Raw genomic sequence first — 71938 nt, 5'->3', positions numbered from 1 at the left:
AGCTGACAGTGCAAAATCGGCTTCAGATCCTGTCTCCCTCTCTCTCTCTGCCCCTCCTCCACTTGTGCGCACTCTCTCTCAAAAGTAAATAAACATTTAAACAACACCACATTGGCAAGCTAAGTAATCTGGGGGTGCCAGAAACCAGATCAGACTTTTCTTAGATTACTGGGGAAAGATCACAGCATCCTATGGGCTGGGCCAAAGGAAGCAAGACACCAGAATGATTTCTTTGGAAGGTGGTGGCTCATTGTGGCGTTAATGAACCTTGAGAAGATCCCACAGGGGCCCTCCTCCTGCTACCATTTAAGGCCGTTTCCTCCTGCCCTTCTCTTAGGAAAAAGTTAAGAACAGCTGGGCACTGTGCTACTTTCAGGAAACTCTGGGAATATATGTATCAGTCCGGCCAGGCCCCTCAGGGGTGGCCCCGCACTGGGGCAGGGACAGTCTCGGAGCAATTGCTCTTTGTGAAGAAGCTCGGAGCTAGCTGGGGTCAGAGAGAGAAGAGGGGTAAGCCACTTGAGGTAGGGAGCTCTGAGACCACCCACAACTTGACAGCAGAGACTGTCACATAGAGCAGGGGCCTCCTCATGGGCAGGCGAGCTCCCCAGCTGCTCATGGGGTTCCAGGTCCAGGGCTCAGGAACAGGACACGGCAGAAACTCTCCACATCTACCACATCAAAAGCAAGCGCCGTAGAACTCCCTGAGCCTGCCTCTCCTTCCCCAAGGAGCCGCCCCACACACATCTGGGATGAGACAGTGCCCTCACCAGCCTGGGCACTCTGCCAGGCACCCAAGGGGACCCGTGAGGTCTCTGCAAGGGCTTTTCCCATTTCAGCCAGGAGGGGCCACTGCACACTCCCCACCTCCCCCGCCGGGGTTTGTGGACACTCCAGACTCACAGAGTCCTGTCCTCCCCCAGCCACCACAGGGGCTCCCTCTTCCTCAATGCTCCAGTCCCTCCAGCCCAAGTAAGTGCCCCTGCCTCAGTTTACGTGCTACCTTATGAAGCATCTGCCTCCAGTCATCCCCAGGCCACCCCTCTGCCACTGTCATGGAGCAAAGCGTGCACACACTCTTGAGTGTCCTGCTCAAATGAGGAAGAGAAAAAGGCCTCCTTCCTTGCTTTCCTTGGCTTGGCCCTATCAGCCTTCGGGATCAGGCAGCCAGGGGTTCTCAGTCACGCAGCACGAGTTCTGCCAGGCTCCACCCTGTCTGCCTGGTGACCTTGCACACAAACCGTACTGAGCCTCAGTTTTCTCATCTGTAAAACAGAAACTCGCCCTATGCCTGTCCCCCAGGACTTGGTCAGTGAATATTCAGTGTGGCTTCGAGCTTTCCCTTGTTTTTTTTAATGTTTATTTATTTTTGAGAGAGAGAGGTAGACTGCAAGCAGAGGGAGGGGCAAAGAGAGAGGGAGACACAGAATCAGAAGCAGGCTCCAGGCCCTGAGTTGTCAGCACAGAGCCTGATGTGGGGCTCAAACCCACAAACTGTGAGATCATGACCTGAGCCGAAGTCAGTTGCTTAACTGACTGAGCCACCCAGGTGCCCCGAGCTTTCCCTTCTTATAAAGACATTGTTGGGGCGCCTGGGTGGCTTAGTCGGTTAAGTGTCCGACTTTTGCTTAGGTCATGATCTCGCGGTTCGTGGGTTCGAGCCCCGCGTCAGGCTCTGTGCTGACTGCCAGCTCAGAGCCTGGAGCCTGTTTCAGTCTGTGACTCCCTCTCTCTCTGACCCTCCCCTGCTCACGCTGCCTCCCTCTCTCTCATAGGAAAAAAAAAAAAAGACATTGTTGGTTCCACTCTCTGCTCCCACCCCTGCCCTGCCCCAGGCCAGGCTTGCTTTCTCCTGTCCCCACCCTGTCCCCAGATCATCTGGCACTGGCTTCCCGGCCCCTCACTCAGGGCTTGGCCTGGAGGGGACACACAGAGGTCATCACAAGGGCGGCAGCTGGCATCTGGGGGGCACCGGGGTGTGCTTGGTCCCAGCACCCCACTCCTCTGTCACAACCATACTGTGGGGCCAGCACTTACGGGCAGGAGAACCGCCAGTGGCCTGTGCTCAAGAGAGCTAACTTCTCAGATCTGTGTCTTGTGTGGCAGGATGTGACCCTCATGTCCTCTAGGGAGCCCAGCCTCCTTTCGTCTGCTGGGAGGTCATCCCACCACCTCTGGTCCTGACCCCTGGGGCGTCCTGTCCAGGACCCTGTAGAGCAGCAAGGCCCTTGCTGTTTGAGTTCCTGGAGGCCATCTGCTGTCGCCCTATGATGGGCAGGAAACACGGCCTGACAAATGGGCCTGGCCTAGCTCAGCCCTGTCCGCCTCCTTAGGGCTGCTTCTCTGTCCCCAGGTACCTAGGCTCCCTCCAGGTCCACACCTCCTCCCCTCCTTGGCCCATGGCTGTGGAATTGACTCCAGGCTGCCAGGATCTACCATCCTGCAAAAATCCCTCAGCCCACTGGCCCCTGCCTAGGGCCTCCTGATGTGACACCATCACCTATGGCACCTCAGAGGCCCCAGTTTGCCCCCACCTTAAGGTCCAGCCCCTTGAAGAAGCCTCACTGCAATGCGGGGGACAGGCACCCCACACCCGGCACTGACAGGGAGCAGCAGACGCAGAAGACAAAAGAAACAAACGATTCCTTAGGATCCACAGCCAAAACAAATTGCCGTAATTAACACGTGCCACCTCCACGATACATGGGCTGCCACGTGGTTGGCGTGAGGCGGAGAGGCATAAACTGCAGAGAGCACGCACTCCAATAAAACGGCAATAAACGATGCGCCTGTGAAGGAACTCGGTTCAATTCTGCTCCAAAATCTTGTTTAAGTGCTTTTATTGTTTCTGTGTGAAAGAGCACAAATGCTTTTTGAAAACTGCTTTGGTGCAAGCCTCCCCTTCTCCGGGAAGTGCTTCCAGTCCCCCCAGGTCCCTGCCCTGAGCAGGCTGGGTGGCCCCCAGAGGGTCCCCTCCATGTCCCCACTCTGTGCTCCCCTCCCTCTCACCCTCAGTGGCGGTCCACAGGGCTCCTCCCCTTCCAGGGCCCCCAATCACCCAGGGACACACAGCAGGCGTGGGGGACACACTCCCGGTACAATGGTGGCCTGGACCAGGTGGTCTGCAGACAACAGGGGAGCCCCAGAGGTTGCTAAGGGGACCCCTGTAGGACAGGTGAAATTCTTATTAGAAAGATCTTTAACATAAATACATAAAAGCATAAAGATCGGAAAACACACACAGAATCTTTTTTCATAGAGAGGAAGGGAGGGGGCAGTAATGCCCTCTCATGTGGCCACAGTCACCTTTTTGGGGTTTCGTCCTACATTAGAGCAACAGTCCAGTATCAGAGAACAAAAACAGAAGTTACACCCCAAATGGAGACTAGGCTGAATTCCCTGAGGGCCCGTGCTTTCGCAGCTCTGTCCGCGTGAGCAGCTGCTTGCTCAAGAGCAATGTCCCTAACTGAAGCCTTTGTGGGCTGCCTCCGTGGCCCACAGGCCCAGCTTGCCTGGCACATGTGGGGATGAATGGGGGCCCTGGGATGGGAGCACTCAGCCTTTCATTCCATAAGACCCTCCTCCATTCCATGAGAGATGGGGAGTCCCCCTGTGACGTTCTCTCCCCACATCTGGCCACGAGAAGGATGGCAGGGACCAGCATCTCCCCGGACCCGCAGGCAGCTGGCCCAGCCTCCCCTGGGGACCTCGGCAGCCCCCTTCACCTGAGGCTCCAGCCTTGACCCAGCAGACCAGAGGCTGAGGTAGGAATTCAGCGTCTCAGCTCCTCCGAACAGAAACTGCTGCCAAGCCTCTGAGGAACATGCTGTCTATGATTTAGTGAGTCTCCTCCCACCCCCAAACTTAATTACCAAAAAAAGGGGGGAGGTTCCCCAGGATCATGTACTCAAACGCAGTCCTCCAGCAACAAGGGGAGGGAGGGATGCCTTTTCGTGCGCTTGGGTCCACCACTGTCCGGGCAGCTCATGTTAGCTCTTACTCTGGGGCCCATGTTTACTCAGCCTTGCCACTGTAGAAGCCACTCTTGACAAGGAATCCTCTTCACTAAAAGCCACCAGCTGCAGAAAATCGGCCAGGGCTAAAATCGTGTCTGGTGAGAGAGGTGACAAGGCAGCCGCTATGGAGGGTAGGAGGTGGTCCCAGAGACATGCTCTGGCTAAAGGCCAGCTCTCCCAATGTCTGGCCATGGAGCCCTGGGCAAGCCACCCAAGCTCTGGGAACCCCCATCTCCTCTGGGCAAGGCGGGATCTTACAAGGTGACAGGAGGCATCCCGCAGGCTCTTGGTATAGGGAAGAGTTGAGGCAGGTCTCCAAGAGCCTCTACAATGTCTTCCAGGACTTATCTTCTAGCATCTTCCTCCCTCTTCTGACTACAGGAGTAGGGGCCTCTCACTGGTATCCCCTCCAAGACAGCCCCACTGAATTCTTTTTTTTAATGTTTTTTAAGTTTACTTATTTATTTATTTTTGAGAGAGAGACAGAGAGAGTGAGCAGAAGAGGGGCAGAGAGAGGAGAGAGAGAATCCCAAGCAGGCTCCACACTGTCAGCATGGAGCCTGATGTGAGGCTTGAACTCACAGACCTTGAGATTGTGACCTGAGCCGAAACCAAGAGTCAGACCCTTAACCAAATGAGCCACCCAGGTGCCCCAAGTCCCCTGAATTCTTAATTCTCATTGGCACAGGTGTTTCCGTCCCTCCCAGGAAGACCCCACTCTTGAGGCTACCGTGGACTCACAGGGTCCCTGACCAGCGCTTCTAGAAACCAGCGAATCTGATATGTGCACTCCTCACCCCATGCCCCAAAGCAGAAGAATTACAAACAGAGCTTCTTAAGAAAACCCCAACTGGCAATCTCTAGGAATCCTCACTACCACCCTTTGAAATGTGATTTGTCCCCACTTCACAGAAGAGCAAACTAAATCTTGGTGAGGGTTGATAACTTGCCCACTGTCCTCCAATCAGATCTGTTGAATTCCACATCTCTGCTTTTCCACTTAAAAATCCGTCAACCGTGAAATGCAAAATCTCAAGAGTTGATTATAAAAGAGAAAAACAGTGAATTGCTCCTTACGTTTTTTTCTTTTCACTTCAAAAACTTACTCATAACTAGGGATGAATATATGTTAAAGCTTAGCTGGTTAGTGGAATTTTTTTTAAGAGCAGTAAATGAGCCTGTGTGAGCACAGGTGGGGATGAGTCACCCTACCTCCCTGAGCTGTGGGTCTTCATCTGTCCAGTGCCCCCCCCTCTGAGGCTCCAAGTCTCTCTATCATCCTATAACTAATCTCCTACTCATGTGCCAGCAGCCAGCTTCTGTGGCCCCCCTTTCCCCTAACCCAGTGAGTAGATATACTACACTTTCCTCCCTGAAATCTGGTCCCAGACTCCATTTTAGGCCTCTGGATAGCATTCTCGGGTAGAGAAGACTTTTTTCTTTTCTTTTCTTTTTCTTTTTTTTTTTTTTTTTCTTGGGCCTAGCCCTCCCCATTTATATCCTGAGATGGGAAAATGGACTGAGCAGGCAATAAGGAATTTAAAATGAGCTGAAAAAAAAATCCTGCCACAATAAATCGCATCACAGTGGCGATCTCTATCTAACCAGAAAATTCTCAGTCCAGACAATGGCTCATTTATTTCCAACAATATTCAATACAACAGAATTCCAGGCCAACAAAAGGATTTCTACAGGTTCTTGGAGTTGGTTGCAAAGGGATTTAACCTACATAGAAAAGAGAGCTGTTCAATTATAGATTCCCAGGCGTGAGGGAGACCTTTGTAAATAAATTGTAAGGGGTCTTGCTGAAAATGCGGCTACTTCCCTGGGGAGCACCTCACCTACCGGCAGTGTGAGGCAGATGTACCACCGCCCTGCCTGGAGGACGTGTGGGTAAATATTTGGGCAGAGACGGCTGCTGCTGGGATGGTGGGCAGAGCTGGCTATCGGAGGAAATGGCCCTCTCTCCCAGGTCCACGGATGATACATTTCTATAAACATCCAGGCAGGCAGCCTCTAAAGACTCCTGGGCTTTCCAAACACATTTCCTATTCTATGGTCAGCAAGACCGCATTCTGAGCATGGGCGGTAAAGAGGAGGCAGGAAACAGGAGGGTAGGGAGGGGTCTGGAAGCCAGCCTTCTAAATTTAACACACAGTTGCTTTTAGGCCGAGTGGCTAAAAAATAAATTCCAGTGCTTAAAGCTCTTATCTTTGTTTACCATTTCCCCAAACAGCACGTGACCTGGGCTCTGACTTTTAGACTGAATTATCGACATGCACACAGGAATGAGGAATGGGGGCTGCTGGGGGCTGAGATGGGGGGTAAATAGAGCAAGTCCATCACTCTCCACCTTCACGTGACATTCCTTCTGCCAGCAGGTGACCCAGAGGCTGTCCCTGGGTAGGTGGGGTGCCAGTGGGGGGGATGGGTGGTCATGATGCTTCACACCATCCTAGATGTGGAAGGCACCAGGAGGTCACCCATGTCTACCTTCTTGCAATGAGGATCCATGAATATTCTCCAGCAACCTTTACAGATGCTCAGTGACAGCTTTTGAAAATCTCCAGTGGGCATGAAGCTTGTCATTAAGTTCTAGTCATTTGAAAATCCTTCCCTATATTGCATCAAACTGTTCTCCCTGGACCCTACACCAGTGTCCGGGGTCTGCCCCACTAAGTAGAGGAGCAGCACATACTTTTCCTTTGTCACGTGTCTGCTGCTCAGTCGACAATGCTCTAATTTCTCCCTTGGTTGGCTCGGATCCCCCAAATTCTTGGAGTGAGCCCCTGTAAGTGGCATGCCAGCCCCAGGTCACTCCCTGTCGCTCCATCCCCTCTCCACCTGCTTGTCTGTTAATCTCACTGATACTGGCTCACCCCTCTCCCATTCAGTTCAGTTGACTGATACAATGGCCATTTCTTGTCCTTAAACTCCACGGCTGTGTCCAGGAGACCCGAGGCTCTATCCAGAGTCCCTTCCTTTCCAGCCCCTCAGCCTCCTTTCCCTGGGCAGCCATAGGTTTCAGTCCTCAGTGCCCTGCTTTTCTTTCCAGCCCCCATCCCGGGGACTCATCCCTCTCAGTGCAGCCGAGCTGGGCACCATCTTCCCCAACATCAGCCTGCCAGAGCTGAGCCCTGCTGGGGGAGGCGGCCTGCCCAGATCAGACTCCACTCCACCTTTCGGTGCCCCCGGGAATGAGACCTCCGGATCGCTTTTATCACTTCACTCCCTGCCCCCTTACATCTGAAGACTTACCTCCCTGGACAAGTCTTCCTTCCTTGAATGACTCTGTATCGGCTGCACGTGAGAATCTTCCAGGGAGCTTTTAGAACACTACTAATTCCTGCAAACCAGTCCAGACCAACTTATGTTGAACATTTTGGGGTAGTGCTCCAGCCTCTGTGGGCAGCAGCCAAGATGGGGAATCACTGCTTGTATTGCTTCCCTTTCAAACCCCTGCCCACTCTGACCACTGCATTGTCATCGGAGCCCCTCACTTTTGCCCAGGCTGTTATGATAGTCTCCTGTCTTATTGTCTTATTGACCAGCTCTTCCAACTGTTCTCCTATACGTCATCTGTCAAAGTGATAGTCATTTTCAGTGTGTCACTTCTACTCATCAAACCTTCAGTGGCTCCCTATTCCCATAATAATAAATCTTTGAAGGAACAAGTAGACAGTTTCCCAAATATATAGTAGTTGAATGTATGGGACTGTGTCTTGTTTCTTCTCTCTCCTTGCCCCCATACTCTGCTAAAGGCATGTCACCCCCATGTCCTAGACATACTATCTATGTGGGGACAGAGTGAACAAAAAGAATTTCTCTGCAAATTAAATGCAAACACTCTCTCCCCAACGCAGAGAAAGTGAGCTGGGCTGTCACTTACTTAGCGGCTTATCTCTTTAAATATCATATACCACTTGGCTGTTACTGGAGAGAACAGAATCCTAAATATTACATAACAGCAGATAATCCAAAGACTCGAATCTAGTTGATTTGGGAATGTGTTTTATACTTATAAGCCTTTATGTCTGATAATTGGGACAGTTTTTAAAAACCAGGTGATTAGATGTGTCTCATTTGTCCCTACCTCCCCTTTTCCTACATGCCCACGAGAGGGATAAATAACTCCACTCCCCCAAATAATACACTATTTTTTTTCTCTCAATCCTTACCTGGAATAGAGGTGGTGGTTGGGTTTCAGTGTGTTGGAGGGGCAGGCAGAGGGAAGAGGGTGGAACCCACAGAGAGATTAAATACAAGGAACTGGCATGTATGTCAATAAGCTGCTTTTCAACTGACTCACTGTTAAAATTTTAGGTACAACCAATTTGTAAACTGTCCAATATCTACTAACACTGAACATACACATCCCTTACGATCCAGCAAATCCACGACCCAACAGAAACGTGTACATATGTCCACCAAAAAAAAAAAAACATACACAAGGGGTGCCTGGGTGGCTCAGTCGGTTAAGCATCCAATTGTTGATTTCGGCTCAGGTTATGATCTCATGGTTTGTGGGTTTGAGTCCCACAATGGGCTCTGTACTGACAGCATGGTGCCTGATTGGGACTCTTTCTCCCTCCCTCCCTCACTGCCCCTCCCCTGCTTGCACGTTATCTTTCTCTCTCTCAAACTAAATAAATAAACTTATATATATATAAAAATGTTCAGCTTTATTCACAATGGCCCCAAACTGGGGATGACTCAAACATCCACCCACAGTTGAAAGGATGAGTTGAGGGTGGAGCACCACACAACCACACGAGCGGACACACTTCAGCTCCACACCACACTGTGGGTGGGTCTCCAAGACCCAGGCCCGCACATGGGCAGGCACAGGCGAAAGCACACATATGGTACGTTCTCTTTATACACAGATTTTTAACAGGCAAAAGTAATCTCTCATGTTACAAGTCAGGAGGGTGGTTGCCCCTGAGGGGGCTGTGACTGGACAGAGCCACGGGGGTGCTTCAGAATGCTGGCAATATCCGGGGGCTTGATAGGGACATGGTTACATGGGTGTGCTCGCTTTGTGAAAATTCACTGAGCTCCGGATGTCAGGTTGTGCCATATTTTTTTCTGTATGCATGTGATTCATCCATAAACTGGACAAAAGGAAAGGAAGACGGGGAAAATGGGAGATGGGCATCGAAAAGGGCATTTGTTGGGATGAGCGCTGGGTGTTGTATGTAAGCGATGGATCAATCTACTCCTGAAGCAAAGACTACACTATATACACTTTATGTTAGCTAACTCGACAATGTATTATTAATAAATAAATAAATATTTTAAAAATATTTTAATTAAAAAAAGGAAAGGAAGAGAAGGAGGGAGGGAGGGAAAGGGGGAAGGAAGGGTGGAAGGAGGGGAGGGGAAGAGAGGTCTACACAGTAAAGCATGATGGACAAGTCTTGGAATTTGAAGATCTGGACTTAGTTCTGACTCTGCCATTTACTAGCTATGAGACCTTGGCTTAGCCACTAACCTCTCTAATCTTTGTTTCTTTTTTTTTTTTCATCTATAAAATAGGCAGCAAAATTGCCCTACCTACCTCACTGTGCAGTTGTGAGGACTGCATGATAAAACAGATGTAAAAATCCTACTGTGTCCAGTAAAATACTGCGGGGGGAGGGGGGCAGAGTGCTATTATTACCTTAGATCTCTGAAGACAGGAATTCTTATGGAAGGTCAGGGATATTGATAAGGCTCAACCCAGGGCCATTGGTGGTAAGGGCTGGCACTGTGGGGTGTGTGTGTGTGTGTGTGTGTGTGTGTGTGTGTGTGTGTGCAAGCACGCATATGTGTATGAGTGCATACACAGGCACATTTATGTTCTTCCATTACAATCCCCTCACCTAATCCCTTAATGGCCTGGCCTCAGAGTACAGGAGCACCTGGAATAATTCAGGGGTTTATGTGAGATGGGTTCTGTCTCCTTCCTTTTAAAGTGGATATAAACAGATACTATACACACTCTCCTAATTACTTTTTCTAAGGCATGGGTGCATGTCGGCCTCTAAATCTGCCAAATTCTTTAAGTTAGCACGTAGGACTTGCTAGGCATTGGCTAGGCAAAGCAGCGATGTTGGCAGAAAGATCCACCACCCACCTCACAGCCCACCCTGCCCCTCCATCCCCACTGCTTCTTGCCCCAAGCCTGGAACAGCTCCCACGGGCCCATCTCTGCAATCTCAAAGTCAGGAAGTCAGAGGCTCTCTGTTTAGATAACTGGTCAGTAAGGAGCCCAGGCCCCTGCTCAGGCCTCACCTACAGGACCCAGTGCTCATCTTGGGGACCAGGCTCAGGAGGAGGGGGCTTTCTTTCTGGGCTGGTGGTCAAAAGGGCAAAGCGAAGGTTGCTATATTTTCCACAGTTTGGTTTTATATTATTATCATATGTTCCCCAGGGAATGAGAGCAAACGGAAATCTTAATTCTTCATACAGCTGTACAGCCCCTACCTGTCCCCATGCTAGTGTGTCCAGTCTTAAGGGACTTCAAGCTCCTTGCTTCTAGACGGCAAAGTCTGGCAGAATTTAGCCACTTTATATAACAACATCACATCTGGTGACATATGAGTGAGCGCTCACTAGTACTATTTGATGCTGCCCTTGTTACTGCTCGGGAAGGACAAAGCCGAAGCCTCCTCCACTTCTATTTCCTTTCGCAAAATAAGAACACATTAATTTTTCTATGCGGTCCCTGGGTCTCCAGGAAAAATCCTTTTGAAAGTAGTGACATTTTTTACTTGCTTTTTCTCATTTATTCTCCACATTCTATCTGCACACACCCAGCGTGTGGTGTAAGTGTAGGTATGAGTGACTTGGGGACTGGGTGGGTGCACGTTCACATGTGTGTGCATGTGTCTGTGTGTCTAGCTCTCAGAGAAAATGGCTCACAAAACTCTGAATGTAGCAAGGCGACCTTAATAGATGAGGGCAATCCTATTNTAGTCATCAGGTTTATCCCTTGCATTTACATATTTATTTACAGATCTAAGATCTAAGATAAAAAGACTAAGAGAAAAAGAACCATGGAGGTAAAATTAGAAGTAACTGCCCACTGAAAATCAACATACAGACGAAAAAATCTGGACAATCAAGGAACTCTGGATTGAGAATGTAAAGCACAAGGCAACGATTCAGTTTATTTTTTTAACTTCTATTTTCCCCAATACTTAGTAATATTTACTATTTAATCAATATTCCCCCAAATCAAATATTAATAATTATTTAACATTTCTTTTCAAACTTCTAAGGGCACAGTTGCTTATTTTATGAAATAAGTCCTCACTGAAATAAGTTCTATGGGGTTTAAAAATCGCTTTCTTCCTTAACACATCCTTATAGAGTCATTTAATACATGCAACAGACAGCCTCGTGATGAAATGAGCTCTTTGCCTCTAGATACGCTCAACAGAATTACCTGTTCCTCTGGTACATTACCAAGGATAGGATGCAGAGATCTTTCACCTTCACAGTCTCCTTCGCCCTGCCCAGGGAGCTGAGCATGACCCCAACTTACAGACCAGGTGGCCTGATGATGTTGCCCTTGGCAACTGCCCCACGGCCACACCTGCTGGGTGATGGATCCAGGACAGGACGGAAACCCTGGCTGGACCTAGTGTCTACCCGGAGGCATGGCCAAGGTCGCGGAGGGAGGCTGCAGTAGCAGTCTCGCTGGGTGGGAGGCAGGACAGGTTGATTCTAATTCTGAGTAATATGGCCGGCGTAACAGAAATCAGGGGGAACCCTGGGGGATGGCTTTTTATCTTTATCTTTTGGAAACACAGATGCCTAAACTGCTTCCTGGCTCGAAATGAGAGGATATTCTGCTCAGACTCCCCTGAGCTCTCCTCAAATTCCAGGCCAACCAGGTCCTCCTCAGCCCTGAGCAGCACAGAGGGTCCGAGCACGCCAAGGGCGACAGCCAAGGGCTGGGCTGGGCCAGAAACCTCAGCTCCGAGCTCCCAGCCTCCTGCCTTCAAGGATGCTGCTGCTGTTGTAGACATGTGGGGTGAGCTGGCCAGCCTTTGCTTCCCAGGGAAAGCCTTCTCCAGACTAAGTTACCCTCTCTTTCCCTTTCTCACTTCAAGTGAATTCTATACCACACGCCCCCAAACATTTTTTTATTGGGTAGTTTTTTTCTCGATGCCAAAGACAAATACATAGCACTCTTAGAGGACAACTACCATTTCGGTTTCATTTCTTGACAGCGCTCCACCACGAACCACGCCCACACACTTCTGACTCAGCCCGAAAGGCTGCCCCACGTGGGAGGGCTTTCTGTCTCCTGCGCCTGGAAAACTGCCAAGTGTCCTACAGGATCTGGCTCCAAACCACACCTCTCCCACTTGGCCAGCCCAACAGAACCATTTTTATTCTGTAACGCATCTCAAAGGCTATGCCACAATGTTGTTATTTAAGTTTCTATTCAGTATTTTAACTTTTTTTGAAGGAAAACTTAATGCGAATTAGAAGAATATTTGAGGGGACCATTACTCATCACCCAGCCTCAACAAGAGGTCAGCTATGGTCACTTTGGTTTCATGTCTTTCCCCACCTTCCCCCAATTCCAGTTTTTTAGTTGTTTTTTTTTTAAATAAAAATCCCAGATGTCCTATCACATCATCTGTAAATATTTCATTCTACACCTCTAAAATAAAAGGACTCTTTTCTAAAACAGGACCACCATGCCATTATCACATTAAAAACAAGTGAACCAGCGAGCCTGGGAAGCTCAGTTCGCTGAGCATCCAACTTATGATTTCGGCTCAGGTCATGATCCCAGGGTCATGGGATGGAGCCCTATATTGGGCTCCATGCTGAGCTGAGCGTGAAGTCTGCTTAAGATTTTCTCTCTCTGTCCCTCCCCCGGTCTCTCAAATTAAATCAACAACAACAATAACAACAACTAAACCATAATTTCCTAAGTATCTCAAATATCCAGTTAGGGTTCAAGGTCCTGTGATGGACTCATGGATTTTTTTTTTTTTAGCCCACCCACTTCTCGCTGCCTTCTTCTCATCCATCATAAAGATTTTGGCTCAGGCTTCGTTTTCTCCTGTCAGCTTCCCCGATCCCAAGTGCCTGAGATGTGTGTTCTTCTTCTGTTCTTCCACAGAGCCTTGTGCTCACGACTCTGAAACCCTTGCCATTGCTTTGCATCCTGGGATGGACTGTAAGGTCCAAGGGAGTGGGAATGGTCAGTGTGTGCCTAGCACAGTGCCTGGCCAATAGTATGCACCAGCTCGGCATGTGTGCAATGAATAAGTGGATAAATGAGCTCTCAAACAGAACTGCGTTTCCCGTTCCTCCTAAGTCCATTCTACAGCACGTCCCACATCCAGTATAATGATTTGCTTAGAAGTCTGCTTCCTCAAAGAGCAGAGACTTGATCATTTCTGGATCCTCAGCACCTGACAGTAGGTGTGCATCAAGAGATTGCAGAATGCATAAGGACGTGGGTTTTCTATTCCAAGTTCTATCTGTGAGTTTGGCTTCTCGGGCTTTCCTCTCTGGGTCTCCTGTTTCTCATCTCTATGATAAAGAATTTAGATTCATAATTCCTAAGTCTTTGGGGGGTATAATTTGTGATTCTGAGTAGGGGACCAGCCTCACAGGGGAGTCCACATTTGCCATACACTTGCTGCCCTCTGCTGGAAGGATTGGTGTAGGACCCCTTTATTCCTGATTTTCCTGAAAGAACTATTGGGCAAAGGTCCAGATGGGCAGACTGGTCTGTCAGTGGGACAGGGACTTGAACTGCATTACCTCAGCTGGGTTTCATTAGAACGTGCAGATATGAGGCTCCCTACACCCCAACGGCCCACTCCTCCCATGGGAAGGATCACTGGGGTAGATTGCAGGACGAATGCAGTGAGTGGTCTCAGCCCCCAACACCACATTCCAACCACGGCACGAGGTGGGAAGAACTGGGGCCGAGGGCCCACTTCAAACCATCGAGTCCCTGGGGGACAGGGCCCAAGCATCCTTATAGAGTAAAAGCTGACCCACTGCTTCTAACGTTCCCCCACCTGAGAACCACCGGACCAAGATGATGTTTACATGTGTATCTTGAGCCAAAAGCTTAGAAACACAGTAAAAAGCTCATCCAGAGAAAGAATAAATAAGGACTTTGACTTTATTACATTATATTACATTACATTACATCCCTTAGCCTATGTTTAAAAGTTTTCTTTCTTTGACAAATGCTGACAGCTTCTAAACCACACATTTTGTTTGGTGAACCAATACCATTTACCGTTAGGGATGGCTTCCAGATCTGGTTTCTTTTTCTTTTTGTGATATAGTTCTGTATTCTGGTGCATGGTACCACCGTTTATTGGGGGGGGGGGATGTTTTGTTTGTCTGTTTTGGTTTTTTGTTTGTTTTTTACATTTTATGCATGTGTTGATAAGTCTACTTTGGTTGCAGATAACAGAATTCATCTGTTGCTAACTTACACCATAAATGACAAAATGCCGTAAGGGTACTGATTCACCACCCACTGGGCTACTTACTAGTCAAGAGGGACAGAAACTGAAACTCTAAGGGACACCAGGAAATGGTCTCTCCCTGTGTCATTTTCCTCTACTTCCCTCTGCACATTTAATTCATTTCTTCTTTCTCACAGGCAACTGGAATTTTCTGCTTATTCATCCACAAGGGAGAAAATGGTCACCAGCATATCATGACTCACCTGTGCTCAGCCTCCACCCACTGGAGAAAAATTCCCTTTTCTCTGCACTAGATCCAAATTTCCAGAGTGGGACCCTTGGGTCCGAGGCCCATCCTTGGGCCAATCAACCATGGCCTGCAGGCCACACTTAATTCTTTTATACAAAATGAAAATATGGGGCTCCTCATTCAAAACACAGGGCAAAGTGCCATTAAATACAAAGGTTCTCCCTCTTTTCTTCTTCTCCAGCCTGAATCTTTCTTGAAAATCTTTCTTTATGTTTTTTATTTATTTTTGAGAGATAGAGAGAGACCGAGCGAGCAGGGGAGGGTCAGAGAGAGAGGGAGACACAGAATCTGAAGCAGGCTCCAGGCTCTGAGCTGGCTGTCAGCACAGAGCCTGATGCGGGACTCGAACCCACGAACTGTGAGAACATGACCGGAGCCGAAGTCAGACGCTTAACCGACTGAGCCACCCAGGTGCCCCAATGCAATGCCAGTTTTAAATCTAAATTATCAAAGAGCATTTAACTCATGTGCAGAATCGCTGAAATTACACAATTTGTATTTTGTGACTCACAGGCCAGAAGAAACCAGCACAAATCAAACTACTAAAGATTAGGAGGAAGAAGAGGGGTTCTTCTTCTTCCTCAGGCATGGGGCCACCATATAGGCTGAGGACTCAGGCCCTCATGCATGTTTAGGGGTCCTGCCCCATCCTGCTAGCCACTAGACCCGTGCACGTGACCCAACTGGGGATGGGGTTTAGGGACCTTGAGCCAGGCATCACATCTTCCCACAGGCTCACCCCCAATGCCACAGTAGACTGTGACTCTTCAAAGATCCTTAAAACCTCTGTGCCAGGACACATTTGGTACCTGGGCCAAAGGTGGGCAGAGGCTGGCTCCATCCAATACTCAGCCTCTGGCCAGTCCTGGGACACACTGTGATGCTGCCAGCTCAGGGCAGGGACAGTTGCTTCTAGGCCAGATGCTTCAGGATACATGCACCCCATCCTCACACTCTCTGTGCCTAAGCCCAGGCCCTGGACTGGAGAGGAGGGCAACCATGGTCACAAGGCAAAGCAGTCAGAGGGAGGCTGGGCTGGGCCCCCAGCACCAGGGGTAGGAGAGCAGGCAGCTGAGAATGGGTCCTGGGGAGGCGGCCAGAGGCAGGACCATGCATGAGTGAGGCTACAAGCCGTGGTGCATCCTCCACTGTCCCATCAGACTCTACTTCCAAAATACCAATTCAAAAGGGTTAAGAATCACAGACAGCAACCAAAGAGCATTAAGCTCCGAGCACAGGGCCTTCTCATGGGCCACATGCTCACTGAGTAGGCCCCGGTGGCCTGTGTGGAGGTGGAAATGTAGGGTCTGGTGGTAACCATCTGAAGGAACAGTTCCCAGAAATGAGGATGAGAGCGAGTTGGGANACACTTGTGGGGATGAGCACTGAGTGTTATGTGGAAACTAATTTGACAATAAACTATTAAAAATAAAAAATAAAAAAAATAAAAAAAAAAGAATAATCATAAAAAAAAAGTGGAAATGGAAACTCCTCCTTTGCCCTCCAAATTCATAAACCTTAAACTACACATATTCTGTAACTTCACTTTTTTACTCCACAGTATGTTACAGACATCATCGAATGGCTGCATTATATTGAACGGCTGTACAGTGATAGATTAGCTAAAATACTACGGACTCCAAGACCCCATGTGTCCTGGCCCTGACCCCATCTGCTGCCACCTCCCCTCTGTCCCCCTGAGTCCCCATTCTGCTCCAGCCAGCTGGCCTGGTGTTGTCTTCCTCAAGCAAACCAAGCACATTCCACACAGGGGCTGCCTACCTGCTCTTGCCAGTGGAGCCCCTCCCTCACTGGATGGCTTACTGGCCCCACCTCACAGTTTCTGGTCTGGTCTGTGGGCAGGCCCAGGGATCTGCATTTCTAGGGTGAGCCTGATGTGGCCAATCCAGGGAGCTCTCTCTCTCTCTCTCTGAGAAGTGCTGGTTCAGTGCATGGCTGCAGGGCAGCCATGGGGCCAGCTGTAAGCCTGGGAATGGCTCCCGGAGGGTGGAGCAAGGCCACTCAGGGCCCATCCCTGGAAAGCTAGGGGCTGCAGCATGGCCTTGCCCCACCCCCACCCCCTGATGCCCTCTACTGCTCTGGGTGGGGAGGATAGGAAAAAGCAAACCTCCAAGTTGAGGATTGCTCTTGCATCAGCACTACCTGGCTGAAAGAAATGAGGCTGTCACCCACCAAGCAGGTACCCGCCCTGGCTCTGTAGGGAGTGGGGTGAGAGGGAGGACTGGGGAAATCCAGCAGAGCAGCACATAAGCCTCCACGAGCCCATCCGAACCCCCAACCCACATCCTGTTCTCCAGCTCACATCTCCTGTGTCCCTCCTCCGCAGGCCTGGGGTGAGGGTGACAGTGCCACTCCAGTGGGCGTTGTCCAAGGGGCACCAGTGTCCCTCCAACACAGGGTGCTGGGTCATGCTTCTCCACCCTTCACTCTCTAGTATCTAATCAGTTTTTCCCAACCTTTCTGAAGCTGGTCAGTGAAGAACAGAATCTCCTCGTTTTCATTTGTGTTTTTCATCAGGGCAACTTGTATTTCTTCTTCTGTGTTTTGCCTGTTCATATCCTTTGTCCACTTTCCTAATGAGCTTCTTTTCTTACTGATTTATAATAGCTCTTTAGTTTCTATTACTATTACTGGAAACTTTTTTTTTTGCGACTTCATTGCGCATCTTTCAACTTTATGATGTACTAGTTGCTATCTATGTGGCCGCCTCTCCGAGCCTCAGTTTCCTCCTCTAAGGGATGGGACAATAGCTGTCTCACAGGTTTGCAGGGAGGAGGAAGTCAGGTCATGTCCATACAACATGCGGCCACCACCTCATCCTCCCTCAATAAATGCTTGCAGCTGAAGCTGCTGTCATTGGGTTGGAACCAAACGTCTCTGGGTGACACTCAGAGATCCCCAGGTGCCAGGCGGGTCCCCAGTAACACACAGCACCATGGAACAAGTACAGTGGGACATGCGCAGCACTAACCCAAAGCAGGGTGGCTTGAATGGACTTTGCACTTTGTGGCGTCTCCACTTTTGAGTCTGCTGAGTTGGAGCGGGACTCTAAAGCTAATGGAGAAGCCAGAATGCTGTATGACTCGGTGTAACTCAACTTTCTTTCTTTGTCACGACCCCTCCACAGCCGGCTCCTGACTACTGCAGCCTCCAGGAACACCTGCCCTACCTGGACATGGTGATTGCAGAGACCTTGAGGCTTTACCCGCCAGCTTTCAGGTAAACCCGTGTCCTCCCCCACCCCCCAACACACTCCCAAAGCCCCTCTGGCATCACTGTGTAGGGTCCTCACTGGTCCTCAGACTATTACCACCTGATATCAGGAATGCTGGAGGCAAATTCCTGGAGGGCAACGAGTCTTGTGTTTCTTGGTGTCCCCTGGGGCACAATGCCGTCCATACAGTAACCACAGGGCAGTAAATATCTGGCTCATTTTCCTCTATGTTAAGTACCTTCTCAAAGCATCACTGGGCTTTTAACATGACCTTCCTGCCCAATCCAAGCCAATCACTTTGGCCTCCTAGCCTGGAATGGCTTTTGCTAGTCATTCATTTGGCAACTATTTATTGAGCCGAATGCTGTTGGAAGCACTGGGAAATGAGCCAGGTATAAAATAGATAAAACCCCTGCCCTTGGAGTTGACATTCCAGGGGGAAACTTCCAAGGCCTGGGAGGCATCTCCTCACTCTCCAACGACCTACACAAATTCCAACCCAAGACTCACCACTGCAGGCCATTTGTCTCTGCTCCCCCAGCAGGTTCAGAGTGACTGTACTTCATATTATATTCCTGGACACTTTTCAACCTCTCTGCAGTATTTCGCCCAAGTATATCCACTCACACCAACCTGTAAGTGCCTTGAGAGCAGGAATCTGGTCTTCGCTTCTTTCGAACTCCCCCTAAGCAAGGCATTCCAGGGAGCACAGGGTCTTAACTTGGGTCCCCAGACCCTTAGGGGAGAGAAACAGTAGCCAGATTCCAGGTTCTAGAAACAGAAGCAACACAAGGCATTTAACCGTGTATACTGTAAGTTCCACCCTGCCATGTCTATGAATGAATATACCACATAATCCATTTGGAGGTAGTTTTTGCCATGTTAACAGAGAAAATGTGGATGATTTGAAGGTATCTCAAAATTATATTCCAAACCAAAAACATCACAGAGTGTGACTGTAGATACCATGCAGTGTTCAGACCCAGAGAAAATATAGAGAATCCCACAGAAGGGAGTGAAATCACATGGTCCTCAGGCACACAGGCTTTCCACCTCCTGGTCCAGGAGCAGCCAGTAACTCTGGGCTTGCCTTGCTATTCTCCTGATGCCAGCATTGAAACTCATTCTATGGGCCTTCCCTGATATCCTTGGGAGCCGCAAAGCAAACTGTCCCCAATCTTTGTTTTTTAATGATTTATATCCAGCTTCCTTCCAAGGGAACTGTGGGCAGCTGGTATCCACATTAGAATGGAGTTCAAATTAAGACATTCAGTGATAAAACAAAGACTGTCTAGAGGAAAGAAGCCTTTACAGGACCCTAGAGATGGCTGATAACTGGAGTTAGGTCCCCACTCAATTGCTGAGGCTCCTGGCAGAAAGAGAAAGCAGCTGAGTTGAACAGTTGTGTTCTCCAGTGGGAGGAAAAGTCTATCAACGGATCCAAAACACGTCATTTCCTGGATCTGAACCCAATCAAGAACTCATCACATAAGACCCCGTAGAAATAATGTGTTGAGTGACAAAGTGAACAGACTCTTCAACACCAAAATGCTCTGATCAATTCTCCATCCGAGCGGCCCTTTATAAACAGCACCGTGTAAAAGGAAGCCAGTGAAGGCACTGCCATGGAGAACCAGCAGCTGGTGATCTCACTCGAAGGCAGGACAGAAACTAGAGAATTGGGGCAGATTTGCCGATTCCCTCAAAAAGTCACATATAGGGCCAGTGCTCCATAATCACAGAACAAATTTAGAAAGTCAAGACAGTTTCATATCCCTTCCTTTACTTTGCTGTGTGATCTGGAGTAAATTCTGTACTGCTCTGTGCTTCTGCTTCCTATGTGTTCAGTGGGCACATAATGTCTGCTCGGCCTGCCCCACAAGAGTGGTAAGAATCAGTGGGACAGGACATCTGAAAAGCCACACCACCCTAAGTGGTGAGGCACTTAAGGTGTGAGGTGAAGAGAAAGGACTGCCCTTCCCGTCAAATGGCCAGCTTGCAGCCTGCTCCAATCCTGGGCAAGCCGCGATCTCCTGGGCCTCACCTGCCTCCACACCTACTCTGCTGGAATTTTTAATCATATCAGCCCTGCTAACTTCTGTCATCAAACAGAAACGAGAGCAGCAAGCCATCATTATTCTCAGCCAGATAAGATGCCAATTTGCTTCAGCCCAAGCAACAGATTTGGTGAATACAGGGACATTGAGAATTTTATTTTATTTTATTTTATTTTATTTTATTTTATTTTATTTTATCTTATTTTATTATTTTAATCTCAGAAAAGCATCTTGGCTTTTCCCAAGCACTGACACACTGTTATCCCCCAAAATCTCAGAATGGCCCCTGTCAAAATATAACAACTCTTGTTGAAGTGTTATCAGTGTGAATCCAGGATTCTATGCAGTAGAATTCAGCAGATTTTTCTGGCCTTGTGTGTGGCCTGGCCTAGCCCAGCAGGAGGCCCAACCATACACAGAAGGGAAAGCCCTATTTCCTGGCTTAGGGGGTCTTGGATCCAGGTCCAAGATATTTCCAGTAAAGATGACAAAGAAGGGGATGTCAGGCTTGACCCCATTAGAGCTGAGGCTGCAGACATCAGAACCCTCCACCTTCTTACTCAGATTTGAGCCCTGGTGTTTTGCTACCAGCTCCAAGCACATATTAATTGCATTGGTAGCTTAAGATCTGAATGGAGATCCCCCAGTCCTGGCCTTTCTTCTTATATTAAAGGCCCCTAACAGAGTGGTAAATGCTGCAAGGAGCCACAGGTTGCTCTTAATTTCTCTTATAAGTGAGAAGAGTACATAATAATAATTAGGAGAATGACTGTATCTCCCCTAAGATATTGAGGAAAGTCCAGTCCTACAATTTGAAGTAAAAGCCAGCAGAGATTATTTTTAATTTTAAAGTAATTATCTATATTACAAAAATAATATGCTTATACTTAAAAAAATAAAAATAAAACCCCCAAAACCAAAATACCTAAACAATACAGAAGGATCCAAAGAGAAAGTTGGCACTTCTGGTCCCCTGCCATCCTCACCCCAGCCTCATCCCTTAGAAGAAATTATAGTCAAAATTCAGGTATTCTTCCAGAAACGTGATGTTCATATGCAAAAATCTATAGTCCAGCCCTGAAAAATACGATATATGGTGCCTGGGTGGCTCAGTCATTAAGCATCTGACTTCGGTTCAGGTCACGATCTCACAGTTTGTGAGTTCGAGTCCCGCATGGGGCGAGCCTGCTTCTCTCTCCCTCTCTCTCTGTCCCTCGCTCACTTGCGCCCCCTCTCTCCCTCTAAAAAAAGAGATACATATATGTATTATATAAATATGTATATACATATGTACAAATAAATGGGACCGTGCCGTGGCCACTTGGTACGGTAAACAAGCTGCCCGGAAGTTTTCCCCTCTAGCAGCAGTTATCCATAGTGACACAGACAATGAACCAAGCTTCGATTTTCAAACCCAGATTTCCCTGAGGTAAAGCAAGCGGCTGGGCGAGGGCAATTTAAAGAGGCTTGACCATGAACAGAAGATGAGGGAAAGTGTGGCCAGGAGAGTACCCCTGCAAGCCCCTCCCCAGAATGAAGCCCTTCAAAGATACCTGTGCTCCCCTAACGAGGCCTAAGAGCAGCTCTCCAGGCATGATGGACGGATGCACGAGATGGATGAACGCACTCTCACTGAGGACCACCCTAGAGACTACAGGGTCCTGGGCAGTACAGGGTTAAGGTGGGGGGGAGGGGGGAACCATCCAGGTCACCCCTGAAAGATGGCTGGCCCTCTTGTTCCCCTCTCCCCCAGCCTCATTGCACACTTCACACGCTGACCCGGTTTGGCCCGGGGCGCCGCCTGCGAGCCCGGCTCACTGCGGCTGCGCATCAAGGCAGGGGGCTGACCTGCGTGTCCCGCAGGTTCACGCGAGAGGCGGTGCGAGACTGCGAGGTGCAGGGGCAGCGCATCCCAGCGGGCGCGGTGGTGGAGACGGCGGTGGGCGCCCTGCACCACGACCCTGAGTACTGGCCCAACCCGGAGGCCTTCGACCCTGAGAGGTGAGCTCAATCCCTTCAAATGGGCCCCGGAGGGACACGAGAGGAAGGCCCTTGGAGGCGGCCAGGGGGAAACACCAATTTAGTAAAGTCCCCAGTCAAAAGTCATGGGAATCGGGCATTTGCGAGGCATCATTTACAAAGGAAATACCTGTACCGTTTTTAAAAGCCCTCAACAGAATCCAGAGACTTAGCATTCCAGCAGCCCTGCATGCAAGTAACAAGGCAGTTTCAAATGATGTCCTGGGTTTCTTCAAGCCGAGAAACAGGACACAGGATCATATGTCAGGTGTGCATTGAAAGTAACACCTTTCCTTTTTTAAAAATGGGAGCTTGTTCCTAAATAAGAGTAATCAACTAAATTTCTCCCTGAATTCATGAGGTCCAGCTATGCTAATAACATGGTGACCTGGATCCCACTCCTGTCCTCTACATGGATTTGGTCCGTTGTCTAAATTTCATTTCTAGGATCCTAGATTTAAAATGAGCAGTTATCCACACCCTCCTCATCAGAATCAATCCATATCCCTTCCTTGTGTGATCTGGCCATGGGGAGGCCCCGGGCACGCTGTTTCTACCTTTAGCTTCCAACATTCTGTGGAAAGAAGCCCCAGCTCTACAACCCCCTCGCTGGGAAACTATAGGCACTGGCACCTAGATAGATAATATCCGAATGCATAGCAGGTCTAGGAAATACAGTAAACATCAAGCACTGTGGACTGTGGCTGTAAGGCTTACAGCATCACCTTTGAAAACAAAAAGTACATTAGTCCTAGGTTGAAAAGGGGCAGGGGGTCAAGGGCTCCTAGGCCCAGGGAAATGCATAGGTAGTGAGAAGTGAGCTGGCTATTACAAAATAGTGGCCGACACCTAGCTCTGCTGTCACAGGACACATGTGGCAAATGCCATTTGGTAGCAGATAGGAGAGGATTCCTTCAGAAGGGCCTCGTCTTAGGAAAGACCCCAGTGGTTCAGGCGTCACTGCTTGAACCAGAAGGGCAAGCGTCCGCAGGGGAGATAGCTGCCCGGCATGGCATCAACAGATAAACTCGCAGAAAGTGGCCTCCAGGGAGGGCTGGTTCCCCGGGAATCCTGCTGAGGAAGCTGGTGATGGCTGGTGCCCTCCGCTGGCGGATGGGGAATTTGGTGCCACAGGCCCAGGTGAGGGCTGTGCTTTCTAAAAACTTTTGTCCTCGTGGATCATGGTGAGCCTTCAGGCTCATTAACAGCACAACCAGTTCTTCAGGAGAGGGCGAGAGGGCACAGTGGGCCTTCCAGGTGAATCTTCTACATGAGCAGAGCAGTGCCTCTCAGGCTCTGCCGGACTCAGAAGAGGGCAGGACTGAAGCTCAGGATCTGCAGAGACAGAGGCGGCCACGTGAAAACAGGTTCTGGTGAGCGTAGTGGGGTTTAGGCCCACTTGATAGGAGCGTGGCCTCAGAGGAAGGGCTCCCTCGGCCACACCGAGTGGCTAAAGAGGTCCAGGGGGAGGGAGGGAGGCGGGTGTCCCCGGCTTACCTTGACCTGCCTTGACTGCACGGCCTCGCAGGTTCACGGCAGAGGCCCGGCGGTGCCGACGTCCCTTCACGTACCTGCCGTTTGGGGCTGGCCCCCGGAGCTGCCTCGGGGTGCGGCTGGGGCTGCTGGAGATCAAGCTGACGCTGCTCCACGTCCTGCGTGAGTTCCGGTTCAAGGCCTGCCCAGAGACGCAGGTGAGCTCGCTGCTCCGGGCGCAGGGGGTGCTCACCCCGGTTCTCGTAGCCTCAAGAGGACTTGATCACTCTAAGGGGGTTGGTAATAACACCTTCTCCCAGTTCTTATTGTGCGACGATAAAATGAGCCAGTGCAAGCGCCTGGGTAAGTGCCTGGCACGTCATCCGAGTCTGTTAGCTATTATTACGATTAATGTTCTCTGTATGGGGAAGCTGTAGCTCTTCCCTCTTCAGCAGTGAGAACCCAGTAAGCCCCTAGAGTACATTTCATTACTCCCATTCTTCAGATGAGGAGCTAAAATAAAGCTCAGGGAGGTTAAGTGACTTGCCTAAGGCCGCATACCTGGACCACAGGCTGTGAGGGCAGGAACTGGAAGTCTGACTGATTCATTGCTGCAGCCTCCAGCACCAGGTGCAGGGCAGGTGCTCTGGGCTCCGCTGAACAAATATTAATGAGCAAATGAATGACTAGCCAGAGAGTGAAGAAAGGGGCTTACACCAGATCGGACTCGCCCCCAAGCCTCCCTCCTTTCTCTACATGGAGCCGCCTCTCTGCCATGTTTGCTGGTGCCTACAAAACCTGAACGCTGTGCCCCTCCATGCCTGTTCAGAGCCCCTCTTGCATGGCTGGACAGGGGGTGTAAGGGAACAGATAAAGAGTACCCAGTGACGAATAACTTCTAGATTCAAAGAGTAGAATTCATTACCTCCGACAAACAGGCAGACTGGGTTCAAGGCTGGACAGAGAGGGGCAAACTTGGGAACACAGGGCCAAACCAGCAGAGACAAGAGCAGGCCCCAACCTGAAGTAGGTGTTCCATGTGTGCAGGACTTCCTTTTGGGGTTTGTCTCATTTACCCTTGATCTTGACAAACAGCACAGCAGCCAGACCGTTATCCCAAAACACTGCTTATGGCTGGCATTCCCCAGCTGAAGAACCAGCCGTGAGTCCCGAGCATACTGGTGCTAAGGAAAGCTTGTCTGAGCCCACTTTGTATTCCCTGCCCCATATTCCCACCCCAAGAGAGTTCTACCTGTTTCTCCCTATCTGGATTGCCATCTCTCCCACTCCTCTGTCCCCAGCCTAATCCCATCTTCCAAATCCCTGGCATATCCTGAAGTGGCCTGAGAAGTGCTGCCCACAAGGCTTCTCCCACTCCTAGCCCCACCCAAGGTGTGTTCCTCTAGGAAGCTCTCCCGGACTTTGCAAGTCCCGTGGTGTTTCCACTTTGTACAGACCTGTGTTAATACAGCAGCAGCTAGCCACATCTGGCTATTTAAATTTTAATAATCAGATTAAAAATTTAGCCCTTCATTTGCACTAACCATATTTCTGGTGCTCAGCAGTCACATGTGCTACTGGGGGGGTAGTGCAAGTTTAGTCCATCTTGTTTCTTGGTCATAGAACTCTCCCATCGGAGCTAAACCCCCAGACATCTGAAAAGCCCACCAAGGCCCCAACACTAAGGCCCAGTGAGGCTTCTTTCCTTTAAAGGGTTCACGTTAGCCACTGAACCATTATTTTACACAGGGCTTGTGGGGACACCTTGCTGCTTGAGTAATTCTTTGGCTTTTCTTCCAATTCCCCAGTCCACCATCAATCTGCCTTGTAAGCTAGACATAAGGAAAGCTTTCTGAATGGCCGTGAGGCTAGACCACAGCACTCATGAGAAGGGAATGGTATGAAGCCACTCTACCCAAGCCCCTTGGAAAGAGGGGGTGCTGCTGTGTTACTGGTAGGGCACCAGGGAGGGAGAATAGGAGAGGGGAGAGAGTTTGAGGCTTTGCTCTTCACTTTCCAGGCACGTGACCTTACACAAGTCACTTGGCCTCTCGGAACTTCCATTTCTTCATTTGCGAAGTGAGCCACCAGTACCTCTTACACAGGTTTCTTGGGAGGATAAATGGGGGACTGAGTGCCCTCCTCACCAGCAGTATTTTGGTAACATGGACAAGCACCATGTGCTGGTGGTTGAGCACCCATGTGCTGGTGGGGCCCCAGTGTCCAGTTGCCCTGAGTGGCAGCTTTGCTGGCTTCTCAAGGCCGTGATGGGAGGCTGTTTTGCTCCCTCAGCCTTGCTGTCACTCAAATTTCCATAACCCCGCTTCAGGCCTGGTTCCAAAAACCTTTCCCATAGATGTGGTTAGCTGTAACAAGTATCTTAATCCCCTCTATTTTAGGTACCACTGCAGCTAGAGTCCAAATCTGCCCTAGGCCCAAAGAATGGCGTCTACATCAAGATTGTCTCTCGCTGACAGTTTATGAGGACCCCCCCCCCAAATTCAAAGAAACCTTCATGTGGAAATTCAGATTTGGGAGAAAACATCACTGAAGTGATTCAAAGGGTGCCCGCCATGCAAGTATAAAAGAAGTCTTTACATAACTTTTCTTAAATGCTTAATAAATGTTTGTTGCACTCAGTTTTGACTTTGCTAATGGTGTAGGAACTGCTGACCCACCTCTTACTAAGGGATTGCTGATAAATAGGCAAAAATGTAGTTTTGTCAACATGGCTGGGAACTCGGGGGTTTGAAGGCAGTCTTAGCCTCAGGATGGAAGGAATCCACGGGGCAGAGGATACAGGGATGCTCTGGTGAGCTGCCAACAGCACCGGCTCATGGGCCTTTCCAGCTTCTGGTGCATCATGGTGTCTGACTTAACAAATGATATTTATCGGAAGTTCAGCTTCAGCAAGTGGCTCAAAAGCTTCTTCTGCTTTGATTCTCCTAGGTAGGCTAATACTAACTTTATAATGTTTTAATGCACAGAAGAGTGACAGAATTGCTAAAATGCACTAGGCAGCGTAATTTCTCTTCATTTTGATCAAAGAGTAAAATATTGAGGTGAATTTATTAAAACTGTCATGTTGCTGAGAAGTTAAAATTCAACAAAGAGCTTGCAAGGTGAATCCCACATCTGCCACCAGCAGCATGGGGTCATGACTGTTAGTCTTTCCACCCCCCTGTGCCTCAGTGTCATTATCTGTAAAACCGGGGAGCTGACCTAGATCAAAGTTCCTTCCTCTGTGTAACCGGTGAGCAGCAGGGAAGGGGCTAAATGCCCAAGTAACATTCTGAGCAGAAATCTGTAAGCATGGGTACCCAGAGGCCAGCCACCTTTACCCTGTTTCAGGACAGGTGGCACGACAGGTGTCCACATGTCCCCAGCTGTGGATCCTGCCTCTGCTGTTTGGTCTCCTCCCACTCCAGCCCAGAGGACCCCATTCTTTCCCCAGAGTCCTTCCCTAGAGACGCCTCTTCTCATGTTCGGGCCTCCCAGGAGACAGGAAGGCAGCCTCACTGCCCACCACTGTCCCAGCCCATCACACAACCCTCTCTGCACCCTTGCTGCCACCACTGCTTTCTGGGGCCCAGCCCCTCCAACGTGTTTGACCCTGAGGCTGAGACCCAGTGGAGAAAACCATACATTCCCATTCCTAGAGATTCTTGCCTTTCCTGACTTCCCTGCCCATCTCTCAATCCCTGACCCCCGATGGCCATGACGTAACCTCACCCTGCAGAAGGGTCCAGCTGAGCACGTGGCTCCCTCCTCAGGGCACAGCCTTGGTCCGGCACCCCAGCCCATCAGCTCCATTGGCTTCCCTCACCTTCTCTGTCCAGGTGTTCACCATCTTTAGAAACAGCGGTGAGGCTTCCTAATGTTCTAGAATTGCTGGACTCAGCCCTTCCGTGGTTTCAACCCACAACCCCTACCTCTCCTGAAATCCCACCATTCACACACACCACCAGCTAACGGGGCAGGAAATGCGCTGCCTAGGTCTTCCACAAACCCCTTTAGCTGTATCCCAACCATGTCCTCATGACAAGTCAGTCACACACACCCTGGGTCCCACCACCTCTTTGCACCAAGAGAATTACCATCATTTTGACATTTTCCCATTATAGTGCCTATCTCCCCAACCCAACAATCTGTTGAGACTGGCCCCATCCCTCTCTCAAGTTTCTGATCCAAGTAGGTGTTCTTTCTGGCTTGCTTTCTCAAAGATAAGCAAATCCAGGGCCTCTGGGGCTGATGAGTCTTCACAGCTCACTTGCCAATTCTAGGACACATGCTCACCACCTACCTTTTTCCAGCCATTCCCACTCACACTCCCAAACGGACCATCCCTGCTGCCCACCACTCAGCTCCCAGCACCCAGGTGGTTAATGAGCATGGGATCACTTATATTTAAGATGTAGCAGGCAAGCGCCTGATTTAATGGTTCTCCCTGACACCTCTCTGGCCCCCCACACCTACACTGCAGTAGGACCATGACTTAATAAAAAAGCAAAAATTTCACAATTAGTCAGGACTTGGGAAAAATATTTTGGGGGCTCTGAAAAATCACACCACGTACAACCAAGTGACCAGCCCTGCGGGTGAGTAAGATAGTACTATTGTTTCATTCGTCTGGTCATATAATTCAGGTATTCTCTGTCTTGATTGGCTGACCTGTGTAAGGGGCCAGAGGACACCCTACCCCAGGTTCCCAAGATGGAAAAAACTGAGAACTTCAGGACAAAGCAAAGAAGTGAAGGTGTCACATGGAGTGGACACACTGTACTAAGAAGGTGGGGGGATGGGCAGGAAGGGTGTAGGGGAGGTGAGAAGCCCACTGCTGAGGACTAAACCCAGAGACCAACAGGTCCAGCCACCTCCTAACACGAAGCCACCCTGCCAGCCCCTCCACCCCCAAAGCAGAGCCAGCCAGTGCCCAGCAGACTCCCGTAATGTGCTGTGTGTGGAAGACACTCACAGAATGCACCCTCACACACATCTACAACACACTCTACGCAGTAATGAAATCTGGGTTTTGTGGAACTTGGAATTTATAGGGGTTGGGTAAAGAAAAAAATACAAATATGTAACTTTCACACATTTAACAGAGATGTATGACCTTGTGGCCACATACTTAGGGCCCACCCCTGCAACAGTTGTGGAGAAAGCCCCAGCAAGTGAGGGGCCCTGCACCCTCAGGTTCATCAGCCCCATGGGTAAGACTGCATACAGCCCCCGAGGGCAGTACCAGGGACTCTGTTATATCCCGACACCCAGAAAAGTGCCTGTACCCAGTAGGTGCTCGATAAACAGACACTGAAAAATGAGCTTTGCTAGTTGCCCACTTCAGATAAATTATTTTTTATTTCCATACTCTGTTGTGACATTTGCAGCACAGGTATTCAAATCTCACAGGGACATAAAACCCACATCTGGAGAGTGTCCAGTGTGCTTAGGAGATGTGGGAACAGGCATTGGTGGGCAGAGCCTGGGGGTCCTTGGCAAGACCATGTCAAGGTCATGTCATGTCATGACATGGAACCATGTCATGTCAGGGAACTGACCGGACCGCAGTGACACCGCACAGTAGCCACTTGCTCTAACCATGTGATATACGGGCCGCTCCAAGGCCAGAAGCCCAGAAGACCTGGCTGCCTGGATCAGAGCCAGAGCAACAGACACAGGTGACTACCTCCTTACTGATGACTACTGTGTCATTCTGACAAAAAAAATTAAATGAGATGCCACAGAGACCCTGAAAAAACCAAATCACTCACTGCAGACACAGAAACTGAAATTTAAAATCAATCCATAAAATAGTATCTAGAAACTCTGTGCCTGGTGCCCATCAGCCGCAGAGTCAACAGAGTGTAAATAATAAAATTTTAACACACTACTAAAAAGCAGTAATAGGCCCACCTACAATCACTTTCAGTTAGTCTACTAATGAGCCCAAAAGTGGCTTAAAACCAAAACCTATCATCAGCAAGAGATTAAGAACGTAACTTCATCAGGAAGTCAATGTTAAATGAACAGTTCATTAAAAGGTTTTCTGTTTAAAAAAAAAAAAGAGAGAGAGAGAGAGAGAGAGAGAGAGAAAACTTTCCCAAATAGCTACTCCAAGGAGAATAAGCCTTAAAGGCACTAAAAGCATCATTGCACGCTCACTGCCAACCGCCAAAGAAAGATGCTAAGGAGAAGAAGGTGGAGGCCCCTGACGCAGGCTTGCTGGAGCTGGCATACTGGATGATGTACTCAGGGTAGATCTGGTGCTTCTCGAAGATCACGAAGATGGAGGGGTCGGACATACTGTTCACACAGCTGTCATAGAAGACGTTGCCGTGGCCCTCCTTGGCAGGGGGGCGGACGAAGGAGGCGCAGCCTCGGACGAACTCCCCGACCAGCACCCTGGCCAGGAACATCGTGTGGGCCTTGGTGTCGGATTTGCTGTAGTGGTGGGAATACGCTGCGTCGCGGGCAAAGTAGCTCCCTGCAAGGACACATGCGGGCTCAGCTGGTATTGGGTGCACACCGCAGCCTGGAAGGGGAGGCTGGGGCGTCCTGTCAACCAGGCAGAGCCGATGGCCTGCGTCCTTTGGTCGCCATAACCCCGGCCTCCCAGCCTCCCTCATGAAGGCCAGCAGAGGTCCTCAAACTCTGAGATGGAAAAATCAGGTTCTGACTCTGTCCCTCATATCTGAAAGGTCCCTGGGCACATTACTACTTAACCCCCAGATCTCAGCTTCCTCAGCTCTAAACTGGGGCTGTCATGTCAGCCACGCAGGGTTGGTGTGGAAAGGGAACAAGACCCCACATACGGGACGCTGGACCCTGGAGCCCAGCACAAACAATGATGAAGCCCATCGAACAGGAGCCTGCACTGGAGACCACCACACACACAATCGGAAATACTTCCCACCACTGGCTTTCATCCATCCCGACCACAGCTGTTTCTACATCCAACTACAGCTTATGGACAAGTGATGGGGATCAGAAGAGAAGCTGCTCACTACAGTGTCACACTGTAGGAGATGCTTCAATCTAGCAACCATGTCATGGTCACAGTAAAGAATGTCCTTGTTCTTAGCAGGAGCTGAGAGGGAAGGGGCACCATATCTGCCATCTACTTGCAAATGGGTCAGGATAGAAAAAGCCAATGTGGCAAAGTGTTAAAGCTGATTAATCTAGGTAAAACTTATGCTGGAGTTTAAAAAATATTATTCTTAGAGCGCCTGGGTGGGTCAGTCGGTTGAGCATCATGACTCAGGTCATGATCTTGCAGTTCATGAGTTCGAGCCCCGCACTGGGCTCTGTGCTGACAGCTCAGAGCCTGGAGCCTGCTTCAGATTCTGTCTCTCCCTCTCTCTCTGTCCCTTCCCTGCTCACTCTCTCAAAAATAAAAAAAATAAAAATATTATTCATGAAACTTCCCTGTGAGACTGAAATTATTTCCAAATAAAGGTTTTTTGAAAGTTTTTTTTTTAATGTTTTATTTATTTCTGACGGGGGGGGAGGGAGAGAGAGAGACAGCATGAGCAGGGGAGGGTCAGAGAGAGAGAGGGAGACACAGAATCTGAAACACCCTCCAGGCTCTCAGCTGGCTGTCAGCACAGAGCCCAACACAGGGCTCGAACCCACAAACCATGAGATAATGACCTCAGCTGAAGTCAGTCGCTTAACCGACTGAGCCACCCAGGTGCGCCCCAAATAAAGTTTAAAAAAAAAACACAGGAGAACAGAGAACTCCCATTATAGGTGGAATGGCATGTACACAAGCATACCTGAGCTGTTCCGATTCCCACTCTAACGGTCAGGTGGGCACAGTCTGGGGCCGGACACAGGGCTGGGAGGGCACCTGCTCTCTTTGCCCCACTCTTGCTCACTGTTTCCAGAGCCTCCATTCCATAGGGACACAAAACCCAAGCTGCTAAACCTAGGGTCAGGCTCCTGGCTGCACACAGATATCAAAGGTGCCAAGAGCTGGGTCCATGCCCCACTGATTTTGACCCAGCTCATCAACTCACACTGGCTCCCCAATGCTCTCCATCAATTTGCTTTAAAGTGGCCTCCTAGGCCCAGGGAGGGTAAAGCTGGGTTCTGCCAGCAGGGCCACCTTCGCCCTTACCTTTGCCATAAGAAGTACCGTGAAGACCACAGACCCTCCAGTCAAAGTTCTGCTGGCAGATGGCATCAACAAAACCAGCACTGGTGCCATGGAACAGCTGCCTCTCATCTACCACCTTCCCTCCGTTTCTCTTCTGCATCTGCCCTTTTTGCCTAGAATCATGTGAGAGGAATGTTGGAGGCAGAGGGTGCTTGTTGCCGAATACAGGCCACTTGACCCAACACATTTATTAGAAGTAGCATGAGTCCAAGCCCATGAAACCGACCACGGACCAGGGAAAGAGGGTGAAGAGCAACTTCCCAAGCAGACCAGCCCTTGGAAAGCAGACATACTTCTTCCTCGGCACCTTGCTTCTGCAATGGAACTCTGGGGGAGCTGAAGGATGCTGGTCAGCGGGGACCACCCCTTTCCCCCTCTCCTGTGTTACCCTGATTTCATCACTGGGCCCAGAGTACAGATGACACTGCTCCGACCCCCTTTCTGGGGACAGGTCAGCAGGATCCCAGGCCCGCCACGGTGACCTACTGCAGATCTCCTCCCGACACGGACAAATCCCTTGGTGCCCAAGAACATGCTAGTCCTCAGGCACAAAGGTAAGGCCCCCGCTCTGTGGCTATCAGGACAGGATGTCTCTACTCCTGAAAGTGTGGGTGGCTTCCATTGACCAGTCCCACTCATCTTCAGGCAGGGAGGCAAGTACTGGCTTTGTCATTAGGGCAGCTTCAGTCCCCCTGCGAGAGATGTGCCCGCAAGGAGTTATAAAGATGGTGAGATGGGGAGGAAAGCAGGGACACAGCTCTGGATGCCATCACCACCAGGCAAGCAGTGGCTGCCATCTCAGATTGCCCCTGAAACCCAGGACACGTTTGGCAAGCAGCTAGCCAGCCGACTGTGTATGTATCGGAGGGGACAGTCACCAGCCCACCAAGAGTGAGGCCCCAACGCACCACTGGTAGACTTCCCAGAGGGCCAGATTTTGGACTCGCTCGATCTTCTGAACAAAGTAGAAAGGCAGTGTACGGTTAAAGAGGTTCCAGACCTTTTGATATTCATCTGATGCAGAACTGAGGACGATCTTCTGCAGGGAGCAAATATTTTTTCTGTTATCATCAAAGCAGAGGATATATATCAATCCCTTCCCAAGGCTGCTCAAAACACACCAGAACTGCAAGCAAGCCCAGACGGTGATCACCACCCTCCTCCCGTTGCTCAGAGGTGTACTCTCTCCAGGCATGGGATGTATGCAGTTGTGGTCACTTCCCTTCTGTCCACTGTGAAACCCTCCAGAAAGACAGGCAGGTGATGCTTACATCAGCACCACCCTGGGTGTCCCCAGAACATCCCTGCTCCTCCTCTGTACCCACACAGGGCAGACTACATCGTCTCCAAGACCAGAATTGGTGTCAGTAAATGTGTGGCACACACGTCTGGGGGAGAGGAGGGTACCCCTGTTAAAGCAGGCTCGGGCTTCCGGGCAGCAATGCATCAGGAGCACTTGGGCTGGCAGACAGGCGCATAGCAACTCAGAAGCGCAGGGAGGCTTGCAGGGTGGTGCCTGGCTGCTGCGTGCTCCCAGCTGAGCCTGCCTCTCCCTTGCTCTGAGAAATAGCACTGCCTATGGGCCAGGAGGGCTCCTAACCAAGGGCAGCTGACATTTACACAGCGACCATACACAGATTCTTGCACCTGCAGCCTGCACCTAACCAGCCACCCTGTTCCCGGCTCCACAGGGCTTGGCTCAGTGACAGCCTGTTTGGGGACCTGTGAGGAATCCCTCTGTACCATGCCCTTCCCCTTAACCTGAGTGCTGTCTGAATGTCCATGAGCTTCTGCAACTGGAATTCTGACTCTGGTTTCCCTGGTCCCATCCCAGGAAGGACACCAAACTCCTCTCCCTTGAGTATGGACCCAGCCTGCCCCTCCCAGACCAGACTGTCAAGGGCTCCCATACCTGTCACTGCCTGCAGCTTGGCCCCACAACCAAGCACTCCACAGCATGGTCCTGATGTCACTGCTTCCCAGTGTCTACACTTGCCCTCTATCCTGACCCAGGCTCTCTCCCTACACAGTTTCCATCCACCTGTGTGCTCCGCTCCTACCTCTGCCTGTACAAGCACCAGCCATGATTTAGGTGTGGACCCACTAACACCTTCCCTGTTCCCCTCAGTATGATCACCTTATCCCACAGTGCTGAGTCCGGCTGTGCAAACCCGCCCAGCCCTTTACATGTGTGTCTGTGCTGCTGGGGTCTGTGTGCTCTGTGCAACTTGAGGAGTCACCTCAAGGCAGAGCTGGTCTGCAGTTTTCCGCAGGAGGCTACCCGCAGAGGGCAGTCTGAGGGCCCCAAGGACACAAGGCAAGACGGACAGTGGTTGAGTATCCCACAGGCCTCAATGTAGCTCTTGTTAGCTGGGCTGGCAGGCCCTACATGAGCCATGTGAGTCGCTGGTCTTTGTCTTCAAGTACCTAGCACCTTTCAACAGCAACTGCCCCTCTACACATCCCTTAACATACTCAAATCCACCCCTGGTTTTGATTTCTTGCTTTGTAAAACTAATACATATTGGCTGAGCAGCTGTTAAGCTCCTTATTTCTGCCCTTTCCAGAAATTTCCAGGTCATCATGCTCCATCCATAATACATCCTCTCGCCTTGGGGCCACAACCATCTACTTGGTGGTGATCTAGCCTTAAAATCCCCAAGACATGAAAATAACAAAACCCCACACAGCTCTTCCCATCTCCTCCGGCCAGGCCTACACCTTCCTCAGCAGTGGAATCCGTTCACACACTATGTCTAAGAACGCCCTCCTCCATGGACCAGAGCAGCACGAGTCCCATACCTTGAAGCCAGGGTCTGGCAGGGCTGAGGGGTCCCAGTGGTCTGGGATGCTCTTTGGGCCTTGAAACTTGACACTGCTACAAAAGGACAACAAAAACACAGACATCTTATTCTTAGACTCAAGTAGATCTACCATAGGCGGTCCCCACTCGCTGGTACCACTGGTCTTGGATCTCAGAGTATCATTTTGTGAAAGCAGGTAGAAGGTGAGGAAGCACTAAACACACTATCCACCATGTGGGAGCACGTCTATTTTGCTCATGTGGCCAAAACCCAAATGATCAGGCACAAGGGTTCCATTTCTCACCTGGATCCTAACTCTTATATGCAAGGCAGAGAATAACTGACTAGAGCAGCATAAACTCTCATCCATAATTTTAAAATTTAAAGGGCTCCAAAACCTTTTTCAAGCAGCCTCAATTATGTGTAATTGGCATACAAAAACATTTTTTAAAAACATAAAATTTATGTCAAAACTCATTTGGCAGTAGAAATCTGATTGGAACTGCTAAGAGACTACTTGTGGTCTGTATATACCCTCCTTAAATTGACTTTTTTTTTATGTTTTCTTGAGAGCTAGAGAGAGAAAGCACACGCACAAGTCGGGAAGGGGCAGAGAGAGGGAGAGAGAAAATCCCAAGCAGGCTCCATGCTGTCAGTGCAGAGCCCGACGCGGGGCTTGGTCCCACAAACCATGAGATCATGATCTGAGCAGATATCAAGGGTCAGACACTTAACTAAGCCACCCAGGTGCCCCAACTACACTTAATTTTTACCGCTGCAACACTAGGATGTTTAATTACAGGTTTCACATAACACAAGCACCATATGATCTTCCAGAAAAATTTTTTAAAAAGATGGAGTTCTAAAAGACACATGACCTCCCCCAATTTTTTTCTTAAACTAAGACACGTGACACAAAGGGTCTAGAAACAGACTGTGAAGCTGTAATTCCAAATTTTTCTGACTCCATTCAGAATGGTCTGTTCTTCCTACAAAAGATATACCTTCTGTTTCCACTGGCATAAGACATGTACCTTCGTCCCAAGCCTCAAAGAATTTCCACAAATAACTTTCCTAGGAAAATAGCAGTTTAAAAATAACTAACCAAGGTCCCATGAGCAAGAATCAGCCAGAAACAGACCATCAAGACCAAAGATGCTGAAATTATGAGGTAGATTATAAAACAATTATTCTTTCTATGTTTAAAGAAATAAAAGACCAACTTTAAAAATATATGCAGGGAGCTAAACTATAAAAAGATGCGGAGGATTTGAAAAAGAATTAGGAGAAACTTCTAGAAATGAAAGATACACTCCTCACTAAAAGTGAAAAACAGGCTTAAGAGCAGGGCAGACCACCTTAGGAGGGAAGAGTGTGTGAGCTGAATGAGATGCTAAGTGGTAATTCAGAATGTGGCCCCACAATGAGATAAAAATGTGGGGAAGAGGCTGAGACAGAGAAGGGGGGCGTGTCAGATTCTGGTCAGAAGCAAACTTCCAAAAAGAGAGGAAGAGAGGAAAGGATGGAGGCAATCTTAGAACAAAGGAGACTCATGGACACATAGGTCTAAGAAGCCCCAAGAATCTCCAACAGGATAAATAAAAGCACATGCCCAGCCACATCGAGGCAAGCATGCACAAGAGCAAGACCAACGAAATCTGCAAAGCAGCCAGACGATAACCAGAGGGATTCTGGGAAAGAAGCTCCAGTTAGACTTACACCTGATTTCGCAAAAGCAGCAATGGAAACTCGACAGTGGAGTGAGCTCTTCGGCGTTCCAGGAGAAAATAGCCACACCCCAAAATTCTATAGCCAGTGAAACTATCTTTGAAGATTTAGGACAAAATAAAGATGCACTCAGGCAATCAAAAACACAGAGTTTTCCAACAGATTCATCTAAGATAATCTGAAATGACAAAGCGGTAAAATGTGAGTGAATCTAACAAAACATTCATAGTATAAAATAACAGTATCTCATGAAGTTAAAAAGCAGAGGAAGATAATGGAATCAGGTATATGAAAGCCCTCATATTAGTTGACAGAAGCACAAAGATACTGACTTGACCTAAGAACACTTTTAATTCCTAAGGTGGCCAAAAAAAAAAAATAGTAATACAGTGTATAACTCTTCCAAACTAGAAGGGGAAAAAAAAAATCAGATGTCAAAAAATATCTACAAGGAGGCATAAAAAAGAAAAAATAAGACCCAATCACATGAATAAAACATTTTTATGGAAGATATAAGGACAGTAAGAAACTAAACCAGATAGCTGTTGTGTAAATGCCATTTCAAACTTTACTTTAAATTCTTTAGAACTCTGGAATGTGGAGATCACATTCTGTGACCCTGTCATTCATGTAAATAGAGAAGTTGTTTCTCTTTTTATTTATTTATATTGAGAGAGAGAGAGTGTGTGTGTGCGCGCGCGCGCATGCATGTATGAGCAAGAGGGGGAGGAGCAAAGAAAGACACAAAGAGAGAATCCCACGCAGGCTCTATGCTATGAGCACAGCACCCAATGCAAAGCTCAAACTCATGAACTGTGAAATCATGACTTGAGCTGAAATCAAGAGTCAAGACACTTAACTGACTGAGCCACCCAGGTGCCCCAAGAAGTTGTTTCTGAAAGTGACCTACTCTAAGAGTCCCAGTCGGCCATGGAGGTCCAAGCAGACTCGCCTGCTAGAGTTACAACAGCTGGCTACTGTCACATGGGTTAGCAAGAAAAGCCACAAACTTCACTGCAAGGACACTGTGTGACTCTCAGGTTATGCAGCAGAGAGATCCTCAGTCATATCCTAGTCTGAATTTAACCAAAATGATCACTGTTATTTCTGATGTGTGGTGTCTGTCTGTGGCCCCATGAAAACAACATTACAGTGACAATAAAAGGCATCCATTTTCAGAAAGGAGACAGATTTTTTCCAAACTGTATCTAAGGTAGGCTCTGGATAGGGAAAGAATCAAATATAACTTTCTGAAGTAGAAGCAGCCACAGTTAACTAAACTCTAAATCCAGAAGCAATACATAGAAGAGACAAAAACATTTCACTAAGAGATAAAAAATAAACATTTCTGCACGGTAAAATACTTCATAAACAAAGCTGGCAAATAACAAACCAAGAGAAAAGGTTTGCAATTTGTATAAGAAACTGAGTGATGGTGAGCCTGGGTGGCCCACTCGGTTGGGCATCTGACTTTGGCTCAGATCATATCTCACTGCTTGTGAGTTAAAGCCTCACATCGAGCTCTGTGCTGACAGCTCGAAGCTTGGAGCCTGGAGCCTAATTCGGATTCTGTCCCTGTATCTCTGCCTTTCTCTCAGCTCCCACTCATTCCCTCTCTCTTCCTCTAATATAAATAAACATTAAAAATTAAAAAAAAAAACAGTGATCTCCTCAAAAGAGAAAATGCTCTTAATATTTATGAAAAATACCAAAAGTCTGACAGAAAATTGGACAAAAAGACAAGCTGTCCAGAGAAAAAGGCAAATGGCTATAACGAGTTAGGAAAAAATATTAAACCTCACTCATAAGAGAAAGCAAATTAAAATACACTGGTATACCCTTTGCCATTCACAAGAACAGCAAAAGTCCAAGAGCTTGATGACTTACCAGTTGGCAAAGCTGAGGGAAACAGGCACGTCAAGGATCCTGGGGCAAGTGCATAAAGGTTCAACCCCATCAAGAGGAACCTGCATTTACCTTCTAGGGCTTTAACCTCCATGAATACGAAACAGCACGTACACCACACCATCCATTGTGGCATTACACTCGTGACAGTAAAAAATCTAAGAATGCAAAATATACCTCTAAAAGGGACAGATTAAATAAACTAGGGTATGCACACGTGATGGAGAGCCATGAAGACAAAAACAGAGTTCAGAAGACTTCAACATACTGAAAAGGAAAAATTATTTTTAAGTGGAAAGAAAAAGGTACAAAACAGTACATTTAAAATGTTACCTTTAGTGCAAGAAAGAGGAAATTAAAAAAATTTTTTTTAATGATTTACTTATTTTTGAGAGAAAGATAGAGACAGCATGAGCAGGGAAGGGTCAGAGAAAGAAGGAGACACAGAATCTGAAGACAGGCTTCAGGCTATGAGCTAGCTGTCAGCACAGAGCCCGAAGCGGGGCTCAAACCCACGAACCATGAGATCATGACCTGAGCCGAAGTCGGACGTTTAACCAACTGAGCCACCCAGGTGCCCCAAGAAAGGGGAAATAAGAAAATACTTTTATGTATATGTATTTGTTTATTTTTGCAAAAAGAAACATAATAAAGATAAACCAGAGACTTACACAAACAAGTACTCATTGTGTAAACTCTGGTGATAGCGGCAGGGAGGATACAGACCACTGAGTGAGTATACCTTTTACTTGAGTTACTAATACCTTTTCCCTCTAGCCTGTATCAAACTCTTCTTGAAATGACTGAGCTCCACAAATAGAACCCCTAAGGTCCATCTGTGACACCCTAGAAGAGCCAACAGAGAAACCACCGGTTCTCCATGAAACGGCTAACAACACTGGCTACAGGCCCAGCTCAGACTGGTACTGTAGTATCACTTGCCAGCCAGGCCCCTCGTCCCCATTATGTGGCCATGTGGATCGGAGAGAAAGGACCCTTTCCCCAGCTCCAATCCCAGCACATCTGCACCAAGCCTAAAACTAGTGGTGCAGAGGGTGCTGGATCAGAGCAAAGCTCGTAAGTATACAGCCATCAGCTGCAGGAAGGCCTTCTCCTGCTGAAATGCTTATACAGCAGGGCACTACCCTAATGGCTTCTGGCAGCTGTAAGGGAACCCGCCCTGAGGACGAAGCTGGCCTGTTAGTGCCTGCAGTATCCATTTTTGGTTTTTTGGTATCCGAAGAGATTCAAGTCCTGAAATACATGTATTTTTATTGGTATTAATTCCATTAGTTTTCTATTATTTTAACTTTTTAAAACACTCAAGTCTAGGATTCAACTAGTCAAGTGAAAATAAAAACTGATGAGCCAGCTTCGAATCTAGACTGGCCTGCAGATCACAACACACAGCCTTGTAATTGTGTATCGCCAATCTTCTACCTACAAAGATAATTCTCTGGTTCAAAGCATTTCCCAACAAGTGGAATATGGATGACAGTAGTCAAACTGCTACAGGTAGGTGACTTGGCATTAGAACTGCCATTCATACATGATGCAAATGAAGAATAAAAAGCAACATGCTTTTATTAAAAGCAAAAACCATAGCTCACTACCAACAAAAAACTCATTCTAAAGACAAAAAACCCAAAGAGCTATTGAAAAGATCCCTTCCAAATTATAACAAAAGATACAATTACGTGAAGACAGAAACATAGAGAAAATATTATGAGTGACATTATTACTATTTCCTAACTATTCTCTCAAATCAGTCTAAAGTCAGGGAGAACTTTCTTGGTTCCTGGAAAAATCTGCACAAGAGTACCTTTATGACTCAGTAACATGACTGGCACACTTACAGTTAAAATATCTAATTATGTGATTTCTTCCCCGGTGTCTTGAGGTTTTTTTCCCCCTATTTTACATTGCGTTTGCTTTGTCACTTTAATGCTTTATTAAAAATTAATTAATCTGGGGGTCCTTGGATGGTTCAGTTGGTTAAGCATTGACTTCAGCTCAAGTCATGATTTCAGTTTGTGAGTTTGAGCCCCACATCAGGCTCTGTGCTGACAGATCCGAGCCTAGAGCCTGCTTCAAATTCTGTGTTTCCCTCTCTCTCTAACCCTTGCCTGCTCACGCTCTCTCTCTCAGAAACATTAAAAATAAATAAAAATTAATTAATATGCACAATTAGTATAAATAAAAACATTTACCTCTATAAACCTGGGTTATATTTTATACTCTTATAATACACACAAATACTTCTCCACCCGAAATGTGCTAGGTGTATACCCTGATTCAGGTTCATGAATTCTCAGACCAAATTTTATGGAACACTGATATTAATACCAGCATTTTGATATCACATGAAGGCAAGTACAGAGTACATGAAGAAGAATTGGGCAGAGATATGTAGAGGAGAGCTGGGCAGAGACAGAGTGTGAGGGCTTTCAGTTATAGAAGCCAACAACCCCCTTACTGTGCGGGCCAGTCTGACTAGGTTTTCTGTGCACAAAGCACAGCACACCCCAACTGACACACATGCCACCTACCAGGTTTGCTTCACCTTCACCTCCTGAGGAGACACATATTTGGGTCTCCGGCAAACCCTTCTGACTGTGCCATACACCAGGTTTTTCTGAACAAAGGCTGAAAGAAAAAAAAAATGTATATACACACACAGGACAGCAAGGTTTTATAAACACAAACTAAATGGGCTGGAAAACTAATCCAAATGTGTAAAACATATAATCGGTCTGCTAAAAAATAAGGCAATTTTCACACTTAAAATATCCATAAAGAAAATAGGTATCCTTAGGAGACTGAGTTTAATGAACACATGAATGATGAGTAATTGACATATCAATTATACATGAGTACTTTTAAATTGTTCCTTCCAATCTTGTTTAAACTGTTATTTTGCTTAGCAATTTTTCCCAGCTTGGATAAAAAAGCTTCAGCCCAGCCTGAAACCAAATTACTACCTCTTGAGCCAGTGGGATTTAGAATTAATATAATAATTTTACTCTTATGACTTTTTTTCTTAACTTGACTAAACTGATTTCATAGCAGTATTTCTCAATCTCTTAAACTTGTACCATCTTTAATAAACAAAATTCTTGCCCCATGCCCACCCCAACACCCTCAGGGTAATCCTTAGAGTTAGGGGGACATGGACCCTCAAGCTGAAAAATCACAAATGCCTAGGAGTTAGATTACATGTCCTTACCCACCAGGAAAACCCTGTCAAGTCTTACTTCCTGTACTTGGAGTACAAAAACAATTCTTTTCATTTAAAAATCATTTTAATGTTAATTTTTAGGTGTGTATAACTTAACGTCACTGCATTTGAACCTGTGCTGGGTGATCACCTAGATGTGTATCCCTCATGATGTAGTCCAGGTGGTCATCAGGAGCAGGCACTCCTGGGGGGTCCCCCACATTCTAATCAAGAGCCCATAATCCAGACATGGCTACCACGACCCCTACTGTTGTCCATCACTCAACTCCCATCAATAATTAGCACCCTTACATGGGTTTTTATTGGCCTGTTGACTGACATCATGATGAATCTCAAATGGGCTTTCACTGGTGAAATTATTCAAGACATGAGGACTGGCTAAATATATGTCAGACCCATTCCCGACCCTCCTGCGGACCGGAAAAGTGAGGCCTTTTCTCTAATTTACCTTTACCAGGGACACACTAGGCTAAGTCCTAACACAAGCCTGATCTTAGGGATTTTACCCATCAGTTGCCAGCTAAGAGATGTCAGAATTCTGCCTCTGGAATCTTGCCCCTGGCAGTGGCTTTGAGCAGTCCTTTTAACAAGAGTCCCTAAAATGATAATATTGACTGTTCTTCCTCTTTCCCTCCCACCTCCCTGAGGCTTCCTCCTCCTTTTCCAGTTCTACAGTACAAATCACCTGACCTATTGTTTCTTAAATGTACTTGTTTAAGTACATTTAAATGTTACAGTTAAATGTACCTAATAATATTTAGTTCATCAATGTGCCTGGCAGATTTGGGTCTGAGACTTGCTTGCACTACACCTCTCAGTGAGGCACTGAGACAGGAAGCTAAGTCACCTCAAACTACTTCTGTGGCTGCTGTTCTCCACCATCAACAAAAAGAACTGTCCTTACCCACGTGAGCCTGGGTCAGTCTGGGATGAACTCACTTCTTCCTGCAGTTTGCAGAGAACTGCATGCCTGTGCTCTTTCCCACCCTTAGCCTGATTTTCTGTTATGTCTACCGGGGCTGCAGCCCAGGTTGAGAATGATCCAGGTTGCATCTGACATTTCTGGTTTTGATATCTTCCAGGTACTTAAAAGCAGTATTTCAAACAGTTGCCAGCAGCAGTCAAACGGGTGCTAGCCATACAGACCTAATCTCCATTGAGTTCACTGTCCCCTTTACTGTATTTGTAGCTATCACTGTGGACTGCAAACCACCTGATGATGTACGGCTGGAGTTCTCCAGCGGAGACTGAAGGCTGGTAAGCAGTTCTCATCGCAGAGAAAAAACTTTTAAGTTCTCTGTAAGCGCACATCGAAGAGGCAGCAATTCTACCTTAAGCAAGAGAGTAAGTGCCACAAAACCACAAACAAAACAACTGGCTAACAGCAGGCAGGTCAAGTAATTTTAGGATAATTCACCAAATACATTTTGCTGCTCTCTACACAGAAGGTCCATAAAAAGAAAAAAGTAAACCATATTTAAATAAAGGCCCAGTTATTTCCCTTAAAAGGGCTGAACATTCAGCAGGATTCAGGAGTTTAAAATGTGAGTACCACAAGGGGTGCCAGGGCGGCTCAGCCCGTTAAGCATCTGACTTTGGCTCAGGTCATGATCTCGAGGATGATGGGTTTGAGCCCCACGTCAGGCTCTCTACTGACAGTGCGGTGCATGCCTCTGATCCTCTGTCCTCTCTCTCTCTCTCTGTCTCCCCCCAGCTCACATTCTTCCTCTCCCTCTCAAAAATAAACGAACATTTAGAAAAAACAAATGTGAGTAAGGCAAAACTGAGTCAAACAGAGCTGGAGTGATAAAAATCCAAGAGAAAACGTCTTAAGAGAAGCTACAGAAAACAACTAAAATTTAAACAAAGGAATCCTCCAAAATCAGTCAGTCATTTAGATGAACTAGCCAAAGAGTATTTGTCCTGTTTCTGTCTGTTTGCAAAGGCAACCAGGACAAATCACTTAAAGCCCACCATCAGAACACCTGGAACACAGGATAATCTGCTTCCCAACAACTTTTAATAAAAGTGTGCATCTAGCACGTGTTTAATCTGCAGCCCGCCTAAGCCACAGGTCCCTATGGAGACAACAACATAGAGTAGTCATACCGGGAAGGACATAGCAGAACTACTATGACAGGAGTCAGGGACTAAGGTTAACCCTTCGACCAGAGGGACTCATCCATGGTCTATAGGACCACCCCCACGGCACGCATGCAGACCACCCCCATCCCTCCACACTTCTGGCCCCCTGTCCTCATCTCAGGGTCCTCCCTCCTCACCACCCCCTCCCTAGGCGGCTTCTCTTCTATCCCATTAGGCTGGCATCAATTATTTACATACCCTTCACCCCTTCCAGATGGACAGCACTTCAGGAGCAGAGACCACCCTTACCACCCTTTCCTTTTCTTTCCGGGCCCTCAGTGTGCACATGGGCCTCTTCCAAGGTGAAGGTGGAGAAGTCAGAGCCAAAAGATGGCCAAGCCCTGCTGGGTGACAGCAGTGGGTCAAGAAGTACCTTTGAAATCCAACTCGTATTTGTGCTTTCCAGCCTGGAACTTCAGAATGGCTGCCTGGGCATCAGACCCAGGTGCACAGTAGGCCAGGTAGGCCTTCTCCAAATCGCTGCTGCAGACAGTAGTCACAGGGTGCTCCATGCCCTACGAGGAGAAAGCCAGATATGTGGTGAAGGCAAGAACCTACGATGATGAGGAGAGCTGCTGGGTGCTATCCATGCCACACTGCAGACACATGCATATTCACGTCACAGGGAAGACAGGGCAGCCAGGAGAGAGAAGCCAGGAAGCAGGGGTGTGGGGGGGGAGGCACAGAATAGAAGCCAGCAAGAATGCCTCCAAAAGCTGCCCAGAACAACGCAGGCAGTAAATGAAGACCTGGCCAACCAAACCAGGATAACGGGACGGCAGCAACAGAAGAGACAGCACGCACTCCTAATGGAGGACACCACCATTCAAAGGAAGGTCAACACCAATGCTGAATTCTCCAAGCCANTATTTTTGAGAGAGAGAGAGAGAGAGAGAGAGAGAGAATGAGTTTGGGAGGGGCAAAGAGAGAGGGAGACAAAGAATCTGAAGAAGGTTCCAGGCTCTGAGCTGCCAGCACAGAGCCCAGTGCGGGGCTCGAACTCACCAATAGTAAGATCATGACCTGAGCTGAAGGCAGACGCTTAACCGACTGAGCCACCCAGGCACCCCTCTTCTCTGCCTGTTCTTGCAGCTACCACCCTGCAGTCAGAGCTCAGTCCTCCGGTTTCATTTTCCAGGCCCTTAGAGAAAAGCTCTTCTGCTCTGAATTATCCATTGTGATCCCACAACTTCTCTCCAATTACCTCCAAGCTACCTAAAATTTGGGGATTGTCTGAGTTTGAATTCTGGCTCCTCTATACTGTTATTTTAACCTCTCTGAACCTCCACTATCTCAACAGAAGAGGAACAGGAGGAGAACTTAAATCCTACTCCTATCATGATTCAAGAGTGCCATCCCATCCTTCAAGGACTGGGAAAATAATTAAAATAAGGCCTGCAGAGCACTTAGCACAGTGCCAAACAAAAAGCAAACGTGCCACAGAAACATCAGGAGGCAATCTAGATACATCAGTCTCAAATTCAAAGAGGAATCTGGTCTGAGATAGATGTGGAGAGATTACTTCAGGTGGCCACTAACATCAGAAGAATGGAGGTGTGGGCCAGACTCCGGGACATGCCAACATTCATGAAGGAGTGTGGAAAGCAGCAGCCCATGAAGGAGACCAAGGAGGGGGCGAGGCAGTCAGGAGGATGAGGAAGGAGTGGGCAAAGGCTGGAAATGCCACAAGATCTGGCACCTGGGCCTGTGGCCCTTTGCCGGCGTCTATGGTCCAGTAAGGGCTGTGTCTGGCAAGGTCCCGTGTCCTGCCGGCACTCCATGAAAAGTGACCAGATGAACAAGTAACAGGAACACAAGTCAGATCCTGGCAAATGGCGGAATGAACAGGCGTCTTTGTTTCCAGGTAGAGATGAATGGGTTGTTAGGGCCCAAGAGAAGGGCAGCTGCAGAGATTTTAGAATAAGGCAAAGAAGATCACAGGAAAGGGTGCAACTCAAAATGTCTATCAACATGAGAAGCCTGTTGAAAATGATCCCAAAAGGATACAGGTCAGGGTAAGGCATCCTGGAGCCCAACACCTCAGGGACATCAAGTTTAACGTGGGAAAATTCAGTGGACCTGGACAGTAATACCTTTATACACAAGAGTAGGTTATGGACTGAACTGTGCCACCTCCTTTGCCGCAAAAGATATGTTGAGGTCTTAACTCTAGTACCTCAACACTTGACCTTATTTGGAAACAGGATCACTGCAGATGTCAAGACGAGATCATACTGGAGTGGCGTGGGCTCCTACTCCTACTCCACGTAACCTACGTCCTTGTAAAAGAACGGCCACATGATGGTGAAGCAGAGACTAGACTGAAGAACTGACAGGCCATGGAAGCCAGGAGAAGCCAGAAGAGGCATGTCTGATTCCCGACAAACTTTAAAGGGAATGTGGCCCTGACACCTTGATTTTGATTTCCAGCACCCAGGTGTGAGGCAGTAAGTCACTGCTGTTCCAAGCCACCCAGTTGGTGGTACTTTGCTATGGCAGTCTTAGGAAATTAATATAGGGTGGAGGTGATTTGGACTGGAAACTTGGCTGTACATCCTGAGCTTGGGCAGAAAAGAACCTAGCTTTTCTGCATCAAAAGAAAATGGTCCTAAACTGGCAACTAGCAGAAAACTAAGAAAGAAACCCAAATATCGGATGACACCACAAGTATGCAGGAAAGGAGGCACTAGAATGGACAGGTCACCCTATGAGGGGATTCAGCCAATAATACTAAATTAGAACACACAACCAAAAGATGCTGAGTCCACATACGTGCATCTGCACCCCACTATCATACGGCACATCAATGATACCCAAATACAGGCCATTCCCAGAGATTCTCACTGTTCTATGTCAAGTTATTCACTCTCACTATGCTGTGTAAATGAGGAGCAGCATAGAAAAGGGAAAGGTAAAGCCCTGAGTGTGGGTTCTCTGGAGGAGGATGGCCCCCACTTCCTACTTTGCAAACTCACCTAGGGAATCCTACTTTTGCATGGGATGCCCCTAGGGTCTCATGTCATCTCATTTGGCTCCCCAAGAAGGGGGACACAGCACAAAACAAAACGTGAGAGGTTGTCATATTTGCCAAGTGCTTTTCATCTGCCATGAGTTCCTCCCTGATGTCACCAGGGAAGCTCCATTCACGGAGCACAACCAGCCCCTCATTCCTTCCCCCTCCTCTGTAGCAGACACCGCCTCTCCCCTCCTGCTCCTGACCAAACCAAGAGCAATGCTGGGGAGGCTTCGTGAACAAATCTACATGACAAGGAAGGTGGGGGAGATGGGTGGGAAAGAGGGCAGAGAATAGCCAATGAGGAAAGGCTGACACTACAAGAAATGAAGAAGTGTATGAGGGATAAAGCGAGGCCACTGCTGAGAGCGAAGATTTCCAACTCAGCAGTGGGCATGAGGCAGCAATTACTCTGTGCTTCAGCCCGCCAACATCGATGTCCTGAGAACCTGCAGGGTACAGGCAGAGCCCTCCACACAGGGCACATGGGTGGCAAAATAGAGATCACATGGGGCTCTCATTACAGAGTTCCCAGAGAAAAAGATATCCTAGGTACAGGTCAGAATAAGAAACTAAAGCTTTAATATAGCCTCATACACCAAAGAAGAGTATAGATATCTATCAGACCACCAATCCCAATTTTTCATTTCAGAAAGCTGCTCCTACAGAAATGGTGACCTCCCTACACTTGTACCTCTACAGGTGACCAGAGAGCTCCCATTATTATGATCTAGCCATGAACATCTTCGAGTAATTGATAGCAATAGTTATGAGATTCAGATTCCAAACCAGTATCTGAAATAAATCAATGTACGATTCTTACACTTGCCCACATTCTATGAAGTTGCTGCAACAGAGAAGGCAGAAGCCAGTTTCAAGAAGCCTTCAAGAGTCTTCTTCAGCTACACAAAGTCTCCTGTACAAACAGGCACTTGCTCTGGAGCTACCTGCTCAACAGTTAAGGGAGGCATCTTTCTACCCCATGTAACAAAACCAATGAAAAAATGTCATCTCCCCATAATTTATATTCAGTTCTCATAAGGCCAACAGATACCTAATCATGCAGAGGAACTCCCAATTACCTAGTCTCGCCATAATTCTCCCAAAGTACGTGAGTCATAGAAGGATTTGGGGACTCCCAGGAACAACCCCTGCACTCATATCTGGAATGGGTCCTCCATCGGGGGCCCTCAGGAGAAAACACCTACACTCTTTCCATGACACTTACTTGTCTTCCATACTCATGCCAAGAACCAAACTCATCAGTCCAGTACCAAACCCAGTCAGTGGTGAGGATGAAGTGTGGAGGTTTGGTAACTGAGGAGGCTGTGGAGAGGCGCCGGGCTGGGGCAGCACCAAACATCATGGAGTCAAAGTCTAGACAATCAAAGTGAAAGTTGCTGGCTGACTCGGCACAGAGGATCCTGCAAAGGAAGTGAGAGGTGAATTGTCAATTCCACCAGCCAAGTGAACACTCAGGTTCTACCTGTGGTCTTCCAGATGCTCAGCTGGTAGCTGTGAATGTCAATGTGACACATACCTTAGGGGAAATGCTTCCAAGATAGGGGTGGGGGGGGGTGGGGAAAAGTTGGTTCTTTTAAAAAAAATTTTTCAGTTAATAAATTTCTGCAAGATTGATAAGAAAAAAGGAGACTATTGGAACTATAAAAGGTAAAAATTAAAAATATCACAGACACTAAAAGATATTATAAGCAACTTTATGACAATTAGTTTGACAATAAATAAAATGAACAAACTCCTGGAAAAATCACAAGTTTACCAAAACTGACTCAAGAAAAATAGAAAACCTGACTTGTTAGTAGTTTAAAATCTTCCCACAAATTAAACATTAGACCTAGATATTCTTATAGACACATGGTCAGTCATTCAGGAAAAAAATGATTCTAACTACACAAATTTTTTCAGAGAACAGAAAAGAAACCATCCCAACCTCATCTTTATGATGGCAGACACTTAAGATAACAACCACATCAAGACAATATGAAAAAATTATAGGACCAATCTTACTCAAACATGAAGGCAAAAATCTTAAATTAAGTACTGGCCATCCAAATTCAGCAATGTGTAGGAGNCTCCCTCTCTCTCTGACCATCCCCTGTTCACACTGTCTCTATTTCTCTCTCAAAAATAAATAAAACATTAAAAAAAAAAAAGAAATGTGGTAGTAGACTTAACATCAGAAAATCATTGCCATTAACTGCATTAACAAGTTAGAACTGCATTAACAAGTTAGAACTGCATTAACAAGGAGAACAAAACATGGGATCTTAATACAGAAAAAATACTCAATAAAATTCAATTTCTATACACACAGAAAAAATCCTAGGGGTGCCTGGGTGGCTCAGGCAGCTAAGCCTGACTTCAGCTCTGGTCATTATCTCAAGATTCGTGACAGTTCTGCACCAACAGCACAGGGCCTGCTTGGGATACGCTCTTCCCCTCTCTCTCTGCACCCTCCCCTGCACATGCTCATTCTCTCTCATGTGCTTACTCTGTCTCGAAATAAACAAACATTAAAAACAAATCTCCTAGCATACTAGGAATAAAATTAGGACTTGTTAGCAAGGCCAAAGGTTCCAAACATTCACTCATGTTTATGATCAAACATTTAATTACTCATTTTAAAATCCAGGGAAAAAAAAAGATACTCCAGCTATCACCACTTCCATTCAGCATGGCACAGCAGTCCTAGCCACTACAATATGACAATAAAAAGTAAAATCCTAAGAATAAAAAAGGGTGAAAATAAAATGCTATCCACAAATATTGTCTAAATAGATATCCAGAGTATATAGACAACTATACAGAGAATTCAAATAGTTTACCAATAGAGTCTTCTCAGTTCATGTAAAACTTTTAGTAAAGTTGCAGGATACAACAGCTGACAAAAGTCAATTGCATTTCTATGCATCAGCACAGAGAAAACAAAATTTTTTTTACTGGGAATGTAACGTATGACATAAGGACTACAGTTAATGCTATATGGTGTATTTAAAAGTTTGTAGGAGAATAAACTCAAAGTTCTCACTGTAAGGAAAAAAATTATTTAGTAACTGTATGAAGTAAAGGATGTTAACTTATCGAGATAGTCATTTTGCAATATACACGTATGTCAAGTCATTATGCCGCATACCTTAGACTTCTGGTGTTGAAAGTCAATTGCATCTGAGCACAACTGGAAAAAAAAATAACAAAAGATATCCAAGACCCTAATGGAGAAATTATAAGACTACTCAAAGACATTTTAAAAGATGTAAATAAGTCAGATGCTATCATGTATACAAAGAGAAAATCTCAGCATCAATATGATGTCAGTTCTCTAGAACTGCGAAGTCAATGCAACTTTAATTGTAAAAATCACAACAGATTTTTGCGAAAACCAATGAGATTTAAAAATTTCTAAACAGGAGCAAAAAACCAAGAGCCCTGGCAATGCAAAGACAGACGGGGATTTGCCTTACCAGACGTCAACACTTAAAGCTCCACTAGGTAAGACAGTGTGGCGCTGATGCAGACAGACAGATAGACAGACGGGTGAAAGACAAGAGGTGAGGACCAGACGTGGGTGTATTTGCTAATTCAATGCCTGACACATGTGGCATTTGGAAATAAGTGAAGAGATGGCTTACTTAAACAAGTGATGTTTTCACACGAGTCTGAAAATAAGCTATAAAATGTGGTAACACTTTGCCAAATTCGTCTTGGTTTTGATGGGTTTAAAAATAACTACTGGAAACGGATGGTGGGGATGGCTGCACAACAATGTGTATGCACTTCATGCCACTGAACTTACACTTAAAACAGGTGAAGACAGGGCGCCCGGGTAGCTCAGTCGGTTGAGTGTCTTACTCCTGATTTTGGCTCAAATCGTGATCCCGAGGTAATGGAATAGAGCCCCATGCTGGGCTCTGCACTGAATGTAGAGCCTACTTGGGATTCTCTCTCTCTCCCGCTGCCCTTCTCCCCTACTCTGTCTCAAAAATCAGAGTAAGAATAAGGAAAAACTAACATTAAAGTCAAAATTAAAATTATAAAAGGGGTGTCTGGGTGGCTCGGTTGGTTAAGCATCTGACTTTGCTCTGGTTGTGGTCTCAAGGTTTGTGAGATCAAGCCCCGCACCTGGCTCTGTGCTAACAGTGAGAAGCCTGCTTGGGATTCATTCTCTCTCTCTCTCTCTCTCTCTCTCTCTCTCTCTCTCTCCCCCCCTCTCTCTGTCCCTCCCCCATGTTCTTTAAATAAATAAAAATAAAAGGTTAAGATGGCAAATTTTATGTTAGGTATATATTATCACAATTGTGTATTTTTAAATTCCATGTATTTTTAAAAAGTAGTTTTGGGAAAACTGGTGATTCATCTGTGTAAGAATCAAACTGGACCCATGCTTCACCACCAACAGGGTAAAGATTAAACACAGTCCTTAAAACATTAAAGATAATTCAGAAAAATTTCCTGATAGTCCTGGGAAAAGGAAACATTTCTATGACTCAAAAAGTACAAAACCATAAAGGAAAAGATAGATAAATACTTATCTATATTAAAATATACCATAAGCTGACAGGAAGAGTTTATTTTCAATGCACATTTAATAACCAGAAATTTAAAGAATTCCTAAAATTAAATAAATAACTAAACACACAACTGTCCCCCTCAACAAAATGGGCAAACTACAAGGACAGACATTTCACAGCAGAGGAAGTACAAGTGGCCAATAAACAAACATGTGAAGAGACACTTTACCTCATTAGGACCCAGAGATAGGCAAACGGAGGTACCGCTTTACATCCCCAGGCTGGGAAAAGTTCAGATAGCAAACCATAGCAAACGTGTGGGATATGGTCACCACAGACTGCATGCGGGTGGGAAGTGGCACAGCCACCTCGGAAAACCACTTAGCATCACTGAGCAGAGCTGAAGAGGGACCCAGCCTACCTCCCAGAACTTTCATCCCCAAACGTCAGGCCTACAGAAGCCCGCACGCACGCGCACCAGGAGACAAGCAGAGACTTGTGCACAAAGCTCTGAGAGAAAGACGCCAGACATGGCGGTAGAGTGTATGGCTCCATTCAGACAGGGTGCAAGAACAGGCAAGACTACCTGTGGTTGACAGATGTCTGGCCACTGGTGGTTTTGGGGGTGGGCACTAATGGGAAGGGGACAGAAGGGGACTTCTACAGGCGTGAAAATCATCTCTATTTGGAATAGAGTGTCTGTTACATGAGTGCATGCATTCGTCAAGACTCACTGAACTACACGATTAGTATCTGTGCACTTCCCTGTGTGTAAACTCTGTCTCAGAAAAAGAGAGAGGGGGGAATAGTAAAACAATGCACCTTCTGAAGGGGAACAATTTGTTCCACATACTTCACCAGCAGCAATTTGCACACAATTGCACTCTTAGCACAAATTTATTTTTTCCACTTAAAAAAAGTGGGCTTAAATTTTCTTCATGGCAACATATTTTAGCGAGTTCAATCCAAGATATGGTAAGTATTTGAAAATAAGGCTCCCGGGACTTCCCCATTCACTCTCAATCAATTAAGTGAAAATACTGGGACACACAGAAAAATTAAAAAGTTAAAGGCTGAACAGTAAACAGCAGTTCAGCTGTATTACTTTACATGTAAAGGCTAAAATTTCACAAATGACTGCCTCTTGCTTTTCTGCATTACTCACTGTGGATATACATACATAATCCCGGCAGCAAATCATTCAAAACTTATTTGGTACCACCAGCTCCTTTCCCCATAGTCCCTCCCTGAAGGAGAGAGGCACCAATCTGCAGTTTGAACAGTAAATTCCAATTTCCAGCCCAGAGCTCTCATCTCCACCAGGCTGTTTGCTGGCGCGTGTGTGATCAAACCTAAAACCTGTTGTGTCTAAACTTCCGATACTGCACACAAAAGCCCAGTCACAAAGCAGATACCAGTAACGTATTGCATACCTGTCTTTTCTGGGATTGCTATATGCCTCTTCAATCAGCTCCATTTTGTCCAGATCCTTCCACTTGCCTCTGTCCAAGAACTGCCATCGATAGGGCAAATGGAAATGGACTTTATTGCACTTATCTAAAATAAAAATATAAAGAAGTAAGACATCTTGGCAATACATAGCATGACCCAGGCCCAGGGTTCTCAATGGGGGGTGGTGATGCCCACTGACCTGGGCACATTTTGGAGATCTATTGGGGACATCATTTTTAGTGCAGTCATGCCTGAACATCTAAAGACTGAAATACTGTGTATTTTATTATACACACTTCCATTTTACATCTCCCCTTTAAACAGACATTACATCAAGTTTAAAAAATACTTATGTTGGTAGATAACATTACATTTGAATTTCATCTCATGAGCAAAGAAGCTGATCATGAAAACGCCAATCAGACTGCAGGAGGCAGTGTGATTACCCATTATCACTACACATGTAGCATGTGGACAAGTAGCAGCCACACTAAAAATGGAGCCAGATTCAGCTCTACTAGAAACCCATCCAAGCCCCGACACATCTGACCACACGGAAGGTCAGCAGTATGGTTCCAGCCCACTTTGATCTTCTGGCTGCTAACACACTCACCCCCTTAACACATCCCCACAGCCCTGATTTATATACACTGCCCTGCCCCTGCCAAAATACACAGAATGGCCCAGGTCTACAATTTCAAGCCAGGTGCTCCTCCTCCATCTTCCCTGAGCTCCCTGGGACCTCTGTCACTCCTAGCACACTCTGCCTGCCTCGCCTTGGCTCATGCCAGCCCCTCACCTGCAATCACCCGACACTTTTACTGCTTTTCAATATCCTACATGAGGTTCTGGTACATCCCCACAGAGGAAAGGCACACTGGAAAGAAAAGCAGCAGCAATCGCTCTGCACTCTGACACAGAACAATTTACGAGGTATATTATATTAGGTAGAAAGGTACACAAGGTGCAGAATGCCTCTACTTGGGTAAAAAAATAGAAAAGAAAAATGAAAGCTCCTCTGACTCAATACATACACACACACATATTATTCCTTGCAGAGGGGAAGTTGGTAGCCAGGAACGAAACTGCGAGGAAAGACTTGTGTTGTTTTCTTTTGAATTTTGAACCACAAGAATATATTCAAAAAAATTAAATGTCTAGTTAAGTGGGAAAAAATACAGAACAGTGTCCACAGTGCACCTATGTGAGAAGGAAACTGACCAGACATAAATACTTGTGCACGAATAAAATCTTTGTGGAAGAACAGTTAAGGAACTGGTAACAATGACTGCTTCCGGAGGGGATCTGGGTGCTAGAAAAAAAGAGGTGTAAGAGAGACACTTCTTACTGACTGCCCTTTGTACATTTTTAATTCATCTGTCAAAATATTAACAATGAAACAAATTAACAATGGCTAATTTGACACTTGAAAAAAAATAAAATTTTCTAAAATTGTATGCAGCCTTTGTGGGCACGTCTCAATGCCACTTCTTTCCCCACAGACTCTACAAAAGGTACCTTGGTCAAGGAGGACCATGGAGGAAGGTGGGCAGACTGCCTAAAGTTGTCAAAGGCCAGGCCTGAGGCCAGGCAGACAGGGCAGACAAGAGCACCCAGCCAAGAAGACTCAGGGAACAAGAGAGACCCCAACCAAGGAAATCCCCTCCAAGTTCACCAAGGCTGGATTCAGACACTCTGGGGATTCAGGACATTCTGACTTGTCCAGAGTTAAGAGCGTGGACTGCTTATACCAAGACAAGAGACCTCTTGGACTCTCTACCATGGGTACGCACAATATAGTGGTAATGAAGGGCTCAACCTGGATAGATAAGGCCACAGCTATGATCCAGAGGTCATAACCACGTTAAGATTTTCTGTTCCCTCCCTAAAGGTCACTAAGGGAATGATCAGAGTTAAGAGCATATAGTCCCTGCACCTATATACTTCGGTTCAGGTGAGTCCTGGACAGCCTAAAGACGCTCCCCTTAAGAAGATCCCCTTCAAGTAAGGCACACCACTCACCACCCTCCAGGCTGATACTTCCTTGGGACGGACACAGGGGCACAGGGAAAGCTCTGGGGTCAAGCTGCAGGCCCCAGGCGTCCAGGTCTTAATGTGAGCTCAACGTGAAGTCCACATCACTCACAAGCCCGAGAAAAGAAGGTGCCATGCAGGTCACTGCAGCCACGGTGGCTGGTTAGAGCAGAGTCCTGGCTAACGAGTCCCCTTCTCTGCCACATCTTCTCTGGTCCTCCTGTCCCCTTTCTCAATTGCCCTTCCCTCTTTCCAATGTTCCCCCTCTTGTCGTGACATTCTAGAATCTAGGTCTTCTAGAAGGTAAGTCGCAAAAACCAATTTAACTTGGCAGACAAAGTGCCACATCCATATCCCCTTTCTCCCTACATCACATGAAATGACAGAACAGAGAGAACAAATTGAAAAACGCTGGAAAACAGTAAGTAGTGGTGTCAAAAGACCCAAATTCCTAAAAATATGAAGCACACAGAATCAAACTGACAAAGATAAAGAGAGAAAAAACACCTGCAAGATATGCTGAAGAGAGCTACCATGAAAGGGGGAAATATTAGGGGGAAAGGATTAACAAACTCAGAGTTTCACAGAACGAAAAGCAAGAAAGACACCTTGTCAGTCACAGCGAGACCAAATGGAACCCACCAGGGCAAGAACTCCCTCTGTACGTTGCTTGTGCCCAGCAACCTTGCTGTTTGCCCCACAGAACATGTGAGTATGGATAAGTGCTAGAGAGAAACAAGCATGTAAGAGGGCCAAAGTCTCCACCCCACTCCAAGGGTACACACTAGCAGCCCATGCCACTGCACAAAACGTACTGCCTCTTCCCCGTTAAGCCTCGATCAGAATCCACATCACCAGCATACACCGGATTCTGGAGTGGATAACCAAGAGTCAGCCAATATGTGAGGAAGAGTAACAGACAGGAAGCTAACTCACATAGAAGAACCAATACCAGGGCACCTGGCTGGCTCAGTCAGGTAAGTGTCAGACTTGTGATTTTGGCTCAGGGCATAATCTCACAGTTTGTGGGTTCGAGCCCAACATCGGGCTCTGTGCTCACAGCTCGGAGCCTGGAGTCTGCTTCAGATTCTGAGTCACCCTCTCTCTCTGTCCCCTCCCCCACTCACTCTGTCACACTCTCTCTCAAAAATGAAATAAAATCTTTTTTAAAAAAAATGTTAAATATCATTATCCTCAGGGAAATGCAAACTAAAACCACAATGAGATATCCCTACTCGTTAATTACAATGGCTAAAATTTAAAAGACTGACAATACCAAGTGTTAACAAGAATACAGAGCAACAAACTCTCATACATTGCTGGCAGGAAAGTATACCCAACAGTTTTTTATAAAGTTGAACACATATGTTCCAGTAATTCCACACCTAGGTCTTTTCTCAAAAGAAATGAATGAAAACAGGAGTGCCTGGGTGGCTCAGTCAGTTAAGTGTCCAACTTCAGCTCAGGTCATGATCTCATGGTTCATGAGTTTGAGCCCCACATCCAGCTCCATGCTGACAGCTTGGACCCTGCAGCCTGCTTTGGATTCTAGGTCTCCCTCTTTCTCTGCCCGTCTCCCACTCATACTCTCCCTCAAAAATAAACATTAAAAAAGGCTTTTTTTAACAAATGAAAACATATACCCAAATTAAAACTTGTAAATATATATTTATAAAGGATTTGTAAAAGACTAGAAACTTCAAACACCTCAAATGCTCATCAACATATGAACTGATAAACTGTAGACAAACATGCAAAAGAATATGACTCAGAAAAAAAAAAAAGGAGCAAACTATTGATTTGCCAGCATGGACAAATCACAAAAACATGCTGAATGAGAGAAGACAGGTACAGAAGAATACATGCTCTATGACTGCATTTACATGAATTTCTAGAAAGGTCAAATCTACACTGACAAAATACAGGTCAGGGACTGTGTGTGGGTCAGGAAAATGGGGGGGGCGGGGTGAAGATTCACTATAATGGGACATAGGGACACTTTTAGAGGAAAGAAATTCTTCCATTTCCTCAACTGTTACTACCAAATTCAGTGTCTACTTAAAAATTTTTAAATACTTAAAATTTTATTGTGTATAAATTATATCTCAATAAAATGGATTTTAAACACCTAAATGCATATATGATACATATAGCTTGAGCTAGCATTCCACTTCCAGGAATCTAGCTAAGGAAATACCCATGTGTACTCAGATGCTCCATGGAACATCACTAACTGGACACTATAGTTGTTTTTAAAAATAAAGTGGACTTACACATACCAATGTAGAAAAAAAAATCTTCAAGACACAATGTTAAGGAAGCAGGTTAAATAATACCTATCACATGTTCCCATCTGTGAAAAACATGCGAAACAAGGATCATAACCACACGGCACGTGTTTACCTTTGGGAAGGGCTGAAGGAGGACTTCAGACTTTATTCTGTATTATTGGACTCTTTCACAAAGTGAAAGTATTCCTGAATTGCTTGGGTGGCTTTTAAAGACTGAAAACAAAACAAGAAGTTTGGTGGTTGTTTTTTAAGAGCAGTCACCGAATTTGAGAAGAAAGCTTTCTTCAGTCAAAGCTCAGGACAGCAATAAGAAGAAAACAAAAGGTTTAGTAAACACAAACACGTACACACGAGAATTGCTACCTGTGATAAAAGAGGGACCATGCAGAGAAGGGGCACCTGGGTGGTTCAGTTGGTTAAGCATCTGGCTCTTGGTTTCGGCTCAGGTCATGATCTCACAGTTCATGAGTTCAAGCCCTGCGTCAGGCTCTGTGCTGACAGCACAGAACCTGCTTGAGATCTCTCTCTCCCTCTCTCTCCGCCCCTCCCCAGCTTGCTCTCTCTCAAAAAACAAAATAAAGATTTTTAAAAAAGATGGACCATGGAGAGAAACCCCCAACTTAAGTTCTTATTCCCCAAGAGAAAATAGAGGCATCTCCTCCTCGGAGAGTGCCTTCTGGGTTTCTGAGGCATTTCTAAGTCTATGATCCCCTTTATAAGAGATACTTATATTTGTTTCCACTAGACAGGGCATCTGTGCAGGTCTGTGACCTCATGCTAAGGTGATCAAGGGTCAACACTGGACACTGAATGAACCAGTTATGTTCCCCAAAACTTATCTACAGTCTGATTTCCAAAAACCCAATTCCTACCATCCTCAACTCCCCAACAAAATCGCTTCCGAACTGGTTTGGCAGAAGTGCCACACCAGCTGACAATGAAGAAGGCCCCAACCCTCTGTGGATAGAGGAGACGACCTTGAGGGGTGGCCTTCAGGCAGAACTCTTGAAACAAAAAGCAGCTACTTCACCTGCAAGTGAAGGAAGGGGATTCCTCTGACTTACCTTGAAAGCTACAACTTTTCCAGATGTGGTATAAGCAGATCTGATCATTCTCCTCCTGGTTAGTACTGTTTGGGGATCCACAACCTGAACTATCTCTTCTTTCTACAAGGAAACACCACAAACATGTATCAGCAATCCACCAAAGCTTCTGACATGGAGTCAGAGTAGTTAAAGATACAAAGGTGAGAAAAGAGCATTCATTTCTCTGCAGAAGTCAAAAGTAGGTGAGGTGATCTCACAAAACCCTAGGATGTTCAGGATGAAACTACCTCAGACATACAAGTGAACCCTCTATGCTTCTTAGGGAGAAGCCAGGGAGCCCAAAGCCACACAGCTGCTTGCCAAACCCAGGACGTCATGGAGAGGCTCTTTTTTCTCAGCTCTGACTATGCTCCCAATCTTAAAATGAAACCTCCTTAAATAACTTTACATTAATTACAATAATTTTAATATAAATCAGGCATGGACATGATTTCAAAGTTTATCTTTACTAGTAGTGCTCCAATGAGACTTTACCTAACAATTCCATTTACCACTGCACCCACCTACCATAATACAAGCACATAAAGCTCATTTGCAAACCCTCCCTACTCAGTATCACCTGTTAGGTTATTCCTTTTCCTTTTTCTTTTTATAAGCCCCTCAGACATCCACAGGGTAGGCCTCAAAACCCACACCTTTGGGGCCTTGGAAATAACCTCCCTTGCTCCCCAAGAGCAGGTAGCCCTCCCTCCCTTTCTAAGGCCATAATCCAACTGACACTCTTAAAGATCTTTTTACAGCAAAACCTGTCTACATCTAGCTTCCTACTATTGAAAGAAATTAACCCAAAATAACCCAAGAAAATGTAAAGAAAATATATACATATATGTCATGATCTCACAGTTCAAGGGTTCGAGCCCCACATCGGGCTCCATGCTGACAGCCTGGAGCCTGGAGCCTGCTTTGGAGTCTCCCTCTCTCTCAACCCCTCCCTACTCATGCTGTCTCTCTCTCTCTCTCTAAAATAAACATTTAAACAAGTTAAAAGATTAAAGTTTTTTTGCTGGTAGTCCTAGCACTCACCTGATAGGAAGTAGTCTATTAAAAACCCTAGATACCACTGTAGCTAACAAATGGTTTGATTATGCATTCTGGTGGGGGGAGTCCTTCGTCCTAATCTCTTAGGTATAACCAGGGCCCAGGTCAGTGGTTAGCACTTGGCAATCACTCAAATTTGTTAAATTAAAGAATGGATAACCAGAATGGCCAGCCAATAGCCAATACTGAGAAATCCAAAGGACACCAATGTATTATAACCTCTCCAATGGACTACATTATCGATTTCCCACATAATAGGTGCTAAAGAAAAATTTTTAAACATGTTTTTAATGTTTTATTTATTTTGGGGGAGGGAGACAGAGCATGAGCTGGGGAGGGACAGGGAAGGAGACACAGAATCTGAAACAGGCTCCAGGCTCTGAGCTGTCAGCACAGAGCCCGACACGGGGCTCGACCTCATGAACCAGGAGATCATGAATGAGCCAAAGCTGGACGTCTAACCGACTGAGCCACCCAGGCGCCCCAAGAAATGCTTATTAAATAAGCAATCTCTTCTCATAATTCCCCCATCTGCTTGTCACTAAGTCTGACATTCCTTTATTAAAAAAAAAAAAAAAAAGTATCCTAGCATGCTCAATCACTCAACAAATGCCTGTGTGCCCACTATGGGCCAGGCATTACCTAGGTGCTGAAGATGAGCAGCATCTTGACTAAAAAATTCCATTATTCTTGCCAGGAAGAGAGTTGAAATTAAAATATGCTTCCTTCACTGTAGATCAGACCCATGGGGAATTCATTCAGTCAACCTCAAACGGCATTTAGAATGTCTTGCTTGTTCACAGCTACGATTTCAAATCATCTTTACAATACCCAATGGCAGAGAAAGAATCACCAACTGCACTTTACTGAAAGCAGCGCAGACTTGCCCAAAGTCATACATTCCATTAATGGCCGGGTAGAATGTAAGGGCCCCAGCCCAGGGCCTTACCAGAAGTCCCCTGAGGGCCTAGGGGAGGAGTGTGCCCTCTGCTGGGGGTGGAGCTCCCATTCTTGATGTCATGAGCATTTCTGTATATGGAAGGCAGCCTGCTCACCAGATCGGAGTTCATGCCCAACTTCTCCAGTTTCTCCAGATTCTCAGAATTAGAGATATCATGAGATCTCTTACAGCCAGTGCCAAACTTGCATTCACCCTGTAAAAAATACTGGCAGATATGCAGTTTGATACACTGCTTTTGAAAGGAACAAGAGCCATAGGGTCCATCTCCTTTGTTGTAATGAAGGCAGATCTGTTGACAGAAAAGGAAAAAAAACAAACAGAACACCAGCTTAGGAAGGTCTCAAAAGAACACCACCACCCTACTGGCCAGTCCACAGTCAGTCAGAAGTTCCTCTAGAGACCTAGCCAAAGCTGTGATTCCGTCATCCACACAAGTCACATGGCTGTGAGAACGTCTTCCACTCCAGGTGGACCACTGCTAACATACGCCCTTGGATAAAATGGGAACCGGGTGGACAGCAGTGAGCAGAACAAGCCCTTCCACTGGGAAAATCCAAAGAACTTCCAATGGGTCAGAGCTGCTCTCTTCCCAGGAAACAATTAAATGTCACTCACATGGCAGGATGCTAACAACCCATATACTCCACCTATACCCTTCCCCCACTGACTCACCAAGTCTCCCTAAGCCAGGCTCCTCTCTCCCTTCTTTTTTCTGAAATTCAAGGTTAAAGAGGCTCTGAGGTGTTTACAGCATCTTGGAGAAAGCCAAATACAGCCCTTTCGTTTCTCAGGAGCAAACTGAAACTCGGAGTAGTTCACAGGCTTGCCCTAATTCACCTCCAGCTACCTACATCTGGCACACACAGTAGCTGGTAAACTGGGTTGTTGGCAAAGCGGAGACTTAAACTTGAATCAACTGCTCCTTCTCTACATTCCAAATTCCTGGAGGCAAGAACCAGGCCGGAGAGCACCAAGGGCCTACCCCCTCAATTCACAGACATAGCACTGAACCAGAGGTAGAAAAGCAGCAGAGGACTACAGATAAGCAGGGACCCCACTCAGGGATAGAAGCCCCAAGGAAAAAGGCTAAAGAAGGCTGGGCCCGAACCTTGATTTTTCCACTTACAAGATGCCTGACCTTAGGCAAGCCACTCACTCACCAGCTCTGAATTTCAGCTTTTTAATCCCTAAACTGGGAATAAGGCTACCTACATCACTGGGTTATTATGAGGATTAAATGGAAAATATACAAGGTGGCTAATACAATGCCTTGGAACATAGTGGGTGCTTGATTCACGGTGGTGTCCCCCAACTGTTCATCTGATAAGGGGACTAGCCTGAGAGCAGAAGGTTGGCAGAAAAGCTGCACTGGATCTGAGTTCATGGTCACAGTTCCCACATGTTGGCACTGTGTTCTAAAACAACCTGTATACCCAAGAAGACAGGAGGCTACACACTCAGGACCAGTCACCTTCGAATTCATTTTTTATACCACTGACAAGATGATCGCTACAAAACATTAATGCCCACTCTCCAAACACAACCCCCCACCCCAAGCCCTTCCTGTGATGCTGAAGGCTATGTGGATGAGTCACTACTCACCCATTCCTCCTCCCCAGGCCCACCCTAAATCCAAGTTGTGCTCACCTACATGCTGTCCCCTGACCATGCCAGGTTCTGTCCTTTCTGTGCCCCACTTCTCTCCAGACCTTCATCCTTCATTCACCATTCACCATTCACACAGGCACTGCCTCCCCCAGGCCTCCTTCCCAGGCTCCCCAAATGCCTCAGACCAGAGAGCTCACTTCTATCGCAGCACCTAAGATAGCACCTTGCAATCACACGCTGATTTGTCTGTCTCATCCAGTAAATGTGCCTCCTGGTAGTGCAGACCAGGGCCTTTTATCTCCTTATCGACAGCGCCTAACCCGTAGTGGATATTCAACAAAGGTTAGCTGAATCAATATTAATTTTCAAAAGGCAAGAGAAAAAAGTTCCTATCTATTATGTAGCAGTCACTAAGCCACAAAGCACCGTTCTCAAATGAGTGATTTTAACTGAATAATATGGAAGCCTTTTCATTAAACCAGGTCAATCTAATCTCTGTAGTCTTATCCCAGAAAAAGGGCCAGAGCAACCCATAAACCGGTGCCGGCCACAGGAACACACCACTCAGACCTGCTGCAGAGCACAATGTCCTCAGCTCGGCTGCTGCCCTTGGGAGCCAGTACCTGATTCACACAGAGACTGTGCTCTCCCCGCCCTGGGGCTGCTCCCAGCCAACGATGAGCTGCTTTAGCTCGGAACTTCGCTGCCACCAGGGAGCAGCTTTCTTCGAACTGTGCTACAGTCAGGGTCTCCTCCTACCCAGTCTCCTTCCTTCTCCCTCTCTTGCAACATCACTGTCCGAAGACTCCCCACCTCCTTCTGCTCCCTCTCCGCTGAATCTCTCACACTTCTAATCCCACCTTGGTGTCTGCTTCGCGGAGGACCCAAACTAGTACACAGCCATTACAGTGAGGTTCGGTTAGCATCTGAAAGGCACTATGAGAATCCACATCAACTAAAGTTCCAAACTCCCTGGGTGCAACTGATTTACTAGAGGACGCATCATCGGCCTGTCAGCATCTCTGAAAATTTTCCTCACAGAACTCCTGGGTCTGGCAATAATACACAGTGCCAAGTGCTGCCAGACAGAGAGGAGCAGGCTGGAGTCTCTTACCCCCTCATCCCCATGCAAGGAACATCCTATTGCAGCCACTGGCCAGGCAGGCACCCTCCACCTCCCAGAAGCCCTGCAAAGGAGATACCAGCCCAAATGAAAGGAGACCTCTAGAAGGGGCAAGTCTAGCCCCAGGCCACAGGTCCAAAACTCAGTAGAGCCAGGAATTCAACCTGGGTCTTCTTCAAGTAGGTCCCAGTGGTCACTACGGGGTCCTTGGCTCCTCTTCTGCCATAAGATTCCCTATCTTTCGACCTCTGGCTTCTCCCCCATCACTTGCACACATACACACCCGCTCCTGGAACTCACCTCTGGCAAAAGCCAGGGGTCATTCTGAAACAAAAGCTGGCAGAGCTCACTGTAGCTGAGGTGGTCAACACCGTGAGTTCTCAGCACACTCAGGTTGTGATCTGTCGCCAAGCTGTGACTGTTTCTACAGTTCTTCCTGCAAAAAAGCAGAGCTGGTGTCACAGTTCAACTGCGCCTCCCCGAAATTCTTATGCTGAAGTTCTAACCCCCCAGTGACTGTATTCGGAGACAGTTTATAAAAAGGTTGTTGGGCTGGGGGGTGGGGGCCTAGTCCAGTCTAACCGAGGTCTTTCTAAGAAGAGAAAATTAAGACACAGATGCACACACATGAGGACACAGGGAGAAGACAGCCATCTGCAAGCCAAGGAGAGAGGGCTCAGAAAGAAATCAACCCTGCCAACACTTTGATCTCAGATTTCCTGCCTTGAGAATTGTAAGAATTTTCCATTTAAGCCCCCGGCCTGTGGCACTTTGTTATGGCAGCCCTAGGAAACAGCAAGTAAAATCAGTCTTGAAGACAACCTTTCAGGGATAGTACTTGACATTGCTTAGGAGCATCAGAGAAAAACCCCCATGTCTATGCCATCATAAAAACATAATGTTTATTTACAAAGGAAAAGACAGTACCTTGCAAGGTCTAGGGACTAGCACGGCACCTCTCATCGGTATCTGGTAAGAATGACAGTGCCATTCCTCAAAGAAGACTGCCATATGACAGTCAGTAGGCACTTAGCAGACACTTAAACATTGGCTGAATAAATGAGTGTGGACACCTACGGTCATAGGTATGTGTACACACACCCACACTCTGAGGCTCTGCCCTCTGTTCTGCCCTCTTCCATTCTTTCCATTAACAACCCCTGCTGAACACTCACCATGAGCCACCTACTGGCACCACGCCCTGATGATCCAAACACTTCAAATGATTACCCTGCTCACCAGACCCGGAAGAGTCAAGCAAGTATCAGCTGCTTTACTCAGACACTGCCAAACCTCACAGGTTTATTACAAGCATCTCAAAAGATAACCCAACCCTTGACTGACTCCCCCAAACCTGCACCTTTCACAAGCTCCCCCATCTCAGTAAAAGACAAACTTCCCTCTTTCACTGCACAGACCAATAACCTTGGGGTTATCCGGACTCTTCCCATTCTCTCCTCTATGGAAGGGACAGGAGAGGATTCCAAAACAGCACGGTCAGCTGTGCTCGGAGTAGGTCTGTGCAGACAGGAGGGGCACCTGAGCCTGACAGAAGTGGAGAAGCACTCAAGGGACAGTGCCTAAAAGGCGTAAACCCTAGGCCAAATATTTAGGTTGGGGAAGCAGGCAAGAAGAGCAGGGGAAAAAACATTCTAGGCAAACTTGGTGCCACCAGAACCAAATAAATCTAATAATTAGGATGGTGAAGGCAGCAATAGCTACTAAAACTTATTGAGCATTTACCACAAACCAGGGACTTCCTGAACGTTTTACAAGAGAAGCTGTTCAGCCCTCAATAAGTCTATGAGGTGGATGATATTATCATTTTGCAGATGAGGGAACTGAGGCACCGTTACAAAGTCACTCGCCCAAGATTACACAGCCAGCAAGGAAAACAGCCAGCTTGAAACAAAGTAGGCTGGTCCTGGGGCTGTGCTGGTAACCACCATGCTCACTGCCCCTAAGCACAGGATCGGAGCCAGGGACCTGGGACCCTTCCCAGCTGTCACCAATGAACAAAAGCAGGAGTCATGATCTATTTCGAAACAACCAACCCGGTGGTTCAGGGAGACAAGTAAAGTCCCAAAGAAAGCACAGAAAGTACAGCCAACCACACCCACTCTCCCTTATGTGACCCAAAAGCAGTTCAAGAAGGAAGGTTCAATGAACTGACCTGTGTGAACCTCATGGAAAATCGAACAGGTAAGAATTTAAAAGAAAACTCAGAATCACCTAGACCAGGAGATACCAAACTTCCAGATTTCCAAGTAAAATGCAACCCCAAATCTTGGGAACTAGCTGCAGATCTTTATTTCACCAAACACGGACCTTAACAAGATCCACCAGTTAGCCCCAACATTAGATCCACCCATCCACCATTTATTATGTCCACCTTCTTCTCCAGCTGCTGCTGCTCCTTCTCCTTTGGGGTGACCCATCTACACCAGTCCCCAAGAGCCCAGTTTACCAGAAGCTGCACCGTCAGCCTCCACCAAAGATCTGACCTGCTCCTGGGGCTGCAGGCCTGACCTACACCAACCAGTAACTCCCAAACCGGCACCTGGGACCGTGGCCATGCTCACCCAGACTGCAGACTTGCTCAGCCAATAAGAACGCAAAGGAAGAATCATCCTTCAGTCAACAAGAGAGGAAAAAAAAAAGGTAGCAGTCATCCCTGGTCAACAATAAGAAAACAGCCATCACCTCTCTCCCATCCTTTCACCATATTCTCACCAACTCCTCTCTCTCTCTCTCTCTCTCTCACACACACACACACACAACCTCCCTCTTAAGGCCTTAGCTGGGCCTTGGAATATTCTAATCTAGATATTTCTCAACAGCTGCTTCCCTGGGGCCATTTCCCAAACCCCCTCATTCGCATGGAAGCATGATGGGGGTCATGAAACATGACGGTCCAGGGAACCGGTGGAAAGCTGTCCACCACTTTCAGACACAAGAAAACCTCCCCCCAACCCTCCCCTGTCCATCTTTTCCCCCTACTCCCCGGAATCCGAGACCCAGAATGGACTAAAGAGCCAAGGGCTGAGGAGGCAGAGTCTAAGTGGTCGGCCTGGGTCCCTGAATGAGTGCATGGATCAAGCCGGCTACCTCATGCTGCCCAGCGGACCCGAGGGGAGGAAGAAAGAACTAAGCCAGAAAAGAAAAAAAGAAAGAAAGGAAAGGAAAAAGGAAAGGAAACAAGGAGGAACGAATTCTTCTACAGAAACGGACTAGCTTCTCAACAGGAGCACACTTTTCTCCCCCAAGGCCACAGAGGCCACTGCCGGCTTGTAAGGCAAGCGGGCGAGAGCCGAGACCTGCTTTCGAAGATCCCTTCGGCCACTGGGCGGAGAAAGCCCTCAGCTGTGTGGCCCCTCAAAAGTCTCCCTGGGGACCGGGCGCCAGGGGGGAGGGAGGGGATGGTGGCTCCGGAAGCCAGACGCAGCTTTTTCTTGGGGAGAACCCTACCCCCACCCTCCAAGTCACTCTCTGAGACTGCAGGAGGCTTGGGGACACCGCTGGACCCTGAGTCCCTCACACGGCACCCGGTATTCAGCAAGTGCTCAATAAATGTTCGCCGAAGAGAATTAAGGGGGGAGGGGAGGAGCGCCCAGGGAACGGCCGCCCACTCGTCTCCCCAGACTTAGGGAGGGGGCCGCGGCGGGCTGGGAGAGCAGGGTCCCCAGCCCCGGCCGTCGGACTCGGGGCGCGGCGCTTACCCGGCCCTCATGAACTTGCAGGCCCCGCAGACCAAGAACTTGCAGAGGTGCAGCTGCGCGCACAGCCCCACGCAGCCCNGATCCCGCCGTTCTAAGCTCCGAAGGGTCTGTCCTGTGAGAAAGCGACGCCGTTTTCCGTGACCGAGCGCCTGGAGACCCCTCGGAGCCCGGCACACGCCCGGGCTGGGGGGTGAGGGTGAGGGTGGGGGTGGGGGGATGATGGAAAGGTGAACTGTTGGAGCCCTTTGGCAAAGTAGTCCCCGAGTAGCTAGTCAAGTTGTGAAGATCCATGACCTTTGACCCCGCAGTTTGTCTTCTGGGAATCTTCTAGAACTAGAAGGAACAAGTTCCACATAGGAGTGGAAACGTACGCTATCGGTGTTTCTCTGACTGATTTACTTCACTTAGCTAACTTGACAACAAATTCTAGTAAAATAAAAATTAAATTAACCGTCTTTTTTAAAAGTAAAAGCAACATCAAATAAGTTGTGGCGAGAGTGTTTTGTGCGGGGGGAGGTACGGTCCTGGGAGTAACGTGGGGGATCCTTGTCCAGACTATTTGTTACAGGAAATTAACAAGCATGCGTTAAATCTCTCCCGACCTAGAAGGACTGGTTAGGGGGGAAAGCGGTACAGAACGGCCTAAATCAATAGCGAAAGGAGGACCTACTTGTGTGGAAATGTGGCTGTTTTTGAATGAGCAAGGAGAAGGCTCACGAAGGACACACACTGTGCCGAAGTCGGGGAGTGTGCAGTAAGGGGTACTAGGAAAGCGGGGTGAAGATTGAGAGGGAAGGAAACTTAGGTATGTTGTTAAAATTCTCTATATTACCACAAAACGGTAAAAATATCTGTGAAGTGTGTGGATGACGAGGATAAAGCAACACGGATAAATGAATTAGGGGATGGGGTGAGGGGCAATTATCGCTTGGCTTTTTAATGTGGATTTAGGGGCGCCCGCGTGGCTTCGTCCCGTAAGCCTTTAAAGTGTTGGACTTGAGGGGCGCCTGGGTGGCTCAGTCGGTTGAGCCTCCGACTTCGGCTCAGGTCATGATCTCACGGTTCGTGGGTTCGAGCCCCGCGTCGGGTTCTGTGCTGACAGCCAGCCCAGAGCCTGGAGCCTGCTTCTGATTCTGTGTCTCCTTCTCTCTCTGACCCTCCCCTGCTCACGTTGTCTCTCTTTTTCTCTCTCATTAATAAAACATTAAAAAAATAAAAAAATAAAGTGTTGGACTTGGGCTCCGTTGGGGAGTTCCAGCCCACACTGAGCTCTCTGCTGTCACCACAGAGCCCGCTTCGGATCCTCCGTCCCCCTCTCTGCCCCTCCCCCAGCTCATGGTCTCTCCTCTCTCGCTCAAAAATAAACGTTAAAAATAATAATGAAATAAAGTTGGACTTGAACACGTCGTGGGAAATTTTTTAAGTTTAATTCTTAATTTAAAATTTTAATTTATAATGGTGGTTTTAATATTGATTTGCAATAAATTTAAAAAAAAAAAAAGGAAGGGTGACAGTAGTGAAAATGGTGGAGTAAGGACCTCAGAAAGCTTGCCCTTCCAGGTGAAAAACTGGCCAAAATGGCCAGAATCTGTATTTTCAGAGCTCTGGAAATTAAAGTCTTGCAGCAACTCATTTAAGCATTTAGTCAAGAAAACAGCTGAGGGCCTCCTGGCTGAAGCTTGATCTCAGGGATGGGGAGTTCAAGCCCCACTGTTGGGTGTAGAGATTATTTAAATAAATTAAACTAAAAAAAAACAACGACAACAACAAAAAGCAACAGCTGAATCTAAGTTGAAAACAAGTTTTGTAGCATTTTAACTTCCCCCAGTCCTGTCTCCTCCTCAGCTCCTTGGCAGGCTTGAAAGCTAACAGCCCACACTCCTGGTACCAGAGAGGGCAGAACAGGGCGGGAGCTGTTTCCAAAGTCCTTGTTGGACTTGTCCACTTCCCTAGAAGACCCTCCTGAAAAGACTGGTACTAATTCGTCCTCACTGGAACTAGCCTAGTCCTAATGGCTTCTCAAGGGTGTTTTGTTCCATGTTTTAACATAATCACTGACTGGGGCAATGGGTAACAGTTGAGGCAAACAATAAACTAATCAAAAGCTGAACAGGAAAAGCTGAAGGTTGGGATGTCCACTGGGGCTTTGAAAAGCTCCAACATATTTCCAGAAACCTAGAAGGCCATACCCATGCCGCGCGGATTCCTTCCCACAGAAGTCACGATAAAGGCTCTTGCCCACATTTTCCTCAGTCCCTCTGCCCCTTTGCCTGTGTTGTCGGCGCCTCCCTGTGTGGCCCTGCAAGGTGTGCCTGCCTCCTGTTTCTAGGGACTTGTGAGTATAAAAACATCTTCCTTCATAACAGGCATTTCCAAGTGTGTATGTCTTACCATACCTGATTGAAACACTTCCTTTAAAACACAAGTCACGAAGGGTTTTAAGATAGAAGAGTTTAGAAGATTCCTTACTAAACATCCAAGTGGAAAATTCCCACTCTGCATTTGGATCTGTGCGTCTGGCATTTGTAGAAGAGGTCAGAACACAAGAGCTGTGAATGTATAGATGGCTAAACCCACAGGACCAATTAGATCCCCAGATAAGAGTGTAAAGTGAGAAGAGAATTGCAAGGATTTGTCCCTCTAGAGCTACGAAGTCTGAGAGAGACCCGCCTCTGAGGTAGTAGGAAAACCAGGAGAATTTAGGGAATCATGAAAGCCAAATATTTAAATATTTCAAGAAAGGATGATCACCTACATTGAGTGCCATCAAGAGACTGAGTGAAAGGGGGTAGAGAAATGCTTGATCTGGTGCTGTGCAACAAACCACTCCAAAACAGTGGCTGAGAACAGTGGCTTCGTTTTCATGATTTTCCAGGAGTTGATGGAGCTCAGCAGGGGTAGTTCGGCCTCACGCAGTACAACCAGTCATTCCTGGGGCTGCATTCAACTGGGAGCTCGTCTGGGGCTAGACCATCCAAGATGGCCTCTCACCCTCTGGCGCCTCTGTATGTGACTGCTCATCAATCAGAGCTGTCCTGAGCTGCTTTATAGTGTGGTCGGGGGAAGAATGGGAAGAACAAAGTGGGTTGAATGGGCACTGAGGACATGAAAACAGCAAACGGAGATAGTGTCTGCAAGAAATTTTGCTGTAAAGGGACACAGGAGGTGGTGGTTAACAACCACCAGCCTTACTTACTAGAGGGGGTGTTCATGGGGTCTAGGAAGCTTTTTGTCCATATTTTGTCCTGAGGTAATCATAGCTAACGGGTAGCTTCATTCTGCATGAATTGCCCAGTGGGGAAGATTGTTGGGGTCAGGTGAACCATCGATTTGGATGGGGAGAGAGGCGATTTGAAGACAGCATGCAAGAATCTGGCTGGGGCAACTGAATGTTGGTGAGGCCACTCACAGAGAAGCCTATTTGTGACTGAATGTCGGGATTCGGGGTCTGATACCCAAGTGTAAGGTGTCCCCCTCCACCAGCTGGAGTTGATCTGGAGGAACCAAGCCTGGAGCTTGTGTTCTGCTGGTCCCGCCCTTGACCAGGCTCCTTACCAGGAGTCATTAGAGCCCAAAGTCTCTGCTGTGTTCGGCACACTTACACGCTCATCTGTGGCCAGGCCAGCTGCGTTACGATTTGTCTTCCAAGGGGAGCCCTGCCGAACTCCCGAGCAATTCCCTTTCCGAACATCACGCTGCCCGGGAATTCAAGCAGAGCGATGGCACCCGTGAAGTGTCCTGCTTCAAACCTCTGAAAACAGAGCTCTGTGGAACCAAGTAATCTTTAGCACGCTCTTTTTCCTTTTAGGTAGAAGAAAAATCCTTTCCTAATTAGATACCACCCGATGAATTTGTTTTGTAGTTTTTTTAAAAAAAATTTTTTTAAATGTTTTATTTATTTCTAGGAGAGAGAGAGAGACAGCATGAGTAGGGGAGGGTTAGAGCGAGAGGGAGTCACAGACTCTGAAACAGGCTCCAGGCTCTGAGCTGGCAGTCAGCACAGAGCCCGACGCAGGGCTCGAACCCACGAACCGCGAGATCATGACCTAAGCGAAAGTCGGACGCTTAACCGACTAAGCCACCCAGGCGCCCCTGTTTTGTAGTTTTATATATTAACCACTACTATATAGCCAGTGCCATAGCTTCAAAGCAAGGCACACCTATATAATATTTACAAAGCAACTACAACAAAATTTTAAGTCTTAGGTTCTACGTGAGCGATATAATCAGTTTATTTCATTAAAATCTATTCCATCTTCTTTTTATTGTCAAGAAACTTCAAACATCCATTGTTCTACTATACTGGTGCGTTTCTACAGGTCTTAATAGTTGACAGAGACAGAATTCTATAATTGTATTAGGTTCTTTTCCCATTGTTCTGCTTTTTTTTACCCTATCTCTTCCTCCCTCTCGAGAGACACAGGGAGAGAGAGAATATTGGTAAAAAGCACTGTGTTTACATTTATTTGGTGTATTTTAGTGAAATCTGTGCTACACCCTGGAAGAGAACACATTCAGGCAGGTAGTGCCTGAAACAAACAAAGGAAGGAAACAAACAAAACAAGGAACAAAGACGCTGCAGAGAGAGGAGAGCAGCAGTGGAAGCATATGGACAGAGCAGAGAGTAGAAGACGGAGAGAGAGCTCCCTGGTGACCCGCCCTGTGCCCACTCGGCAGCCCTGACCCATGTGCCACGCCCCGCTAGGCGGCCAGTACAGCACCCCAGGAGCGAGGCTGATTTCTGATGGGTGTGAGCAGGTACCACAGTGTAAGTAGTGTGTTCTTAGGTGGCTAACCCATACCCTGTGGGAGAACACATTTGTCTCCTTTAATTTCAAATTTGACAAGCTATTTGAACTAGAAGAACAAAAAACAACCCAAAACAGAACCCGAAGTGTCTGCAAGTTCCCAGGCTCAGAATCTCCTCACTCCCCAGCTCACCAGGCGCCTCTAACATGGTGTGCTTTATTCCAGACACACATAGACCTCAAGTTCCTTATGTAGGGCAGCTGCTAGGGTAAATGATTAGGGGAAGGTCAAACGCTATTCTCACTGTCACTGAGAATCTGTCTCAGGTTTTCTCTGCCTACGGAATGTACACGTTACTTTTTAAATTTTAGGGCCTTCATTTTTTTTCTTTTTCCAACTCTGGCATAGAAGGGGCGACTTTCCAACACGTCAGAATTAGCGCTTTAAAGAGTGAAGAGGGTATTTCTGGGACCGAGGGTGGAAGAGCCCAGGAAGGGGGGATGGAGAACCTTCCTGGAAGTGAACAAAGATGAGGACCTGGGACTCTGGAAGGCAGAGTTTTCTCTCTCCTTCCTTATCTGGGCTGGCCCACCCACAGGGCTGAGAGGCAGAGAATGGCAGGAGAGGCTTCGTGGGAAAGGCGCTCTCTCACGGGGGCCAGCTGCATCTGCAGCATGGGGAAATATAGCACCTACCTCGCTGGGTTACTCCGATGAAGAAATGAAAACATGCCTTGTACACAGAAAGTACTCGTGGAAAACAGATGAGGGCTTCTGTTC

At 47.2% G+C, this 71938-nt stretch overlaps 2 protein-coding genes across 3 annotated transcripts in view; one reads left to right on the top strand and one right to left on the bottom strand.

Moving 5' to 3' along the window:
* TBXAS1 (thromboxane A synthase 1) overlaps nt 1–26147 on the top strand; it is a 157525-nt gene extending 131378 nt beyond the window's left edge. For both annotated transcript variants that reach the window (XM_077781054.1, XM_077781055.1), the window contains 4 exons: nt 17920–18011; nt 21927–22064; nt 23611–23773; nt 25955–26147. In XM_077781054.1, the coding sequence (XP_077637180.1) occupies nt 17920–18011; nt 21927–22064; nt 23611–23773; nt 25955–26029 (468 nt within the window). In that variant the 3' untranslated portion in view covers nt 26030–26147. The remainder of the gene's footprint in view (nt 1–17919; nt 18012–21926; nt 22065–23610; nt 23774–25954) is intronic.
* Nucleotides 26148–28585: 2438 nt separating this feature from the next.
* Nucleotides 28586–68603, bottom strand: PARP12 (poly(ADP-ribose) polymerase family member 12). The gene is made up of 13 exons (XM_077781076.1): nt 68600–68603; nt 66411–66522; nt 62992–63127; nt 59949–60249; nt 57920–58021; nt 52512–52635; nt 47778–47973; nt 43910–44051; nt 40703–40799; nt 34519–34594; nt 32625–32755; nt 31678–31829; nt 28586–30042 (listed from the first exon to the last, which is right to left on the bottom strand). The coding sequence occupies exons 1-13, from the start codon at nt 68601–68603 to the stop codon at nt 29717–29719; spliced, it is 1899 nt and encodes a 632-aa protein (XP_077637202.1). The 3' UTR covers nt 28586–29716.
* Nucleotides 68604–71938: the final 3335 nt, after the last annotated feature.

This window comes from Crocuta crocuta, unplaced genomic scaffold (genome assembly GCF_008692635.1).
Source record: "Crocuta crocuta isolate KB4526 unplaced genomic scaffold, BGI_CrCroc_1.0 scaffold228, whole genome shotgun sequence".
In the NCBI taxonomy this organism is placed as follows: Eukaryota; Metazoa; Chordata; class Mammalia; order Carnivora; family Hyaenidae; genus Crocuta; species Crocuta crocuta.
The sequence above is the reverse complement of the archived record's forward strand: the minus strand, read 5'-3'. Positions and strand labels throughout refer to the sequence as shown.